The sequence below is a fragment of the Natrix helvetica genome (assembly GCF_964273705.1).
Source record: "Natrix helvetica genome assembly, chromosome: 1".
Classification (NCBI taxonomy): Eukaryota; Metazoa; Chordata; class Lepidosauria; order Squamata; family Natricidae; genus Natrix; species Natrix helvetica.
This window is the reverse complement of record NC_138548.1, coordinates 81249517-81321605: the sequence shown is the minus strand read 5'-3', so window position 1 is coordinate 81321605 and position 72089 is coordinate 81249517. Positions and strand designations below refer to the sequence as shown.

Genomic DNA, 72089 nt, shown 5'->3' with positions numbered 1-72089 from the left:
GAACCTATACCAATTTAGATTTAGACTTCCTAGAGCTCTAGACCCTTCTTAAAAACATCCAGTGATCCAATCTCAATACATAATCATACATATACTCACGGCAGCCAGGATTGCCTTCGCACAAAATTGGAAAAAAATTAATACACCCTCAGATGAAACTACAATCAGGAAAATACTTGCATGTGCAGAAATGGACAAAATGACAATAGAAATTAAAAGAAAGAGAAGAATTGGACTTCTATAATGTGTGGAATAAAATATACAAGTGGCTAGAAATCAGAAGCCAAAACAGGAAATAGAGAATACAAATAGATGGAGATACAAATAATGAATATTACTATAAGTGTTTATATTATGCTTGTTACATCATAGGACAAGGTTATGGTAATAGGCAATGCAGAAGGGAGAATTATAAAAGCTAGGCAGGAAAGCCGATATTGAAAGTGTTAGATATTAGCATATATCGCTGTAAGTCTCCACTCTGGTCCGCCGCTAGGGCGGGAACTTGGGATCGTTCTGAGTGGTCGAGAGGCGTACCCGATCCCTATAAAAGGGGAACCCGCAGACCACACACTAAGCTGGATCACTACTACTACTAATAAAGAGCTGTTAAGTCACTACTTGTCCAGAGTCTGTTCTCTCGTTGCCCGAATCTAACACTGGCGATGAGGGTGGGATCGAGAGACAGATAGGACAAAGAAGCTACCTCCAGAATCCAAGGATTCGATCCAGCCTAGGAATTCGGCGGAAATTCCGGCAGCCATCTCAGCGCGGCAAATTCAAACGCAGAAAAGATGGCAATGCACAATCCTCCAGCTCCGTTCGACCCAATGGCCGATCATTGGGAATCCTACATGATAAGGTTCGAGTGTTTTCTCGAAGCAAACGAGTACACGGGAGTACCAGATTCGCGAAAGAAGAACATATTCCTGAGCTACTGCGGCCGAGAAGTCTTCGAGACGGCCAGAGATCTCTCTGAGCCAACACCCATACAGGCAGTATCATGGGCAGTGCTACAACAGACTTTACAAACACACTACGCGCCAAAACCTTCCCGCCACGTTCGCCGTCAGGAATTCAACACGAAGAACCAGAAGGCGGGAGAACCAATCAACCAATATGTTGCAGCGCTCCAGAAAGCAGCAACGCATTGCGAGTTCAGGGATCTGGATGAGCAAATCCTGGCAAGACTCATATGCGGGTTAAGAGACATCTCCCTACAGAAACGGTTGTTGGCCAAGCCCAATTTAAGCCTACAGATAGCACTCGATGAGGCGAGAGCGTCCGAATCAGCGGACAGATCATCCGAGACCATACAACACGGATACAGCGCGATCCAAACCGGAACCAGACACGCCAGAGTACACTATGAGGACACCGATCAAGAGGTCGAGGACACCGAGTTTGAAGACAGCTATTGTATGTGGAGCAGTCACACGAGACCGGTGGGTAAACCCGAATTCCGTTTGCCACCATGTGCAAGTTGCGGAGGAAACCACCCCCGGTCTACCTGTCGGTTCAGAAACGTTTGCTCGCATTGCGACAAACTGGGGCACATCGCAAGAGTGTGCCGGAGCGAAGTCCCTGCCTCACAACGGCAGCCTCCTATGTACCGCCAACAGAAGCCCAACCGAGGGGCTTGGCGAAAAAACAAAGGGCGCCCAGAGAGAAATCCAAGGGAGTTTGCCGAGAGAGAGTACACACAAAGAGCTGAAAGGGCGTATTACCAGAGAGCCGAGAGAGAGTATCCCCAGGATACCGATGCCAAGAGAGAGTTGACCCAGAGAGAACCATTGCGAACCTATCTCACAACGATGTCAGGTCCGCACCAAGCGGCCTAAAAAGCTGAAAATCACTGTCCTCCTGGAGGACTCCCCTTGTGAGCTTGAAGTTGACACGGGATCGTCCCTGACGATCATTTCATGGTCCGCCATGAAAAAGGCAATCCCTAGCCTTAAAAAGCACCAACTGCATACACCAGACATCCTGCTACGAGACTACCAGGGGAACAGGGTCCCCATCGTGGGTCAAGGCACGTTTCGGGTACAATTCAAGGACATCGTAGCCCAGCTGCCCGTGACCGTCGCCAGCGCGCCCTTACAGAGCCTCCTGGGACTGGATTGGTTTGAAGCCCTGGGGCTAGAAGTCACAGGAATCAACGCCGTGGAGAACAGCAGCGCTGAGCAGATTTTTAAGGAGTTCGAGGATGTGTTCAGCCCTGGTCTTGGTAAGTATGTGGGTAAACCAATATCATTCAATCTAGACCCAAACGTGGTACCAATCCGACTCAAACCTAGAAGAATGCCTTTCGCACTCTGTCCCAAAATTGATAAGGAGATAGATAAACTCGTAGAACAGGGGATCCTTGAACCGGTGGATCACGCGCGCTGGGAAACGCCCATTGTGACCCCAGTTAAACCAGATGGGTCAGTCCGCATCTGCGCGGACTATAAATGCACAATTAATGTTGCCCTACAACAAAGCACGTATCCTGTGCCAGTAGTCCAACACCTATTGCACTCGTTGGGGCCAGGAAAAATATTTGCTAAATTAGATATGGCACAAGCGTATCAGCAGCTGCCAGTGGATAGCGCCACGGCGGAGGCCCAGACTATAGTGACGCACAGGGGTGCTTTCAAATGCAACCGGTTACAATTCGGCATAAGCATAGCTCCCGGTCTGTTCCAGAGCGTCATGGAACAGCTTTTGCAGGGAATACCAGGGGTCGTCCCGTATTTTGACGACATCTTGGTGTCAGCTGCAAACGAGGAGCAACTATTAAAAAGGGTTAGAACTGTTCTGGACAGAATTAGAGAAAAGGGTCTCCGCCTTAAAAAGGAAAAATGCCAAATTAACGTGCCTAGCGTAGAATTCCTGGGATATAGAATCGATGGTTTCGGCATACATCCAACATCGAAGAAAATTAAGGCAATCCACCACAAAATCAGACCGAGTTGCAGGCATTCCTCGGACTACTTAACTTCTACAGCGTTTTTCTGAGACAGAAAGCTACCGTTGCTGAGCCGCTACATCGACTACTCGCAAAGAACACGAAATGGACATGGGGACGCTCCAAGGCAGCAGCTTTCGCCGCAGTCAAGCGCCTGCTCACAACCGACTCGCTTCTCGTCCAATACAGCCAAACGCTACCACTGGTATTGACCTGCGATGCATCACCCTTCGGCGTCGGCGCAGTTGTCAGCCACAGAATGCCAAACGGGAACGAAGCGCCCATAGCATTCTACTCAAGGACTTTATCATCGGCCGAAAGAAACTACAGCCAGATGGACAGGGAAGCGTTAGACGCTGTGGCAGGAGTCAAACGTTTCCACGAGTATCTCTACGGCCGCGATTTCAAACTCATCACAGACCACAAACCACTGCTGGGCCTTTTGGCGGGAAACCGCCCCACACCAGTCTCAGTCTCCCCGCGCATGACCAGGTGGACTGTTTTCCTGGCTGCGTACTCCTACAAACTTATACATCGACTGGGCTCCACACTAGGGCACGCAGACGCACTCAGCTGTTGCCCACTTCCAGAACTATTAACAGACCCCACGCCCGAGGTACCGGTTTTATTAATTGACTGTTTGGACTCAGGACCTGTTTTTTCTTTGGACGTTGCTAGATTTTCTGCTAAGGACAATGTAATCAGACAAGTACAAACTTGGGTATGGAGGGGGTGGCCCAAGGGAAATGTGGGACCCGAATTCAAACTGTTTTGGTCAAAACGCAATGAATTGTCGGTTTTACAAGGTTGTTTATTATGGGAGGATCGAGTTGTTGTTCCATATGCATTGCAGAGAAATGTATTAGATGCGTTACATGTTGGGCATCCGGGGATCGTAAGGATGAAAGCGTTAGCTAGGAGTTACGTTTGGTGGCCAAACATGGACAAAGAGATAGAGGAATGGGTAGCCACTTGCGATCCGTGCCAAGAGTCTAGACCAGCACCCCCTGAAGCACCCGCCACAGAATGGGACAAACCGAAAGCACCCTGGTCGCGAATACACATTGATTTCGCAGGGCCAGTCCAGGGACAAACATTTCTCATAGTTGTGGATGCATACTCCAAATGGTTGGAAGTAGTACTAATGACTTCAATCACGGCAGAGGCAGTCATTAAGGTACTACGGCGACTTTTTGCCACTCATGGCCTGCCCGACCTCCTGGTCTCCGATAACGGGCCCCAATTCACGGCCATGCAATTCGAAATATATCTAGCTGGTCAGGGAATTCGGCATGCCCTTGTCGCGCCATTCCATCCGGCCTCGAACGGACAGGCGGAGAGAATGGTGCGATCTGCAAAAGAGGCTCTCGCTAGGATGGGCCCAGGTGATTGGCAAACACGTATTGATCATTACCTTCTAATCCAGCATATTACCCCCAGCGCCACGACGGGTAGGAGCCCCGCTGAACTCCTCATGGGCCGCCGTCTACAGTCTCACCTAGACCGGCTTCACCCAAATTACTCTGCCACATCGCCCCCAGACTCTACAAGCAAAATTCGGAGTTTTAGCATAGGGGATTCAGTATATGCCCACAACTATGCAGGGGGAACACTGTGGATGCCGGCAAGGGTAATTGGTATCATGGGTCCACGATCATACTTGCTGGAACTAGAAGACGGTAGAAATTGGAAAAGGCACATAGACCAACTCCGGGGTCGCCTGGCGCACTCAAACCTGCGATCCGCTAACGAGGACTATATCCCGCCGGAAAGTCAGCAACCCGAGAGCCCAAACACAGAGGATTACAGCACCCTGGAGCCCAGAGTGGAACCGGAGATCAACGACGGATCGGGACAGCATCCGAGCGAGGAAAGCCTTCAAACCCCCAACTGCGAAACGGAACAAGCAGAACAAGCCGATCTCACACCCACTCCAACTCAACCCGAACTCTGACGATCCACCCACGTAAGACAGAAACCGACATACTTAAAGGACTTTGTCACTAACAGGAACACTCCGTCTAAGAAGGGAGGGGTGTTAGATATTAGCATATATCGCTGTAAGTCTCCACTCTGGTCCGCCGCTAGGGCGGGAACTTGGGATCATTCTGAGTGGTCGAGAGGCGTACCCGATCCCCATAAAAGGGGAACCCTCAGACCACACACTAAGCTGGATCACTACTACTACTAATAAAGAGCTGTTAAGTCACTACTTGTCCGGAGTCTGTTCTCTCGTTGCCCGAATCTAACAGAAAGCTGTAAAACTACTCTATATTGTTATATATGTTCCATGTTTTGTTTTATTGTGTTTTTTTCCTTGTTGTGTCTTTTTTACTGTTTTTAAAGATTAAAACATTCAATAAAAATTAATTTAAAATAACATCCAGTGATGGAGCGCCCACAATTTCTGGAGGCAAGCTGTTGTCATTGTGTGACAGCTCTTCCACTGGTTAATTGTCCTCATTGTTAGGAAGTTTTTCCTTAATTCCAATTTGCTTCTCTCTTTGATTAGTTTCTAACCATTGTTTCTTGCCTTGCCTTCTGGTGCTATGGAGAAGAGTTTGACTCCATCTTCTTTCTGGCAGCCCCTCAAATACTAGAATACTGCTATCATGTCAACCCTAATTCTTCTTTTCTTTAATCTAGCCAAACCCAAATCATGCAGCTGTTCTTCACATGTTTTAGTGTCCAGTGTTTGTTCATCTCAGTTGCTCTTCTCTGAATTTTTTCCCAAAGTCTCAAAATCCTTTTTGTAGTATGGTGACCAAAATTGGTTGCAGTATTCCAGGTGTGGTCTTACTAAGGATGTATAAAGTAGTATTAGTACTTCATGTCATCTTGATTCTATGCCTCTGTTTATATAACCCAGGATTGTATTAGATTTTTTGGCATGCTAGCTGGGGAATTGAAGTCCACATCTTTTAAAGTTGCTGATGTTGAGAAAGACGGCTCTACCATAAGAAGAGAGGTTAGCTGAAGAGAAGTTCTATACTTTTAGAACATTTCACTTTAGGCAACAAAATATGTTGGTTGGTCTTGTCTTGATCCTTGAGCAGGAATGGGTAACTTTCCTGTGGCCAGGAAGTGCAATTGATGATATCATAATATTAAAAGGATAGGTGGGGCAGTCTTTGGGGGGGGGATTTTTAGAAGTATAATGGGTGCCTTAAGTCTCACCCAATCCCCAGACATACCTATTTCACTTCCACTTTGGGGAAAAAATGGGCTAAACCTGATCCTATTGTTTTTTCTTTCAATTTACCCATTTAGCATTTGGGCAATCTCCCATCCATTATGTTTGACATATCTGGTATGATATTTTTTATATGAACAAAGATCAGTTAGGGGCTACTGAACTGGACTCCATGCCCCATTCTCCTTTAAGCAACACAGCAATTGCTGTTAGAGTTAGGAACAATGGTGTGGCAATCCTTTACAATTAAAATGCCAGAAGTTCATTTCTGGATTTGGGCTGCTTCCCCCTCTCTCCTTCTTTTTTTTTTTTAATAAAAGTTTTATTGGTTTTTTGGTGTTTTGCAAAAGGAAAAGGTATGGGGAAAGTTACAAATTGTGGCAGCCGCAAACTGCGGTAGGTATACGCCCCCTCCAGACTCATGGTGTACATTTGCATAGCATTCAAATATTACATAATAACATATAGTCAGTGTGGTAAATTCATAAGTAATTTCAATCAATTTGTGTCATGTGGATTTTCTTACTTATTTGTGTGATCTGAGCCTAAAGGTTTAAATCCGAAGATCCATTTAGTTGGAGTGTGACCTCTTTGGTTTGGCTCTCCCCCTCCTCCTTCCCTGGGGCTACGAGCACGTTTGTTTCTAACCGCTTGTCCGAGGGGGGGGGAAATCCCCCTCCCCTTCAGCCGCACCTCTCCAAATTAACCAAAAGTTCTGATTAGACACAACTGATGAGTTTTAGAGTTGGTAATGGGTATGAAAGGAGACTACACCTCACCGCATCGCCGCCGCATCCTTCAAGTTTCTTTTTTTCTTCCGGACAGCCTCGCAGCGAAGACGCTTCAGTGCGTCTCCCCTTCGCGCTCCTCGGTGCCTGGAGCGAAGCGAGAGCCCCCCGACGGCCGCCGCCGATGCAGGGATCCTCCTGCTGGCCGCTCCTCCGGCAGAACGCCTCTCCAGGGCATCCTGTGCCCCCCAAGGGGTGGGGAGCCCACCGGGGATGCGCGGGGCGAGCAGTCTCTGCCTGTCGCCGTCAGCCGCCGGAACCGGAAGTCCCCCACTCTCTCCTTCTTGCACTTGGGGCACAGATGTGTTTTATAGTGTATATTGGATGTATTAATATTTATATTTTAAAACCAATGCACTTTTAAGAAGTAAGTCCTTAATGGTGTTTAATTACATGGAGAAGTAAATACAGGTAATAACCGAACTCATTTCAAGGATCATTGTCCTGTTTCATTTATTAAAATATCCCTATTCAAACTAATGTCATAGAGACAGATGTTTTACTTTTCATTCCATCCTCATCCAGCGGGGTAGCCCATTGGCATTTTTAAATGATTAAACACAGAGGGTGCACAGTTCACCATCAGCACAGTAACGAGGATTAAATAAAAGAGGAACAGTTACACTGCACTGCTACAGAAGAGAACCCTTGACTTTCAATCATTTATTTGATAACATTAGACCTTTAAGAGCTGCAATAAAGGAGCTCTCTAAAAGTATTCTTTGACTTCATTTCTTTAGAAAAAAATTACAAGGAGGAGGAATGTATCTCCAGTTACCATAACTAACGTAGTCCAGCTAATCTAGTTCCATAATATTTATACATATATAAATATAAACAAAAGGGGAGGCAGTGGCTCAATGGCTCAGTGGCTAAGAGGCTGAGTTTGTCGATCAGAAAGGTCGGCAGTTTGATGGTTCGAATCCCTAGCGCTGCATAATGGAGTGAGCTCCCATTACTTGTCCCAGCTTCTTCCACCTAGCAGTTCGAAAGCATGTAAAAATGCAAGTAGAAAAATGGGAACCACCTTTGGTGGGAATGTAACAACATTCCATGTGCCTTCGGCATTTAGTCACGCCAGCCACATGACCAGAGATGTCTTCAGACAGCCCTGGCTCTTTGGCTTTGAAACAGCACTGCTCCCTAGAGTTGGGAACAACTAGCACATTTGTGTGAGGGGAACCTTCACCTAAATGTAAGCAAATAATTTGGGGTTTTTTTAAAAAGCATGTGATGCCAATCTGATTTACCAAGGAATATGGAAGCTCGTCTCAAGAATCTCACGAACCTCATTTCAGCTAGGGATACATTTCTTCAGCTTCCATCTTCAGGGTAAAACAGTTCTTGTGATAAAAAGGAATGGGCACCTGTGCACACTTCAGCTGTATTCTTGCAAGACCCTTTCAGCAGGTGGTACCTGATGTTTTTTGCTAAAGTGATCTTGTCTTTATCACTTTCTCTTGAGTGATCTCCTTTGGGCAAATCTCATATAATCAACATGACGTGACACAACTAAGATTGGGCTATTGGAAAACCTATCCCACATTGCTATGTTTCATGTAGTAAAGCAATGTCATGGGGGAGGGGATCCTGTCCTGGTTACTCTGTCCTATATGAATAGCACCCCTCCTGAATCCTGTGCAATCACAATCCCATGTTTTCATGAGAGTTAAAAATCTGACTCTTTCCCACAGACTCTGAGTTCAGGTGCAATATGGGCTGCTCCTCTGCAGTGGATTTTTGTCTTAGTCTTATAATAATTGCTTGTCCCTTTCCCCAATTGGTTGTTGAGTATCATCATCATCATCATCATCATCATCATCTCTTTTATTCATTAAACATGAAACTCAGTCAATTGAACGTTCAAAAATGCATCACAAATACCATTGACTGGTGCTAATGGTTGATACAGATTGCTTCCAGTATCCTAGATATCAACCAAGTACAAAATATACGATGCTCTGAGTAGCACAGTTTTTGCAGTTCCATTGGTGTTATTGCTGCAATTTCTTGATGTGTTTTATAAAATTCTTGGACATGGTACCAAGTGCCCTGATGACAATGGGCATTAATGTTATTGTTGATGTTATTGTTATTTTTATATATGTACTTTGATACTTTATTAAGTATTCTGGCTTTATCAAGCCTAGAATTTTAGCAATAACAATAGCACTTAGACTTATATACCACTTTACAGCACTTTATAGGCCTCTCTAAGTGGTTTTACAGCCATCATATTGCCTTGAATAATCTGGGTCCTCATTTTACTGACCTCGGAAGGCTGGAAGAGTGACTCAATCTTGAGCTGGTCAGAATGAAATTGCCAAACTGCTGGCAGCCAGCAATCAGCAGAAGTAACCTGCAATACTACTACATTCTAACAGCTTTGCCACCATGGCTCTTCCTTCCTTTTACTTTGATGGGAATAAATCTATACTCCTGGTGTTGAAGGAGTGGGTTCTTTCTCAATTTCTGAAAAGTTTTTTTTACATTTTAAGAATGGAGAAATGGGGTTGCATGCTTCTATATAATCTATAATTTTAATAAAAAGAGTAAGATTGAATCAATGTTATATTTGTCACTGCGTTAATTGTTTGCTAGCCGAGCTGAATAATTACTGCGCAGGTCATAGGCCTTATCAGCAAGTGATGTACTGCGCCTGCTCATCACACATTCCAGAGACTTCTTTACCTTCGTTCTTCTGTTCATCTGCCAAGAAGGTGGGCGACAAACTGCTCTTGCCAAAATGTAACAATTATATAGATTTGTTTTATTTCTATTTTCATTTTATTTTCATATTAAAGTTTGTTTTAATTAGAACTTGTTATTGGACCTTACTTTCGCTTTCTTGAAGATATGCTGTTTGGAAAAGCCATCGGTCTAAGACCTCATTAGCTCAGGGTGAAATTTTCCCTGACAATATTTTATTTCAATTCCCACTAGTGTCTCCCCCTCCCCCTCTTATGTTTACTTTATGACTAGCTCATGGATTTGTATGTTTGCTTGAATCCAATTACAACATATTTAGCATGAAACTATTCATGACAAGTATTTCATGCTATGCCAATGAATATTTGCACAGTGGTCTGATGGAAAATAGTACAAAGAGTGTAAAGCAAGCAGTGCTTGAACAGTGGAGAATGAATTCAAATGCTCTGTGGAACATGAAGTTTTTTTTTTCCAGGAAATGTTCTTCCTCTTCATCTGAGAGCATATGCACCTGGGTGGCTACTGCATATCCAACTTGACAGCGGACATGATTTATAAGACTCCACTGGGGTTTTTTTTTCCTATAGGCCTGGAGGATGGGCCACCCAGCTCATTTTTCTGCTGACCTTTTAAAACCCTCTTAAAATGGGTTTCCGTCTTCCAAGCCGAGGGGATACCTTGTGAAGCCTCTGCAGCAGGAAAGCATGTATGCCAGCAGTTCCTGCTTTCTGTTCTTTCAAAGCAGAAACATTAACAGAACAATTAATTTAACATAGTCCACCTTTTCCCCATTTGTTTTCCTGTTAAAAGCTTGTATATGTTTTTCAGTCGGAATATGCATTGCTCACAAACCTGGGAAGTATTGGATTTCTCCTTGAAGTTCATCAGAACCCAGAAGATTGTTTATTTCACACCAATGTACTCGGACATTAGCCTTTTGACTATCTCCCAAAATGTTTGCGAGAAGCAAAAAAAAAGGGGTGGGGGGTGGGGAATAAGCATCATAAATAATGCCAGAAATTTTTTTGTCTGAAACGTTTTGCTGCTTATCCAAGTAGCTTCTTAAACCTGAGTAAGCCAGGCAGTCGCTCAGACTGAAGAAACTATTTGGATAAGCAATGAAACATTTTAAAGCCAAATGAAAAGAGGTCCAGCTGCCATGACTCAACCTCTTGACAACTCAACCTGCATGGATGAGAATCTTCATGGACTTAATGTCAGAAATGTTTGTAAGTTTGGGCCTTTTCTTGTGGCTCAGTTTAAGAACTATGCCTTCACAATTCACTAGAAAACTATACTGCTATTACGCTACCACCACAAGGGAGTGCAAGAATGTAATGGTAGGTGGAAGTAACCTTGGGAGACAAGAAGATGACTGTTGCGTAGAAGACAGTCACATAAGTAGCAGCAGAGTCACAGAAACAATGTGGATGTGGTATATGCCCCAACGGGAACCTTCCCTAGTTTATTGGACTGTAAAGGTGAGAGATGAGGAGAGATGTACTTTCAGACTTGCAAGAGTCTGTTAATATAACCTTACAATAAAGTTAGAGATAGTATTTATGGCTGTGCTTTTTGTCAGGACTAACTTACAAGACTGGTGCATGTAAGGCAGGAGGCTTTCTTCCCTTTTATCAAATAGGTCTCCCAGACCCAACAATTAGCTGTTAGACAGACTCAATTTCAAGTGCAGTTTTAGCACTTTTTCCTCTTGCAGATCCCACTAGCACCAGGTTCTATGGACTCCAGGAAGCAGCAGATACAGGTGAAGAGACCAATTGGGAAAATCCAGATTTTTCAGTATTCCAAAGCAGAGGAGGATAGCTAGATTCAGAAGGCAAGCTAATTCCCAGCAATCTTACAATACAATACAATGCAATACAATAGCAGAGTTGGAAGGGACCTTGGAGGTCTTCTAGTCCAACCCCCTGCCTAGGCAGGAAACCCTATACCGTTTCAGACAAATGGCTATCCAACATCTTCTTAAAGACTTCCAGTGTTGGGACATTCACAACTTCTGGAGGCAAGCTGTTCCACTGATTAATTGTACTAACTATCAGGAAATTTCTCCTCAGTTCTAAGTTGCTTCTCTCCTTGATTAGTTTCCACCCATCTGAAGCAATGAGGAGGGGCTGGGCTGATCTCACCACCTCACATGACTAACCACCAACAGCAAAAAAATGCTGAAGTTTGAGTAAAGCTCCCCATGGAAACACCAAAACAAGTAAGGACAATTGAAATCAAATAGAAGAGGTGGAGGTAATGTCAAGGAACAAGGCATATAAAATGGAGGGAGTATGTTTGCCTTGCATTTAGGTGCAAATGGGGAAAAGTCCACACTAGCACAAAGGAAGGTATTTTTTTTTTCTTTTCCAACTTTCATTTGAAGTTCAATGTTTGAATAATCCTTCTTACCCTATTCAATAGCCATCTCCTAATTCCCATGTTTGCATGAGTGAACCGTTGAGAATTTGACTACCAATTGGGAAGACTGGGAAGCCAACTTACCTCTGTGGAAAGGAATCCCACCACAGTCTGTCCTCGGTGAAATGGCAAAGGGGCCATTTTATTGATTGATTCATCACATTTATTAGCTGCCCATCTCATGGTCCAAGGTGATTTTCAAATTTCGCAGCCCGCAGAGAAAGGAGACAGGCTGAAATTGCCTTCTTCCATCTGCCCACTCCATTTCCAGAACAGAAAAACTGTTGAAAATCCACAAGGCCTGACTGGGTTCAGTGCCCTCATAGGCAGCGCAGAGGAATCTCCTCTTTCTCATTATAGGTAGTCTTCGACTTAAAATCATTTTAGTGACCATCCAAAGTTACAACAGCACTGAAAAAAGTGACTTATGACTGTGTTTCACATTTACGAGCATTGCAGCTTCCCCATGGTCACATGAACAAAATTCAGACTGACTGATGTTTATGATAACTACAGTGTGCCATAGTGTGGTGCACCGGTGGGATTCACTTACCTTCCCTTCGCAAATGTGAGTGTGCGCATGCACAGAAAGTCGCACCTTACATCGGGATGGGTGGACAGAACCTCCCACGGCCACCGTTACCAGTTCGTCCAAGCCAGAGAGAACCAGCTGAATATCACCACTGGTGAGGTAATCACCTTTTGAGACTTTCTGACAAGCAAAGTCAATGGGGAAGCCACCGCCATGTTACTAACTTAATAACTGCAGTGATTCATTTAACAGCTGTGGCAAGAAAGGTCATAAAATGGCACAAAACTCAAATAACAACCATCTGACTTAACAACAGAAATGTTGGGCTCAGGTTGAGTGGTTGTAGGTTGAGAACTACTTGTATCTCCTCCCCACGTAGCTACTGTCCACTATGAAGCAAATAGAGGTGGAGAGTTCTATTTTTTCAAGGCTGCTCCGTAAATGTGGATAGCTGTACACATTTAGTCATGTTTGGTTTTAGTGGTAGAAAATCTGTCAGTTATCACAGAAGCACAGGACCTGGCCAGTCCTATCTGGGTTGCAATTCTAAGCTGGCTAATTCTTGGATGGAAAAATCGAGGTCTACCAGGGCTGTAGGATGGTTCAAGAAAATATTCTGGAAAAAGCCACTTCTAAATTTTTGCCAATAAAACTACATGCTTGTGTCCATGAAATCATCAGAAACTGAAGTTGATTTGAGATGCATATTAACATTTTTAATGTTATTTCCTTTTAAATTGGCAAAAAAAATTCACCTCCATCCCAATTATCTTCAGAAACAATTTCTACATGAATTATGCATGAGTAAGGCGATACCAGTTCTTCTAAAAATAAAATAAAAATATGATCATTTTCAAAACTGGCAGATGAGCAAATACCCACCAGTATATTTGGAAAAGAAATTACATCAGTTGGGTAATTACTTAAATAGTAATAATAAGCTCCTATGGAAATTCTAGGTCAACCATTTAAACTTGGGGTCAGTTATATCAGACAGCAGCTGAACTTTTAGAAGAGTGGTTTGTATGAGCCAAAGCTTTATGTCTGCTTCTCACCTTCTTGTCTTCCCTGCCCCCCCCCCCCCCCGCTTCCGCTATTGGAACAGAAAAAGGCTTCAGGCAAGATTCCATTACTAAAAAGGCAGTAGTAACAATTGGTGTTTTTATATGCCAAGGCCTTTTAACAATAAAATTAGTTGTGTCACTTGAACAAAGAAATCATGGTTACTTATTTATATGAATTTTAATTGAATCAAATTTGTATGAACAAATTGTATTTGAATAAACATTCAGAAGAAAAGGCATTTTAGGCTGTAGTCCTATACCTTGAAGCAAATTTCACTGAATTTGGTGGGACAGTACTTCTGAGTAGGCAAATATATAGCACTGCACAAACTTTAGATAATGCATGCATATTTCACAGAATTCTCTCAGAAGTTGCATTTCCTGGGTGAAAAAAGTAATAGATCTTATCTAAGGGGGTATCTATCTCCCGTGGATTGCTTATATAAAAATCCCAATATTTTAAAAGATGCAGTCCAATAAAATATTCAGTTTTTAATAGATCAAAAATTATTCAATGCTTTGATGAATAGCTTCCCTCCTGATTTTCTCCAGATCTATTGGACCACAACTACCATCATGGCTTGTTGCCTGGTATGACAGGTGTCGTAGCCAGATACATTTCTAAGGTGCTAGGCTGATCAACACTATCATGATTATTTCTGAACTGCAGATCAGGAAACAGCAATCTTGTATAATTTCCCATACCAAAAATATGGTCACAACATTGGAAACACTGAGACATAAAAACATGCAGTTTTTATACACTATCATTATCGGTGACAAACAGGCTCAGGATAGGACTCTTCAGCATGAAGATCATAACGAAAGAATGAACTTGTTCCTCACTGTATATATATATTTTTAAGAATTATAGTCTAATTCTTGCTAATTTTATGTGTGCATTTCCTTTGTTATACTTTTCCCAAGGACCAAACACCAAAATGAGTAGGTAATAGCCAGATGGGGAAAGGCACATACGCACACCGTTTGTATCTCACTCGCACACGCATATGCTCCCTTGGTCCTATAGAAAGCCTCTCCTTCAGTGGCAATTAGATTCTGACACACACACACCCCACATCTCCCCAGAGGAAACCAAAAGCTTTGTGTAGGCTCCAGTACAAGATTCCGGCAGGTCATAGAAGGCAGGAAAGGCAGATTTTACCCTTCCTAACTAATTCCCCTATTTCAATCCTGCCGTAATCAGGAATGCACTAAATATTTTAGTTGGTTTAGCAGCTGTTCCTTTTCCATAGGGAGTGCTGACTGCATTTGGATCACTAGCACAGAATCCTTAGAATTTGTTCAATGCTAACCATCCATCTGTGGAACAGATTCTTGCTTCCCTTTGATGCCTTCTGTGTGTTTCTCAAATAAGGGCTGCATGGAGAAAAAGAGCCTGTCCAGACGGATTCTTTTTTTAAAAAAAATCAACACATTAATGGCACAACACCTGCATATAATCCTCTAGCAATGGTCCAGCTAAGTCCTTTGTTGAGATTTAAGGCAGGTAAGGGCACTAGGATATGCTTTACATTTCCAATATTAATTCTGGCAACACTCAAACTAATCACTTAACTTGAAAGCGAAGCATGTTTAGGTTAGGAAAAGGAAGTTGAATACTAAAGACTTCCCATGTTTCCCTGAAAATTAGATCCGGTCTTATTTTCCTTTAGGCCCCAAAATAAGCACTATTATTTTCAGGGGGTGTCTTATTTTTTTCCATTTTTGGGAAGCCCACTTCTCCTGCTTGCTCACGGCAGGGCAGGATGTAGCACAGTACACCACTGCCACCACAAAGCATGTGGGGTGGAGTTGCCCCATGTGCCTCCCACTGACTTAGCTCAGGGCCCCGGCAGCCAGCTGACCCACGCCCCACATGCCTCACCTCATGGCCGCAGCACCATCACACTGCTCAGCCTCTTGCTTGGTTGTGACGTGAGCAAGCAGAAGTAGACTGGCGGCCATGTGGGCTCCTGCTGCACATGGCTGTTGGTGCTGCCATTGTGAGGCAGGCGTCAGGGTGTGGATGGCCTGGCTGTGGGGGCCTGAGATAAGCCAGCACAAGGGGCAGCTCCACCACCACCCCGCCTCGTGGCTGACACTGTGAAGGACCTGACAGAATGGGCGGGCGGGCAGCTGTGCAGGCTCTTAAATAGGGCTTATTTTGGGGGTAGGGCTTATATTAGGTGGACATGCTGGGGCTCATTTTGGGATATGGCTTGTTTTCAAGAAACAAGTAGTGTCGAAAATGGTTTTAAAAAATAAGGTGCTGAAACTGAGGAAAGGGACCTACTGCTAACTCCAGTAGTTCTTTTTTATTTGGGGTGGAAGTATTGGCCATTTCCATCTCCTTTAACTTTGCCATTTGAATCAGGAGTTTCAGCTGTCCCATTAAGCTACCTTCCCTGAATGTATGGTGATTCTAGCAGGTAGACAGGCAAGATTTCTTTAGGTTGAAACTCCTGAGTTCTATTTTTGTTACACCAAGTTTATCAATCATAGGAGTCTAGTACAAGCTAAGATGGTATCACATGTGTCATGACGTTGTCTTCAAAAATCCAATTTATGTAATGCACATCAAACAGGTGCCCCCTCCCACCTACCTGTGGATTCTCAGGCAAGCTGCTGCAGTTGACTACAAATGAAAAGGGCAAGTGTTTAAAAGCTATACAGGTCATAGGATTGCCATCACTCCTGCACTCTGTCACTTAAATCAGATTGTCAACTTCTTTTATTATCATTCTTCCCACTGACCATCCTTGACTCTAAAAATGCAGTTGCTACCTCCTTCTCCTTCTCCCTCGCCATACACAGCTGTCCTGAACAGAGTTCAACAGTCTCAAGATTCATTGAGGGTGGCTTGGTGACTTTTACCCTCCAGGAATAATTGATTTTATTGAATTATTTATTTATTTGAAGAAAACACAAAGATAAAAGTATTGTTGTTCCCCTTTAGCAAATCTCGACTTCTTTCTTTCTTTCTTTCTTTCTTTCTTTCTTTCTTTCTTTCTTTCTTTCTTTCCTTCTTTCTTTTTGGCACAAAGAAATGTTGCAAGTGTTACTAAACAAACTGTGGATCAGCAACCAGCCTGATAACATGACTCAGATATACCAAAACAAGATTAAAAACAAGGAGACTATTCCACCATCAGCTAACAGTAAAACCTGCTCATAAGAGTTGGGAGGGAGGTAACAACACTATTCATAAATTAGACATATATATATATATATATATATATATATATATATATATATATATATATATATATATATATATATATATATATATATATATATATATATATATATATATATATATATATATATATATATATATATATATATATATACATACATACATGTACATACATACATATATATGTATATGTATATAATGTATATATATATAATTATCTCTTACATTGTAAAAGTAAAAAGTGCAAAAGTATAAGCCTTCAGATTCCCATCAATGTGGCAATCCGAGGGTTACTCTTTTTTTCCCTTTTATACATTGTTAAGTGTGTGTGATTTGTAAACATTGCTACCTGTCCACAGTTTGTTTATTTTAGATTTTTCTCTTAAGAGACCCAATAGTCATCCATCTATGCAATGGTTTGAGAAGGGGAACTTTTCTTTTGAAAATCCCATCAACAATTAGTGCAATTTTTTAGAGAGTAGGCAGGAAGAGGGAAAGTAAGGCAACAGTTACAAATGGCTCATCTCAAACTTACAATAGGAGCCCTAACATCTGCATTACCAAAAGGGCAAGAAATCCCTTTCTTCCACCAGACTTATGGAGAGGTTCTTTAGTTCCTTCTCAGAGGACACCAGTTTGTAACCCAGTTGTATTAATACCTGCTGGCATGCATTCTGTGTGAACGCTACAATTTCATAGGAGAGGCGGAACCGCCACTTCTCTGCTGTTGCTGCTGAATTTCGGACAGTCCCATATTTGTGCTTGGCTGCAGACCTGTCTCCTCTTGTATTATTCTGTATCCATCGTTCCACATTGCTATCCATTGGAATACCGAGGAATTCATATATTTCCTCAGTCTTTTTTAGAGGATTCCTAGCTAGGTCTTCATATCGCACCAACATGTATTTGCCTTTCAGCCATGAGGGTCTATTTAAGCCAGTGGATACAGAGTTCAAAAAGTCCTCACAAACAGTGGTGAGCTGTGTCACATCCAAGTTGTAGGGTTTCCTACCTGTGCCATCCCAGATTCGCCAAAGTCTGTAAGTGTCTCTAAATGTTTCGCTCCTGGAAGCAAGGATGCCTCTGGGGTCTCTCACTAATTGTATAATTTTCAGGTTGAGTCTTGGATCATCCACCAAAGCCCGAAGGTCATTGACCTCTGGCACTCGCACTGTTTTGATAGCAACATGCCCATGATCTTTGCATGATTCGGTAGCTAGAGTCAAGTTCAAAGTGCCACATTTTTTTACACAGTCTCCTTCTTCCAGAGTGGTATCAATCGGTGCCAGTGTCTCACACACTGGTGCAGAGCACAGAGCTTTGCTGGCCCCTCTCCTGAAGAGTTTGTCTGTAGTGTGATTCACCGGCTGGGGTTTGATGTAATTTTCCAAAAAGTAAAGATCGCAATCATAAAGACTCCTCAGCAAATCTCTGCCAGCTCCCAACATGATCCGTCGGTCCATGGAGCCCTTCATCTGTGCTAACTTTGGAATCAAGGTGTACTGGACATGGTAAAGGGGCTCAAATAAATAGAAAACATCAAAGTGCTGATTGAAGAGCTGACCAACAAAAGAAGAACCACTTCTGGTGGTGGCTAAGATCAGGACATGAGTCTTCTTAGAAAGGTTGTAAGAAAAAGTTGGGCTTTCATCACACAGTCTATCAGCAGATTCAGCCTCCTGATTCAGGCTACAATTCATGGGATTGGGTACAGGGCAACTTTGGAAGGACTTGGTTGTGAAAGTGCGGATGGCTGTGTACTGGATAGCAATGGAGGCCAAAGCAAGTAAGAGGACAGCCTTCCAAGAACATTGCATGGCTGGTCACCTTCATGGAGATTCGTCACAGTTCACTTTAGTATCTGCAACACAATAGAGTCAATCTGATTGAATGTGAATAGTTATACTCCCACAGAACTCACAAACACACACCCCCACTGTACAATAGCTTCCCTTAGGAATCTCGGGAAGTCATTACAAAAGGTATATGTCTCTATGTATGTGTAAACTTTGTGTTCTGTAATCTCAAGATTTTAGAAGTACAATGGTTTATGTACCCATCTACATTTTCAGCCCCTGCTGAGAAGAAAAAAGACGCCTGAGGGCTTTCCTCTCTTTCCTAGTAAAAAAAAGAAAAAGGTGAAAATTGTACATTTTCATTGCCAATGAAAGGCAGTCTGATCAGCTGTGGCAGCCTACATTAATAGCTGAGGAGTGTAGGTAATGTATGACCCCAGGTTTGTTAATGCTGGAAATAATGTATATAATTCAGGCACAAATTGAAAATATGAACTTCAATTACAAAAGGTAAAATTCAAAAGAACCACATTTTCTCCTTTTAAAAAAAAAGCAATACCTGGGATGGTTAATGGAAGGGGGAAATGGTTTTCACAAGCAATGTACAGCCTGCCTTGCCAGAAGGATGCAGAGGTCGGCGTGCCAAATTCAAATCTTTACCTATAAAGCATACTGAGAAGTGTAATTTGCTATCCCACAGCCTAATCGCCTGCAGAAGAATGACAGCAAATTAGCCTTTCCTTTCCCTTTATACACAATCCTGATTTCATCTGTTTCATGGATTAAGCACACACCCACACAAGGGAGAACACAACCATGGGTATGTGAAGTGTGATTACTGAAAAATTAACTCAGTCATCTCATCTGCTTCCTGACCTTTTACAGGTTGTTTCACCCGGGTCTTCATTTCACTAGGGGTATGTTCTCACTGGTATTCTGCTTATTTACTTGCATAGAATATCCATTTCCTATTAAACAAACTGACTACATACACCAATCAAATAGGGGCGGGGGGGGGAAGGAGACTCTTCCGCACACATATTGATTAACCGATTGCCAAAGGCAACTGTTTTCTACATATGATTCAGAAAATTATTGAAGAGGAAAAAGTAATTGAGTAAAATCAATATAATAGTGTATTTTTATTTTCTAAATTATCAACATAAAAAATACCAAAAGATAAAATGTCAGTCTTGTGGTGCCTAATTATGAAGACATCTCTTGCAAAGTGTTCAACCCTCCCCCTCCCCCGCAACAATTTCTTCTTGTGCAATGCGAATGCATGGACAAACATTTTTATGAGTGAGTAAAATGCCGATCTTCACAGCAACATTCTGCAAAATTAAGATGCTGCTACTGGGAAGAGTTCAAGAGTATTGTTCAGAAGATTTAGGTCTATGGATACTTTTATTAATAAAGGACGAAATTGTATATTTTTTTCTCAATTCCCCTTTCCCCCTCAAGAATATACCTAAAAATGAATTTCCAAAGATTGGTTGACCATTCAAAACAGTTTGGAAGAATATATAGAAGGAATCAAAGAGTAACACCTGTTTTCTTCCTTCATTTGCTTAGAGGCATTACCTGACTCTTAGAGTCATCTTATCCAGTGCTGTATCACTCCTTTATTCTCAATATTGAAAGTTTAATTCACAGGATGAACCCTTGCTGTGATCCAACATCTCCAGATGGAATAGATCTGTATGTGGGCCTATTTCCATTTCACAGAAAAGAACTTGAAACTGTTGTTTGTAGTTTAGGATTTGAAGCAAAGATGAATAGATCATAATCCTTTTTTGAGGTTCCACTAATGGAAGGCTGACAGCCTCTGGAAATATGCCTAACAGATTTCTTGAAATATTGCAGATTTCTTGCAATAAAAACCATTTTGGATAATGCAACTGCTCTCTCTGGACATATCCACACAATTATTGTTTAAGATGCTTTTGTCCCTACACTTCTGGAAATTTACATTTAATCCAGTTTATGACAAAGATGACCAGACGGAGGCATTTGTCAATGTTAGTTTGCGAAATATTTCATCCAGACTGAAGGCTACAAAATCTGTTCCAAAGGGGGGGGGGAGCTTCCAATTGCTCTCCCTGTTGAAAAAATTGAATGCAAATATATACTGAGATATATATACATATACGTTTGTGTGTGTGTGTGTATTTGTACCTGGTATGCCCAAGCCCAGGTTCAAATCCCAGTAAGGGTATGGCTAGCTGATGAGAGCTAAATAGCTTGAAATAGATCTATACTAGTCTCCCTTTATTTATTTATCAGCACAAATACAACATATATATATGCACATATACATATACACATACACATATATATTTTATGCTGGTCTTGTATTCGGGTCTTTTCCCGTGTAAGATTGAGATTGTCTTGGCAATGTTTCAGCGAGGTCTCACTCGCCAAAGACCCGAATACAACAAGACCAGCATACCTACACCCGTGAAAATCTACGAAAACAAATATATACATTTATACATATACAAAGAGTGTGTGTATATGTGTTGTAAATGTATCTATATAGACTAAAATTAAATGTATATATTCAAAGTAAAGATATCAAATGTATGTTTGGATAGCAACAATTTTTAAAATAAAATAAAAATCTTCTGAATAGGTTTTCACTGTTGTCACCACAAAATCTTCCCTTTCTTATCACTGCTCATAACTAAGCACTCTGTAGTAATTTAAAAACTAAAATAATTATTTTAATTACTCTCATTAAGATAGCTAGTTTTCTCTAACTTACTAGCTGGCTAAAGAAAATATCAACTTGGTTACATTATTTCTTGTCAAAACAATGGTTGAATCACAAATCTCTTTCATACCAGAAAAGGCTGTCAGCAATTGATCATAAAGGTGAGCAATTGCCAAGTGAAATGGGAAGGAATGGTACAACATTTTACAACAGCTAGAAGTGGTTTACATGCCATAAAGCACTCGTTCTTGGTCCTTGTTATTTCAAAAGGTCATTAAACAACCAGTCATAAGCTAAGGACAGTGGTGGGTTTCAAAAAACTTTAGAACCTCTTCTGTAGGTGTGGCCTGCTTTGTGGGAGTGGCTTGCTGGTCATGTGACTGGGTGGGAGTGACTTGTTAGCCATGTGACTGGATGGGCGTGGCCAACTTGTAAAGTGTGGTGAAACTCCCTTAACAACGCTCTTGCTTAGAAACCAAAATGTTGGCTCAAAAACTCTGGCATTTGAAGTACGCAAGTCTTAAAGCTGTCCAGTTACAAAACCCTTGCACCCCTAACCCTTTAGAAAAAACCCCCAGGGGTGTTCAAACTTGACAGCTTTAAGATTTGTGGACTTCAACTCCCAGAATTCCTCCTCTAGCTCTTCATCTTGATGGTGTGAGGATGGCCGGAGGGGAGGGAGCTGGAACCGGTTCTAAACGGCACTGTAGATTTGTGGAACCTCTTCTATAGAAGAGGTTAGAACTGGCAGGAACCCAACCCTGGCTAAGGACTACCCGTACTTTGAAACTTCAGCCAGAAAATGCACTGGGGTTTGAATTAACAATGTGAAGGCGATGATTAGAGGATGAAATTATCTATTTCTATTGTCAAAAAAAATAGTCGCTGTACCATTCTAATGATGAGTCAACTAAGTAATACAGATAAGCTCTCTGTCTATTGAACTAACCAAGTATGATACCAAAAAAAATTAATCATTGAAATGCATGATTTGCAAATGTAAAAAAAGGAGGGGGGCTTGTAAAATGTGACTCAGAGAAAGGAGAAACTCATTATTTGATTCATGCAAGCACAGACCTTGCATTCTAACAAATGGGAGACACAGTTAAGAAGGTAGCAAAAATCTATTGCTTCTCATGATGGGGTATAGGAGGATGCTATAAAATAGGGCACAGACTGCTAGAATATGCTTTCAATATGAAACTTAGTTATTATTTGAAAAACTTTTATCAGTGAAAACATTCTTCCCACCAGGTGCCAGACCAAATACCTCCTGACTCAATCCCCATCTTGGCCCTTGGGGGAAGAGTCAGAGTTTCATGACCTTCCAAAAGGTAAAAAGCGTATCTCAGATGGCAACAATTAAGGGAAGAGACCCTTATTATTTACTAGAATCTCAGGTCAGCATAAGTCAGCCTTTCCATATTCTACTGTATCCTGACAACCTTACAAAATGGATTGGGCTGAGAGATAATGGCCTGTTTCACATGACACTAAATAAAATTGTGAGTTATTATGTGCACTATCTTTGAAAATTGCCCTCCAACAGTTCATTTAGCTGTTTAAAATTTGTAGCTTACCCAATCAAACTTGAAATCGATTTCCAGAAACCCAGTGCAACTTTTTTCAGATTTTGGTGAGGCAACTCACAAAGCTTGCTTAATGAATCACACACAACAGATAGAAAGTGGACTGTGCAGATTGACAGAGCTTTGGGGCTGAGCCTGTTAGGTGAACATGCAAACAACTGGCTTAGCATCAACCAATGAGCTTCATGGTTGAACCAGACCTAAAACCCAGATCTCTCCAATCTTAGTCCAATACATTAACCCTTATATCCACATAAGCAGTTGTTTAAAGTCAAGGAATGATGCCTAAGGCCAATATTTAAAAGGGGCAGTTTATTCCCCTTTTAAAGATTGACCTTAGACATGCCCCTCCCCAATATTTTGTACTTCGAGGGAAATGAAAGTAACAATACCTTCAATCTGCTCTTCATTCTGGCAGACTAAACAATCTGTTGGTGTAGTTTCCTTGGTAACCATGTGGAAAATATTTACCACTGCCGTATCCTAAATTTCCTGCCCCACTTCTTACTCTACCCACAGACATTTGCAGGCTCCGGTTACTTTTACCAGACTTATTGGTTTGACTATCCCCTGTCCCTATTAATGCTAATGTCTACGGGCCTACATTTCTGCCTACAAATGCCTACAGAATTTCTGGACGGTTTCCCATACAAGTAAAAATTCTGATGGATCCTTCTTAGCTTTTCAAGAAAACCAAGGCTGCATACCCAGCAGGGCAAAAAAAGGAATAGCAGGCCACTCAAGTATACTATTGTCCAGATTGAATCAGAAGTTTTGTCCCAAATATTTAGATTTTTGTCATCCTAACAGGGGTGGGTTCCTGCCAGTTCTAACCTCTTCTATAGAAGAGGTTCCACAAATCTACCGTGCCGTTTAGAACCGGTTCCAGCTCCCTCCCCCCGCCAGTCTGCACGACGCTTATCCCGCCCACCGCTCACTGATTGGCTGGCTCACCAATCGCCCCGCCCACCTCTAAGAGTCCTAGCTAAGCCTTAAAGTCTTAAAGCTGTCAAGTTTGAACATCCCTGGGGTTTTTTTTTCTAAAGGGTTAGGGGTCAGAAGGATCTTGTAACTTGGCAGCTTTAAGACTTGCACACTTCAATGCCTGAGTTCCTGAGCCAACATGACTGGAGGAGGAATTCTGGGAATTGAAGTCCACAAGTCTTAAAACTGCCAAGTTTGAACACCCCTGGGGGTTTTTTCTAAAGGGTTAAATGTGAAAGGGTTTTGTGACTTGACAGCTTTAAGACTTGCATGCTTCAAATGCCAGAGTTTCTGAGCCAACATTTTGGTTGCTAAGCAAGAGCGTTGTTGTGAGTTTCACATTTTACAAGTTGGCCACGCCCACCCAGTCACATGACTGCCAAGCCACTCCCACTCAGTCACATGGCTGGCAAGCCATTCCCATCCAGTCACATGACCAGCAAATCACTCCCACAAAGCAGGCCACACCTACAGAAGAGGTTCTAAAAAAAATTGAAACCCACCACTGCATCCTAACCAAAGAGAATTACAATCATCCTCACATCAAGCTTGTGTGATAAATCAACACTTCAAGCAGCACGAGACCATCCAGAATGTGCTGCCTGGGCATGTAAGAACAAGGAGTTAATCATGCAATACTTAACTGTTTCAATGGGTAACATGTTGTGCAGCTGTTGCAGGATAATAGCATGTCCTGCTGTCCTCTGCATCCCTATTGTGAGCTTCCTGGCTGAAGAGGAAGATTTCTACGGGAAACAGAAATATTATATTAATGTTCTCTGCAGCAAATACATGTTCTTTAAACAGGACAGAATATCGGGGAAAAATTGAGTGGTCAAGATTTCCTGTCCTCATAAATGAGCAATGGATATTTCCACAGATTCTGCCTCACAGCACAAATGAATAATATCAGTGTTTTCTTGAATAGCTTACCTGCAGCGGAACTTTGCATCGAGTTCCCTATGGACTCTTGAATAGCAAAATCCTGCCAGCAGATGTATTTGGTGCTCAATGTTTGAACCGATGTACCAAGCCTCCCTGAGGTCATTGCTTGCGTCTGATCTTTACTCCCTTTTGCATACTTAAGATCATGTCAACTATATTTAACTAACTGATCCCTTATCCACAGGGAGAGGAACTTATACTTAACTAATGCTGTTGATATTCAATTGCAATTTAGATGACAAGGTTAATGATTAAAGATGTTGGGATTTGTAATATAGCAACATTTAGATAATCACAGCATTCCATGGCTTTAAGAGCTCAATTTATTATTATTCCCTGATGAGCATAACTACATTTGACCACCTTGATTTTCATCTCTTTATGAAACTACATTGGCCTAATTTCCGGGTGAACCTATTGCAAGTCAAATTAATGCAGCTTCCTCTGCAAATGTTTATATTTAGATATCTCTGTGAGTTGGATGCTATGTATCTACAAGCCTGACAGGTAAAATATGAGGCTTCATGTTCAACGATCACATGTTCTTGCAGTGAAAATTCATATCCAGAGTATATCTTGCTTGTGTCTGAGAACCAACTCTGATATAGCATTCCTTCTGATCTTCTTTCAGTTGGTTGGAGGTGGGTGGCATCCACATTGAATAAAATAAATAAATAGACTGTTAATTTTCAGTTTTTTAGTCCCACATGGATCTTATCAAATGTACATCTTGGACTATATTCTATCCAGCCAAAGATAATTTTTTGCTATCATTTAATATCTCTTGAATTATCTAGGTAACTCTTTATATCCACATTCACCTTTATTATATACTTGTGCTTCAGTCGTTCCTCTTTATTGCACAATATTACCAATTCCCTTAATGGAAAACAGAATTTTCAAGTATCCTCTTTGGTCAACCGTTCTATTAATCAGAAAGATGAATAATTTTTCCATGTTTTTAAGCGTAATCATTTCTATTATTATGCTTACATTTATGCCAAACACTGCTAAGCCCTGATCATCTGCAATAGAAAAGAAGTGGCTGAAAGACTACTATTCTCCTCTCAGTTCATGTTCTTAGTACAAAGGCTGTTGGAATAGACTATCATTGGGTGTACAAACACAGTCAGGGTTTGTCTATTTTAATCTGATGGCCGTGACTGTCTTCCCATTGTGTCTTATTGCTATGTATTTTGATTTTTAACTGCTGGAAATGGGGGAGTGCAAAGATCATCCTGCATGCAATGTAAGATCTCTGCATATATTTTGATAGGTTGTTAATCAGCATTTGTTTAGTAAAGTGAACTTTACTGTTTACTTCTATTGGTGAGGGTCTTTTTAAGTTAAGTACCAGTACTTGAATGAGGAGTAATTCCTAACTATGAGAGCTATGTGTCAACTCTGAAGCGAATGTGGCTGAAGCTGTATTTCCCTGTTTCATACTTGCCACAAACTTTGAAAGGGGGAAGGGAAGGGGGAAGATGGACCAGCTACCAGTCAAAACAAAAAGCTTTCTTGTGGGAACCAAGGTCATCCCAACAGGTGTCAAGTGAAGGAGGAGTGACCAAGCAGCTTCCCAGCTACTTTCATTGGATAATGTGACTGGTGACATCTGGGAAGGGAAATATCTGCTCTTTTAATTAGGGGGAAACTGCAAAAAAATTTAGAGTTGGTTTTCACTAGTTGTGCTAATATGATGTATCCAATAAACATGTTCTTTGGCAAATCTACCTGCCTCGGAGTTCTGCTTTTGATGAATATGCTACTCGGAATCCTGACACTATGAAGCAATGGAACAACCTGTCCCTTGGTGTTATGGATCACTGAAGGTTTTTAAGCAAAGATTGGATCGCCATTTGTTGGAAATGGCATCTTGAACTTGACAGGGGGTTGGACTAGATAATCTCCAAGGTATCTTCTTCATGATTCTTTAAATCAACACAGCACTCATAAATATTTCTTACACTGGAGGTTGTGGCCAAAAACATACTTGTAAGTAAGTAAAGTAAGAAAATCTGTTTAAATTAATTTCTATGACAAGTTCCTTCTACCTTAGACTAAAGTGATATCAACAGGAGTACAGAACATTTTGATAATAATCTCATTCAATACCTTTGGACTGCACATGCAAATGAAAGACAGAAGCTGAAAACAGATGTTGCTGCATTTTGGCTATGGGATTTGGCTGCACAGACTATGCTGGCACTTTTACTCTGTCCCAGAATGAGCTATATAAGCTGCACTCAGGGAGACATATCTTCTTGGCACAAGGAAAATAGTATATAAGCCCAGAATCTCTTCCAGCTGATATAAACACTTATAATATTTTGGACATGTCCTGTAAAGTTCCAGGGTAGACTATATTGAAGAAGTACTATATAACTGAACATATACTCTTACAGCACATATGAGGCAACCTGACATTCTTCATCATCATCATTTTATCCCATTATTTTTCCAAAAATATTAGAGTAACCTCTTCGATATACCACATATTTAGCAATACGTGCAAGATAGGTAAGATAACAGTGAAATGACTGACTTCACAGTCAGTCTGATCAAGTCCTGTATTCAGTTCATGACATCACACTGATGGATCTTTCCATCAGAAATGAAAACTGCCCATAATATGAAACATTATCTGACATTTCATCAGTACTCTCTGTCTTGTATTCCCTCAGGACCCAAATATACATGAGTGAACATAAAGCCAAAGCTGCTACTTGCTATTTATTTACACTTGGAAAAGGAAAACAATAGATTAGAGTTAAAATCCAGAAAGGAATTTGTTTACTTTTTTCTTCTTGCATATAATGAATCTTGGTTTCCCTTTGCTCTTTAGATTAGTAAAACAGCTTCCATATTTCCCACTTTACACATAAACACAATCATACAATTTCTTTGCATCACGAGGAATTAAAACTTCCTCCTTTCTCCTGACAAATTTCTTCCTCACACCGTAAACAAAGTGAGAAATTCCAGCAGTAGCCCACAATGTGTAACTATGTTTTCATTCATTGGTCTAGCAACTCTCTTCCTTAGCCCTGGGACCGCAAGATATTTTCAAAAAAAACTTCTGAAAATAAACAGACACAATAAAATACATGTTTGCAAAGTCAGATATCGTACATATATCCAGGCCTGGTATTTGGGATTAGATGGAGTACTCCCACTCACTTAATGACTGATAGCCACAGATTATCAATCACATAAGCACACGAAATGGTCTTAATAGACATTTTTTAATAAGTGGTATGGGATGAGACACATTACTTTTGAAACAGGGGATATTCTGTTTTTGCAATTACAATGAAAAAAGGCTGTTTATGTAGCAGCAGGTAAAACTTAGAGAGATGGGATGTTCAGTTTTAGAGACTGAGCATAAAATGCTGACAACAAATGCTGTGTAAATCCCAGATTAATTTACCCAAATATTTATTTAATCTGTCCCTGTTGCAAAGAAGAATCTGAGGTTATTCCGATTGACCAGTAGTTTGCTATTTTCCCTCCCATTTATTGTGAAGAAGTTTTCCTCCATCCTCCCTTAAAAGGCACATGCACAACCTTTCATCTTTAATAGTTGCTCTGAGCATTGCTTAAACACCCAAAACAGTTTGCTTCATTGGTGTATTGACGCACACACAAATCTCATGTCTCCTTATTGCCCATTAAAGCTCAATGGGAGAACAAGAGCAGCAGCTGGCAGGCAACAAAATGAAGAGATTTCAGCAGCCAACAACATAACTACACATACAACGCAGTTTCAGGAATACAGTAGCTACAAATATGTTAGTGTTCAACTATTCCATCTCAAAGCTTCTTGAGGCTTTAGCATATTAAAATGCCTAACTTAGGAAAGGCCAAAGTTCTGGGTGATTTCTCCCAAGAGGAGACTGTGTTGTACATTGATTACTTGCCTAGAGAGGAATCAAGAAGTGTGGGGGCAGGGAGAAGACTAGGTCATCTCCATGTTATAGAAAGAAAAGCAGGACTGCTTTGAATGGGCCCAGAGGCTGATTCAAAACAGCAATGTTTTCATTTATCAGGAATGATCATAAATATTTTAACTCCAAAAAATGCATGAAAATTAAACTTTTTTTTCCTTGTGGAATCTGTGTGTGAGACACTGCAAGTAAAAAACAACAACAGATGTTGCCACAAAGTAGTCTTTAATTTACGACTGATCACTTAGCAACTGTACAAAATTATACATTTCCTTCCCAGGGCTACCTACAATCTGGATTTGGAATTCCAACATCCAGGCCACACATGTACATTCCCAGTCATGTGATCACAGTTGGACACTTGGCACATTTATAGTCATTTGCAACATCCAACAGTCATGTGACCATGCTTTACAATGGCGACTTTATTTTGCCAGAAACCTGTGTATGCTTCCAGTTTCAACCAAATGTGCCCATTGTGGACAATGGATTTGCTTGACAACCACTGCAAAAAAGATTGTAAAATTGGGTGTGATCATATGGTGTCCCATTTAACAAGTAGCATGACTTACAACAGTAATTCTGGATTCAGTTATGGTTATAAGTCAATGACTACCTGTAGCATGGCAGATTTAGCTCATCTTATCCTTATCAGGTTGACCAATAGTTTGCAAACCTGGCTAATTGTAATAAGCCTTATTATAGAACTAAACCCCCAAATTTAATCTGCAGTCCCATGATTAAGAACGGAATCATTTATATTGTGTAATCAATGTTCACGGGTCACTTTTGCAAAAACAGAGATAACCAAGAATGCTTGCCTGGTGTCACTTACATTCTAAACTTCTTTAGAGATGATATGGGAGATGAAAAAAAAGAAGTCTAATTTCTCTGTGAGATGAAATTCTATTTCAAAATTCTCTGTTTAAAACAGATATTTTTTCAGTCTCCAGTTCTAAATAAAATGCCTGTTAAATGAATGGAATTTCATACGGACATACACTTATCTTTTAAAATCAAGCCTATTACTGTCCACAAAAAAAGTTCAAGACTCTGAAATGTGAAAATGTGGGGGAGGGGTGAGAATGTTCTGAAAAAAAATGCAAAGCAAACTGAATCTATTATTCTTCACTCAGAAGTTAGATGTTCAAACTGTAAAGATGCTTGTTTATTTATGTATGAAAAACCTCATTTTATTAGAATTGATATCTGATGCATCTAAAACACAGGTGTCAAACTCATTGCATGATGGACCAGATTGTGATGTATCACAATGTTTTTTGCCTTTGGGTGTGGCCTGCGCGTGACGTATCTGGCCCATGGGCCGCCAGTTTGACCTAAAGGACATCTAAGTGCAGAAGACTAGGTTACCATAGATAATGTGACAATGTATTTGGCAGCTTCCCAGATTGACACAGGGGCTCTTCCAGGGATTCCAATTTTGTGAAGGAAGAACTGTGGAATTTGGCCAGTGATTTGATGAAGACTGTTCAAAAACTGTTGAAGTGACAGAAGTGTTCTTAGTGAGGGTGTTTCTAACTCTTTTTTGCCTTCTGAGATATACTTATATTTACTTATATTTCAAGCTTTCCAATGAATATGCTGATTGTCACAACAACCAAATCAATAAAGTTTGTAACCCAATTGAATTTACATATACATATACAAAACACATACACACACACCCTTATATAATCTCTACCACTGACTATTCGAGCCATGTACCTCAATATGTGCAGGGGGTTGGACTAGAAGACCTCCAAGGTCCCTTCCAACTCTCTTATTCTGTTATATATTACAGACTACCTTAATATATTACAGATTACATTACAGACTACAATATATTACAGATTACAGTACACCTGTTATGGGTATGTCTCTTAGGGAAGAAATTATGAAAATTAATATCTCTGGCCTTTTCTCCCTTCCTGCAAGAATGCCAAATAACAATATTTGCTTGCTTACAAGTGCTCAAAACCGTTTAGAACTGTAGGGCTGATAACTGCTGCACAGAATCCCTATTCACTCTAAAGCATCTGAAAAGCACCAGACAGGTAGTGTATTTCCAGATTCATATGCAGAAAGGTCTTTTTCATCATTATTGTTTAAGAGATGCCAAGGATTGGACCTACAACCTTTTGCATGTAAACACATGATCTGTCAATTAGCCACAGGTCCGCCCCGATTCCTGCATTCATAACTATTTAAATTTATACTTAGCCTTTGCTATTTGGTTCATTGTGGTCTACTGTGACGTATTTAAATTCAGCAGTCCCAGAACAATAACCAACTTGAACAGCAAGAATACGTAAAGCCAGAGGTTTAAAATGTAGAAAGCTCTGACATATTACTTCAAGCAATAGTAAAATTCAGTCTATAAAATCCAAATGTCTTCCTAAGTAGGAAAGCCTAAATGCTACAGCAGAACATCAAAGTGAATCTCTTTGGGGGGTGGGGAGTACCAAATCTAACTACAGCAGCAGAGACAGCTGTCCTCTTCTGTCAACTAACATTGTCTTGGAACACATCTGAAGGTCTTCACAGTTCATATCAGTAAGAGAGACAAGGTGGTAAATCAGATATCCACACTTTGAAGATTTAAAGATCAGTCTGCATCACTGCAAAGAACCTGCAAATCAAGGCAACAGGTATACCCTTCTAAAGAAGGATCTAAGCGACAGCTTTAAAAATCTCTATATATCACTGAAGCAAGTTTTTGTCTTAGTTTTTGACAGGATGTGGACCTTGATGCTCTCAGGAGCAGGTTCTCATAGCCTTATTACAAAAAAAAAAAACAACCACAATCAGCTAGTATCTAACTGGGAAATAAGTCATCCCCATTTTGGAGAATGAACAAGCAAAGTTCATTTGCAACAGGCAGCCACTGAATAAGATGTATAAGCCATCTGCTATGTCTATCATAATCTCTCCTTAACTAGCTAGAATCTCTTTCAGTTTTACAATACTAATATATATAGATGCTAAACAAAAGAATAGCTGGGAAATTCTAGATATAATAGCCTTACTCTTGGCCATGTGGAAACTGAAGTGAGAACAATAAAGGCTCGCCAAAAATGAAATATTTGTGGACGATCTAGTTTTTCATGTGCACTCCAGCTTTTCAACAGAGCACTCTCTTTTGCCCTCTTGTGGTACTCATTTCTTCTGCCTTCTAATCTAAAAGATTTGGAATTTTCCTTTGGAGTAGCAAGAATGTAATGGCAATGAAAAATGAATCCTCGTCCTCTAGAAGTCGAGACAGATGTCAAATATGTTTTCTAAATCCTTCTTTTACCAACAAGCTTCACTGTCAGTTTACAACTCAGTTTTATTTCACACTTCTTATTTCTGCTTCTCAGCCCTGCATTTTCTAATGTCTGGGATGTCTATAATTCTTGAAATCTTCTATTTCAATACATATTTGTACAACTTTCATTTGAATAAAGTCAGAAACTTAAGGCAAAACTTGAAGATTTTATCTGATTCTATTTTTTAATGAAAACTGTGGAAGGCTCTTGTGTCTAATGCTTACTATTTGCCTATCTGATTCCAAAGGATTCCATGAAAAATATAACAGCAAATCTAATGCCTACAGAAAATTCCCCTCCGCTATCAGTGAAAATAGTGCTGTATCCTCATTGGAAATTAGGGCATTCGCATGCTTCAAATTACAATTTATTAAAACTACTGTTCTATTCCTTTCTTTTCTTTTCGGCTCACTAGCATGGATGAACCAAATTCAACAGAAAATCAGGAAAAAGTAAGTAATTTTCTAGAAAGTAATTTTCTGTCTCTTAACAGTTTAGTGATCAAGACCCATGCTAATTACTGAAATAGACAACATTTGCAACATTTCAGTCACAGCAAAACACAAGAGAAAGAGAGAAAAGGATATGGCTAATTTGGTTGTTTTGTTCCCTTTTTCTGGGGAAAGGGTGATAATATCTCACAGGGCGGGGTAGGATTATGATCAAGCATATTGAAAGAAGCCTGAATCTATTGCCTCACCGAACTCCTCTAAAGTATCCAGCTTATAATGGTATCTAGAGGTTTTGTTGTGTGAAGCAAATAGCCTTAGGGCAGGCTGTTTTAATTAGGGGAAATGATATGAGGGGAATGAGTGGAGGAATGAGTTGGGGGAAACTCTGTGCCCCCTCTACTTCCAAGACTCTATTTTTATCTTAGTTATACAAAACCATTCATGGCTAATATACACAATTATATTTTAAAATTCCTATACAAAACATTTTAACATGTCAGTTTTCTTCTATCACAACCTTCTCCCACTTGGTGCTTTGTGAAGGTGCTAGACTACAGCTTCCATCACTTCTATTTTTGTCATGGCAAAGATGGGCTCTACTGTACAGTCCCCCACACTTTGACAGCCTAAAAATAGGGAAGACTTACACATCACTTCTCCCCACCCATTTATTCGTATATTCACTTCCGTATCACTTTTATTTGCTTCATCAACTATGCTTCTCAGAGGAAAATGCAAGCACTTTTACTTCTGAAATTGTTCAGATAAACAGCAAAAGTGCTTGGCTTATCTTCCACCCATGCTACACCAAGGATTTTGAAGACTGCTTGGAGCAAGAAACTGTTTGGAAATGCCAAGGAAATTCCAACTAGTCTTGCTTAGGCTAACTTGGTACTGTACAAATGGCTCCACAAAGTAAGTGATAGTCAGGATATTAAGAACCAATATAATTTTTTTAAAAAAAAATCAGCTGCAGCCAAATTTTTTGCCCTCTTTCCACACCATTATGAGACTCAGTATTTATAGGTCATAGGTTAGGAATATTTTATTCCTAATAAAATATTCTTCCAGACAATATAGCAAAAAAAATTACCACATTCCAGAGCATGGCAGTGTATTCCTTTGCCCTTATTCTCTGGGTTAAGCCCTCCTGTCTTTTTGTGCCAACATTTCTGCAAGGCAGCTGCACTAACAATGTCCCTGCCCTTAGCAATCAGAGCCCAACATTAAATTTCTATATGAAGAGCAAGAGAAGATTGCCATCGGTTAAGATAGCCTAACCAAACATTAACTTCATCTTTCTATATAGATACTGTATATATCAACTTTCCCAATCTAACCATCCCAAAGTGTTGTGAGTGCAGTTCCAATATTTCTAACCAATATGTCCTCTGAAAATTGCAATTACAGCTCATACAAAGGATACCAGGTTGAACCTAATTTACCTGACACTTAGCCTAAATTAGGGTTCTTAATCATTTTTGCCATCACACCTCCCTTCAATGTAATCTTAAACACATCTCCCCTTAATATCCAAACACCGAAATGAGCACCAATGAACCGTAAAAACAATACAATGAAACTATATTTTAATAAAAGAATAAAATGTTGAAGTAAAAGGTTCTTCATATCTCCCCCGGATTTTGTCTGCACCTTCCCAAGGGAGCTATATCTCACAGTTTGGGTAACCCTGGTGTAAATAATCACCACAGACTTCCCAAATTATCTGTAAACCATAATATATTTCATGTTTTAAAGTTGGTGCATTAAAGTAAAATTTCATCTTGTAAGTAATCATGTGTGCCAAACTGAAAGGGTCAGTGTAATAGTTAAGACAATGAGCTAGAAACTGGGAAATTGTGAATTCTAGTGCTTCTTTAGGCACAAAGCCAACAGGGTGATCTTGCACCACTCAGTCTCTCCCCCTCTGGAAAACTTTGCCCCCCCCAAAAAAAAACCCTGCAGGGACTTGTCTAGGCAACACCAGTAGTCAATAATGACTCAAAGGCACACAAAACACTGGTTGTGGAAGAATAAAACTCTTCCTAGGACCTATAATACAATGCTATTAGCGGTATTTCTTTCATCTCTGTTCAGGGTTAATAGAAGGAAAACTATCAAAATTAGGTGAAGTTATTCCCAGAACTTCATATAAGCCACCCAGTCACTGGACAGTGAGATGGGCAGTGTATAAATTTAATAAATAAATGAAATACACTTCTTGAATCTTTTGTTAGCTTGGAGGGAAAAAAGTAAGCAGTTTAAAGTAAGCAGTTAAAAGCCAAACCCTTGTCTCCCTTGCTTCCATTGTGCACTTTGCGTGCACCACAGAGACCATTTCAAGGTGTGGAAAAGCAACAAAACAAAAAATATGGGGAACACCAGCAGGGTTTCCCATTTGATAAAGATGAAACAAGACTGTTAAAATATTCTCTGCTACCTTGAAAGCTGGACTCTGTCAACTCTAACTGAATGGAAAAGGGAAGGAAAATATCCCAGCAAGCTTCCTGAGAGAGTGGCATGAGGGGCTAAATTTGGGGGGGGGGCAGTGAAGTGTTCTGCCCTCAAACCTTCATAACTATTCACTTAACATCAGGGAAACAACACAAGCTTTTTCACACAAAGGCCTGATTTCAACCCACACGAAAGCAACATACTTCTGATGGCTTTACCTATTTATTTTAATCTGCAGGTTTAATCCACCCCACCCCTATTTCAGATTAACTTCATCATTTTCCATTTTTATTTTTTTGATTTAACCTTGCTTTCTGGAAAGATCTGAATTGATTTCTTTTTTTCCTGCCCATGCTGGCTGCATCCCTACTGGGAAAGATATTTCAAGTTTCTATGTATGGAACACAGTGGGAAAGAGTCAGAAAATAGATGTGGGCATAATTATTAACACATGGATTTTCATTTGAAGTTTAGTATTGACTTCCAATTTTATTTCTTGATGCCCGCAGAGGGTCCCTCATTAGGGCTTAGGTCAGCAAAGATTTGACATCTGCTGACTCTCAATAACACTCTTGTCTCAGAGAAGAAGGGAAAACAGGAGACCCAAGAGCTGAGCAGTTATGCTGAGCCAGCAGCAATATCCCCATCATATTGTCTGTACCCAACAAAATGCTCCCTCCCCACCACCACACAATCCTTGGGAATATTGTTACCTAAAGTCCTAGATCAGAGATGGAGAGTGGAAGGATTGCTCAGCTGTGTAAATAGATTTTTACACCAAGCAGGGCTATTGAGGAACAACTTGCTCAAGGAAACCAAACCTAAACACAGTTAATTTTGCTCAGAGAGTTTTAGTATTCTGGAATCAGCCTAAGAATGGCAGAGCTCCTATGACAATGTTGCCTCTGATGCTACTTATTGCTATCTGGGTTCAGCTCTTTAAATCGGGCTGCTAGCTATGAAAAAACTTCCTGGCTTTTGATTTTGTCTCTCTCTCTCTCTCTCTCTTCTCTTCAATTTTCCCTTATGTTTATTAATTTGAATACTGTTATTCAGTGACCTGAGTTTTGGTACTCAGAGTTTAGATTTCATTTATGACCGTGAGATTAGCTTGATGGATTTAATATAGTAATAACCCAGATAATAAGCTGACACTCATAATGCCAGGTCAGTAGCTTCACTATTCTTCTTGTCCATTACAGTCTTGCATATGCGCAATGGCATATCTCAACGTTTTATTTTGGTTTTTGGTTTTCTGGCAACAATGCTGAAGAATAGAAAGTTATAACAGCAACAGGTAAGAATGTTGTAAGAACAGGTTGTATGATTAGGAAATGTGCCTGTAAATTTCATGGCTTACTGTCATACAAACATGGGTATATTACCTTTAAAACCAACAGGCATGCTTTTATACAACACTGCTTTCTACAGTGATAGAGGATGAAGGATGAGCCCCTCACCCAGCATTATGAAATCTTGCATCTCTCTTGCCAATATGATTCTGGCAGAGGTCCAATCCCTAGCAGCATCTGTACTATATTTTCACTATCCCTAAAATGCATTATAACGAACAAGTCTGTTTCCATGGAAACAATACTGTGACTCAGAATTTGGGGGACGGCTCTAAACATGATTGTCAACAGCAAATGCTCTAAGAGATTTAGGATACTCAAGAAATGAGGCTGAAATATCTCTCTTTCTTTCTCTCTCTCTCTCTCTCTCTCTCCCTCTTTCCCTCTCTCTTCCTCCCTCCCTCCCTCCCTCTCTCTCTCTCTCTCTCTCCCCCCTTCTGTCCCCCCTCTCTCCCCCCCTCTCTCTCTCCTCAAGCTGACATGGATATCCCGTATGATATAATGCAGAGAGTAAGATAAAGGCACATGGCTCAACTTTTTCCCCACGGTCCCAATTCAAATTCCTTCAGATGACATCGGAGCTACTGCAGCATTTGGGAATTACATGGCAGAGTGCCAAACAACTCCCTACCAGGTTGAAAGATGAGCTTCATTCAGCCAAGCTGCCAGTCATTTTTTGATACACTCAACATATCTAAACGTAAGCATTCTTAAAAGTTAACTGTACATTTCACGCAGATACAATGTAACAATACCAACAATATCTATCTGTATACTGTATTTTCAGTTACAAGAGTATAGAAGGGTATGTTTTCAGACTTATGAAATAGTGTATGTCACATCCTTTAGTTGTGAATTTAAATCAGAGTATTTGTGATGGAGGAAAAGATTTTAGCATACTTCTACATTGTATAAAGTCTTATTCCAATACCAAGTCACCAACAGAGAACAATTTATTAAATCTCAGCAGTTTCTCAATGAGACCCATTACTCCTTCACAAGGGTATACTCTATTATTTTAAATTTACTAGCTAGCTAAGCCTGATAAGTAAATATGTCTCTTTTTAAAAATCTAATTCAGCTTTGCCACATATTGGAGAAGCCAGTCAATTACTATACTCTTTTAGCCAATGATTTCCAAAACAACCCCAATAATATTCATATATGAGGCTCTGGCTTTCAGAATTATCAACCTCCAGCATTTCCCCTACTATTAATACTATTCCCAACTGTTTCCTACAATATTGCCTATTTGTAGCACCGAGTGACTGATGGGTCTTAACATGAAATAACAATCAGTTTCAGAACATTTAGATTATAATGCAACACCTGGTTTCAAACAATCCACATTCATGCACATTTATATGATGTAAGATCTCATTATGTTTGTTCTAGCATTTATTCTGATAGCAAAATCACATGAGCTGAACTTCAGCCATTCCCAAGAGATACTGAGATGGCACTTGCCAGAATTCCCAGCCTCAATTTATCTAAAAGTCATGAAATTGGGGTGACCAATCCAGCTATGTTACAATATCTGGACAGAAACAACTTCCTCATGATATAAAAGAGAATATATAGATAATGAGCCATCATACCTGAATAGATTTAAACATGTCTAGTTTTATTATTTGTGTTGGGTTGAGCTTAAAATGAAATCATATAAAACTTTATCAAAGGTAACTTTAGGAGCATCTTTTCAAAGCAGTGTAGATGCTGGAGGGGGAAGGATGGGGATTACTCTGCAAAGATACATGAATCTAAATAGGATGATTTTATTGTTTGAGAACCCCTTTCTAAGCATACGTGAACTGGGCAAATTAAATCAGAGAAATCAACTTCAGTGTTTCAGTAAAGGCTTTGTTTTGACAATTCTGAATCAATTCCATAAGCAGTTGTCTAATGCTAGAATTTGAACTAAGAGCCCAGTCATCTCTTACTCCCAGCTCCTGCCCATATGTAACTAGAATGTATAATTCCTGCTCTATTGTGATCTGCTAAAGGTTTGCATAGCCTCAGATGACAAATTATTAAACAGAAAATATGTACTAGATGCCGGTGCTGCCATATATGAGATTATTATACCAACAGCAGAATCCCAAAAAGGTCCAGGATTAAATCATGCCTTCCTACATTATTCATTAATAAAATCTACCCAATTTTCTCTTATCAGGATGGCAACAGAAACCAGTGGAAACCTAAGTCATATCTATATAGACTGTTGATTGAAACTGCACTTCTCTGCATTTGGTGAGATACTATTAACTGATGATAAATAAGATTACCTTGATACTCAAAAAATCTTTCTCTCATTGCTAAGAAGCTGTTGCCTTCAAACCATGCCTCCATGGCTTCCAGATATGTTTGAGCCTTAGCCCAGAAGGACAGAGGCACTGAAAAAATGTTCTGTCTAACAAAAAACCAGTCCCCCCCTTTAATTTCTCTTACTTTCCCACCCACAAAGCTTTCCCCCTCCTAGTGGATGCTTTTATGACACCTACAAACACAAGACTGTTGGTTGGCAAAACACAAATCCTGCTAGCAGTGAACAAACTGCTTTTGCTACTTGCCTGATTGAATAACTTTATTTTCTTTTAATTTGAAATGCTGCTGCCTTACAGACGTAGAGTATAACAAGCCATAATGGCAAAACATGGTCTCCGACATGGCTTTATTATTTGCATATACATTCTCACGTTAGTCCAAAAAGTTCTGCAGATTTTTTTATGCTTGTAAATATTAGCATGCATTGGCTAGAATGGTCAAGTAGTTTTAAGAGAGTTCTATTTGATCTTATGTCATTCATCCTACACTAACTTGATTTTCATATGCATGCACATAACCTGCGGGAGGCATGATAGTGTTTTGTGCATGGATGTAAGTGGTCTTAAAATTAGGAGTGTTGAACAGTAAAGCTACTGGGTATAGCAAGACAGAAAGTTATGTTTCTTTATGAATTACTTCATAGAAAAGCCTGTCCTTCTCAATAAGTGCTTCTTTTGCAGCCACAGATGTGAAACTGTTGGTCCCTAAAACACAAATTCAGCTAGAAGTGAACAAACTATAGCTTTGCTGGCTGTCTTAACTATTTGACTGAATCACTTTGTTTCTTAAAATGAAATGCTGCTGCCCTGCAGCCATGGAATACAGCAAGCCATAATGGCAAGAGTTAGCTCTGACATGGCTTTATTTTTCTCATATCCATAAGAACAGGAGGGCAGAATAATACTGAATGGCTGGAAGCACTGTTGCCATACAAGAGGATAAAGACTAGAGGCTATTGAGAAATCCTTTGGTTAAAGATAACTCAAACATCTCTGGGTTTACCAGACTGCATCCAACATGAAAGGTTTTTACTGTTACATCAGTGATATCAAAATCACTTTTCTGAGCAGCTGAATAGCATTTAAGAAACAAATCCAAGAATTAGCAACTTTTTCAGTACAATAGAGTGTGTCCTAAAAAGAGAGAGTCTGTGACTAAATTTTCAGAGTATACATATTTAAAGCTCACATAAAACATGTCATAAAAATAGGAAAGCCGATTTCAATCCTCCTAATAATGTTTTGATATATCATACAGATCACTTAAATCGTCTTTAGTAAAATGTTCAACTCTCAGCAGAATCATTTAAGCCCTCACTCAAAGAACAAGCAACATAAAGGCCGACTACATTACATATTATTTTTCAAGTCAAAATCCAGCTTATAAAAAGTCTATTTTAAGGTAATTCATTAACTTTCTTATTCCCAACTTGTCTCCTTAAAATAACATTTCTATCTGCCCAGTAGAGATAAAGATGATTTAAATTTCTATAACTATTCACACCACACATTCAGATATGAACATAGAGGGTCTGGTTCAAGACAAAATTTTGAAATATATGTGCATTGTTCCATGCTGAGAATATTCCCAACAGCTGAGTATTCCTACTTCGTACTTTCTTATAGGGAAGTACTATAAGTATGCTTGTATCCTCAGAATCTATTATGAAAACTCTCTTTTGATCTTTTATACTTTCAAAGTTGGTAGGATCAGAGAAGGGGTAATTTTTATGCAAAGATGACAATATACTTCACATTAACATTCTGTCCAATCAGCTATAGTTTGTATATCATTATTACTATTATTGGAATTGTTTCAAAATATTTCAGCCTATGAGTCAAGCTATTTCATGTGACTTAATCCTTGCATCAATAGGCACATGATTATAAACAATTCCACTTTTTCAATCTGACCCTTGGTAGTCACAACCAAGGAATTGTTGTGGATATTCTCAGCATGGAACAATGCACATGTATTTCAAAGTTTTGTCTTAAACTTGAAATCAAACAATTTGTGCTCGTTCCTGATCAATATTTTAAGAGTTCCAATTGTCTATGATCAGTATCTAGTAACACAGCATGTATGGATTCCAATTCTTCTGGCATTGGCTGGAGATAATTGTGTTCAGGATACATAGGATATGGGAAAGAGCCAGCTAAGTACCCTTTGAAGACTAAAAGCAATTGTGCATTTTTATTTGTTGAACTCATGATGGAAATTAATCAATAGTACTAAGGAGAAATTTCCTGACCGTTAGAACAATTAATCAGTGGAACAACTTGCCTCCAGAGATTGTGAATGCTCCAATACTGAAAGTTTTTAAGAAGGCACTGGATAACCATTTGTCTGAAGTGGTGTAGAGTATCCTGCCTAAGCAGGAGGTTGGACTAGAAAACCTCCAAGACCTCCCTTCCAATTCTGTTATTCTATTCTAAATGGTTGGTATTGTTCCAAGCTCAGGACAATTTAATGATTATATTTCATGGGGATTTCTAGCAGGAGAAAGTTAGGGATGGTGACTCAAAGAAAGGAACTTAGTTTGAAATCTGAAGCAAATGGACTAGCTCAATTTTAAAACACATGCATCTTCACTGTCTTAAAATGTAGGTTCTAAAAACAAAAATATAGAAGTGAAAAGATAACCAAAATGTACATCTTTGAAAAGTGTCATTTCAAATTTTATCAGATGGCCATGCAAGAAATATATTCTTCAATATTTTACCAAATTAGATCTCAGTTTTGCATTTTACTATCTATCTAGTACAGATGATTCTCTTCATGTAGTTGCTGACTTTCTTTGAAAATTATGTCCCAAATTAAGATAATTTGTTTTAAAAAATCATTTTTGGTAAGTGTGCATCCTACATATGTAAATGTATAGAAGTCACAGACAAATATGCAAGGGCAGCAGCTTCTCCCCTTTTATTCACCCCAATCTTTCCTTGCCTGGGCTTTTTCCCCCCTTCCTGAGCTGAGTTCTAGAGACAAAAGTCAGATTGGCTGTGTGGAAAAGTTATGGTATATAAACAGAAAATTACAGGTGAAGAATATATTAACCCTCACTTTCCCGAATGCCTTCTGCAAGAATAACCCATTTTATTATGAAGGAGAACTGTTGTACTCTTTCTAACATCTAGTGTGTCTGGTTTAATGAGGAGAAGGACTAGGGGTGACATGATAGCAGTGTTCCAATATCTCAGGGGTTGCCACAAAAAAGACGGGGTAAACCTATTCTCCAAAGCACCTGAAGGCAGGACAAGAAGCAATGGAGGGAAACTAATCAAGGAGAGAACCAATCTAGAACTAAGGAGAAATTTTCTGACAGTTAGAATAATTATTCAGTGGAACGGTTTGCCTTCAGAAGTTGCGGATGCTCTAACACTGGGGGTTTGGAGGAGAGATTGGACAGTCATTTGTTTGAAATGGTGTAGGGCAGGGGTGTCCAAACTTGGGAACTTTAAGACTTGTGGACTTCAACTCCCAGAATTCCCCAGCCAGCATGGCTGGCTGGGGAATTCTCGGAGTTGAAGTCCACAAGTCTTAAAGTTCCCAAGTTTGGACACCCCTGGTGTAGGGCTTTCTGCTTGAGCAAGGTTTGGACTAAAAGAACTCCAGGGTCCTTCCAACTCTGTTATTCTGTCACTTTGTTAGTAGGATTAGTAGACATCTAACATAGGAAATTTTGTTCAAGATGTGCAATACTTGGAATGTATCCAAGACTAAATCTTGTGTAATAGGCAGACTGCATTTGAAACAAGCATTTATAGCCTCAAGCTCCCTCAGCATTGGCCAAGCTATTTGAGGCTGCTTGAAACTGCATTTCAGCAACATCCTAAGGGCCACAGGGACCGTCTTTGATTTATAGTAATGAAATCACTACTGTACTAAAAGCTAGCAATTGCTCCATGGGATAGAATTTTACTCACAGTTCTACAGGCCTTAAGAATATAAATAATCTATTAACTTAACCATCAACCTGTCTCTTTCTCATTCTCAGTCTGTCTTATACAGCTTCTGGTTTTTCCTCAATTTACCCTTGACAACACAACAGAGCATTCCGTTAAGTGCTTATTCAAAAGGTTCCACAATTATTTCCAATTGTTGTCAACAGACTCCTTTGAATTAAGGATCTTCTTTCTAGAGTATTGAGAAAAAGATTGTTCCACAGCCTGAGTATTAAAGATGAATACACTTTCTAATCTTTTTACCTGTCAGATGTGGTTTCCTACCTAACAAATATGATTTCGTTTACATATAAACTACAGCAGCGCACTGAACATGGGGCTTTTTAGATAGGTGAAAACCAAATTTCAGAATGTGATGGCAGATTTACCAACTGGATGGGGAGAAACGAACTTATCACATCAGTACTTATCACTGACTCCATCATATTTGGGGGCTCAATTCAGGGAGGTCTTTTAATTTGGTCCTGGTTTGGAAAGAGGAACTGGCTGTGCCTTGTCCTACCTTCCTACCTGGATTTTGAGATTGTCAGAGGACTTTTTCTGAATGTCCCTGCTGAATATGGTACAGCAGTTCTCAAGAAGAAAAGCTCCTCTTCAGATTGTAGAATGTTCTTCCCAAAATATGTACTTGGCATCTATCTGGGTTAGTATGATTTCAAGTAAAAGCCTGTATTTTTCCAATGTTTCTGCTCTTTCACCTTTAAAGTGATTTTACTATCTGCTACGTCTAAAGCAATACTTCTGGGTTTTACTTTTCATTTCTTACTTAAGAGCTTTGTTAATCTAGCAACCTTTAAAATCCAAAATAAAATATCAATAAGAAGTCATATTTACTTCACCTCCTTCTCGGGACATCTTGGCATTTGTGTTGATGGAACAAAATCTTGAAAAATAAACAGAACTGTGGAATTTGTTTTACTTCGACTATGAATAAGATATATTTACATTATTCCGAAGTTTATTAAAAAAACAGTCCATTAAAAAATTGTAGAGTTTTTAAAATCAATCTTTGCCCTAACAATCTTTTTAGGAGTCATTGTAACAATCAACATTATTTCTATATTGCATTTTGGTTCTTATTTTACAGAATTATTTTACAAGGCCATCATACACAGCTGATCTGCACATTGTAATAATTAGTTTTGCTACTACAGGATAACTGCTATCATGAATGGAAATAGATTAGAAAGTGTACTTTTCCAGGAAAATACCCCACCTGCAAAAGATTTTTTTTTCTTTTTGAAAGCTAGAACTAGCCAGCAAAGTCTGAAAACATGCTGTGTTAGAGGGGGAGGGAATGAATAAGAACATTTTCATTCCCGTGAAGCCTGGTCAGTTTCAGGTCTTCTCGAAATCCTCTCTTTGCAAGACGAAACCCAGCTTTTAGATGGGGAGAGATTACAGATGGCACAATCTTAATCAGTGACATGGCCTCACTCTCTGGGGAAGGGTTAGGCTTTCCTCTAAATAGCAGAATATTGTTTAGGTTAATCCAATGCCATATAAGAGATACCAGTTCTTTAAAAAAAATTATTATTATCCATTTCAACTGAAACAACAGCTTTACTTGTTGTTTCCATCATCTCTGGAAATCAAAAATAGTATTATAGAACCTCAGTGAAAGAAAGCATCATCCTCAAGACCCTCTATTCCAGCCAACCCCATTTCTAGCTCCAAACAAAACTAGAACTTTTATCACCTTGGCAAGCTGGAGAAGAAATCCATATATTTCAATATCCCCCACCCAATACTGCGCTACTCTGTTCTTCTATATTACAAGGCCAACCCAAAACTTCTTCTGAGAAACAGAGCCAGTCCACAATACTGGGTGAACAAAAGCAGAGTTATGACAGACAATAATTTTTATGACTTCCCGCTAGCACTGATGTACTTATAGCCACTTCTTACAACTCTGAAACCTGTAAATGAATCCTTCCAGCACAACACATAAGCCATCACGTTTCCCTGAGTGATAATTACAGTTACCTATAGTTCAGTGCATGTCCCACCATCATGCTGAAAGCATGGTTCAAGGAAGGATGGGAAGAGCTCCTCTTCTTTTCTATTCTTTAGTAGAATGCGGGCGCCAAGGAGCAGTTTCAGATTTTTTTTCCCAGGGACGAATAGCCTTGTACAGTGTTCAGTTGCAAAGATTTTGCAATATTAGCTCGTTAGATCGGACGGATCCCTTAAGGTTAACACACGACACCTTTACACCTTCGGTAATGGGGAGCCCGATGAGAGGGGGGGTGCTCTCAACTAGCAAAGCTGAAGCCACAGAAACGACCGTTAAGACTGGGGGGGGGGCTGTTTTCAGCTATCCCGAACGGCGTTTTCACAGCGGAAAAGTACATTCCCGCGGTGCTACTTATTGTCCAGTCACCGACCCAAGGTGTGGGAATGCACGTGTGGAAATCACCCCTCGCTTCTCTAGCAATTCAGTTTCAAATCCACCCCAGCAACACACAATCCAGGTAGCCAAGAAGAGGGGATCCGGTGCTTTCCTTCTCCACCCACCCAGCCCCAGGCGTCCTAGGCAAAGGGGGGACTTAGGCTGCGCCCCGTCACACCTTGCTTTCCCATCCACACAAACTACCTTCAAAAACGCGGGGCTGCCTCAGACGCAGCGGCGGCGGCGGCGGCGGCGGGCGCCCGCCTCATCTCCAGAGATTCCCAGTCGGAGACCGTGGCTGCATCTCCTTTCCGTCCGTCCCTCAAGCTCCCTCTGTCCCAGTGAGCAGCATCGGCGAGCGAACCATTCTCTTTTTCTCTGTCCCCCCGCTGGGCTGAGCTCTCGCGCCCGCCAGCCCCCCCCCCTCTTTTTTTCCCTCCGCGCGCGCACGCGCGGCCAGAGCGAGAAGGGCGAGCGGTGCTTCTCGCTCGACCTGCCCCGGCCGCGCGCTTTCGGCTTCTCTCTGCAGCGCAGGTCCCGGCTGCCCTCGCTTCCCCCCCCCCTCGCTCAGATGGTGCGGCGTCGGCGGGCGGGGGGGGGGGAGATGGAGGGATGTGGAGGGTGGGGTGAAGATGAGGGGCGGAAGAGAAGGAAGCGCGCTTCGCAGTTGCCACTTTGGGTCCCGAAAAGCTGGAGAGAAGAGAGCAAAAAGAGGGTAGAAGAGCTCACTTTCTCCTCTCTGGCGGAGCCGAGTCTGTCTGCAGAAGCGGCTACCTAGAGAAGTCCTTCGTGTGGTTTTTTTTTTTTCCAACATCCCCCCTCCTCCTCCTCCCTTCCCTCCGGCGGTCTGATGTCCTGTTTTTTGGCCCCTTCTGGTTTGCTTTGACCAAAGCCCCCCCTCCCTCCCTCAAACGGCCGGGCAGCAAAGAAGCGGTTGAGGCGGCAGAAGGCGAAGGGAGCTCCCTCTTAGGGGAGTCAGATCTGCAGCAGGAGCGGTTGCCGGCCCCTCCCGCGCCCCTTCCCTAGGGTCAGCGCACAGCCCATTTCTGCTCTGCCTTAATTGCATAAAAAGGGAGGGGGGACTCCCTTTGGACCTCTCCTCTGCAGCTTCCCCTCCCCACCTCTCTTGCACAAGGAATTTGGCACGAGAAAGGCGCGCAGCGGATCACTTCGAGTCGACCCCAGGTCCTCGGGCGTGAACTGATGCTGCGATCGCTGCTCGCTATCCAACCAGGGGGTAACTTTGATATTTCCAGGTGGACAAACTGACAGGATTCTCCCACTTAAAGGCGCCGACGGGCTATTAAATGCCGCTGGAAGATTCGCGGTTAGTCGCTGTCACAAGCCCGCTCAGTTATTTGTCCTGTACGCGAAGAGTTGCGATTGGCCGCCAGGGGTCGCTCTCCTAAGCGTTGAACAATTTCCTAGATTTTTTTTAAAGTCAACATTGGGGTCCGGTTTGTGTGCCGGATACTGTTCCCGCGCGGATGCTTCAAAAGTCTGTAATTTTCCAGCTCCAAGATGGAAATTCCTGCATATACACTTCTACGGGCCTCCAGGAGCTATGACAAGAGTCCTGAGTCGCACTCAAAATACTTCCCGCCCCCCTCCACACATACAATACTAGCCATGCTTCTTGATGGATCTAAGAAAAGGGTATGAGATTTTTATTATTTTAATTGATACTTATTGAATAGTCGGTTTCTCATCTCTGGGGCCCTGTAGTTTTAGAATTTGCTTAGTTCGAAATTGGAGAACCCATTTCCTTCTTCCTACAATTTAACAAGTATGTGAAGATTCCTTTTTCTGTGACCTTAACTGAACCCTTCTGTGTTCTGCAGGCAACGTTGGAAACAGATTTTTTTTCTCAACATCTTCCTAAAACCTGCAAGACTGCTAGTCTTAGTAACCCCACCACCACCAGTTTTATTCCATTTTAGGCAAAGAAAACTGTCTAGAGATGAAAATATTCTTCTGTATCCCACACCGTAAAAGACAAGCAAAACTGTTCAAACATTTTCATGGCTACTTCTTAACTAATGAATCGTGGAATGATAGGGACCTTGAAGAGCAACTCCTTGTCCAGTGTCAGAATCCCTGACCATTTATTTATTTACTCCCAAATAAACGTATATACCCTATTTCCCTGAAAATAAGACCTCCCCGAATAATAAGGCTAAACAGACTTTTGAGCGCATGTGCTAAAATAACTTTAACTTTAACTTTTATTTGATTTCTAAACCGCACCCTCTCCCAGAAGGGACTCGGGGCGGTGTACAGTCATATTAAAAACACAATAAATATACATAAATATAAATATAAAAATAGATGTAGGTGTGGCTGGAGGAGGTAACATATAATTTACTGTACAATAATAGTTAAAGTTCAAATTTAAAATTTAAAATAAGCCCTCCCCCAAAAATAAGCCCTCCCCGAAAATATTGCAGCACAGCAACAGCCATGAGGTGACCACCCTCGCCGCCTCCTGCACCTCAAAAATAATAAGACCTCCCCAAAAATAAGGCCAAGTGCTTATTTTGGGGGGTCAAAAGAAAATAAGACCCTGTCTTATTTTCAGGGAAACATGGTAGGTTTTTAGCTGCATTCATATAAAAAGGACAATGTTATTTGTGAAGGCTAGATGATGCCCTCATGCTTGGCAACATCACGTTCCTCTTCTATGTGGTCCACTGAAGTTCTAAGTTTATATATTCCATCCTTCATTCCTTCTTAGTTTGTAATGCCAGACATTCTAAGTCCATGATGGTGAACCTTTTCGGCACTGAATGCCGAAAAGGAAGCGTGCACACGCACTTGCTCGTTGGGGCAACAACCTAGAAAAGCAGCTGGCCAGAGGGCATGTACCCGCTGGGAAATGAACTTCCAGTTTCCTGCGCTCCAGCTACTCTTACGGTTATGTCACACATGTACACGTAATGATCAGCTAGCCAGCGTGCATGCTCACACTGGAAAATGGAAGACCAGCTCTTCAAGTTTCCGGCACTGCCATATGCAAAAAGGCCAGCTGATCGTTGCACTTGCATGCATGCTAGAAACCCAGAAGAGCACAATGGCACACATGCCAGGTGACATGGCTCTACGTGCCACTTCAGACACACATGCCATAGGATCTAGGTTGTCTTGACTATAATATTGACTAAAATTGACTAGGAGAAAGGTTCCATGGTTTATAAATAAGTTCTCCCCTCTTTGCAATTGCATCTGTGTACACTTCTTATACAGTTGTATGCAGACAGTCAAAAGCACTTGTTCCAGAAAAAAATGTCTAGACCACTGAGTAATAAATATATTTGAAATATGTTGCTTGAAGGGGGAGAAAGAGGCAGGCATGAGTGTGCACAACAACAAAGGAAGAGGAGGAAAGAGGTTGCCATTTATTTTTATTATATTTATTTATTTTTTTAAAAAAATATTCAGTCTTTATTACTTTATAAGTATCTCAAGATGGTGAATATAATACTCCTTCCTCCTCACGTCAAGTGAACCAGATCCCTAAGAGATTTGGAGAACTCAGTTATAACTGCAGGTCAGCATCTTTTCATCATCCTATTTCTAGCTGAGATACTTGGAAATTTCTAGCTCCAAAGGTTCTAGAATGCAAATTGCTTTTCTAAGAAAGCATTATTTATTCCAACTGAAAAAAAAGTGATATATTATGTATACGTGGATTTCCTCTTGCAATGCAAATTTTGTCTTCATTCCCCTATTTTCTTTTCTATCACATCACTGCTTTTCTTGTTAAGTAACTCAAGTGCCTACATATCCCCACTTACTCTACTCTCTCATGAAATACACAATCATTGTTTGCATGCTTCTTCTACCCAGACCTGGTCGCAACTTAATCACTCCAATAATAGACATAGTCTAGTGTGTGTGTCCGTGCTCATTTTCTATTTCATTATTTAATTCATATGCTGCCCATCTGAGTATCCAAAGAGACACTGAGTGTTTTATAATCTTTATATATACTTCCTTATAGTTCTAACTTACTATAACTGCTTCATGAATATAGTATCTGCCACCATACCCTTACCCTCAGATTTGCTTTTTGCAACAACTTGCTTAGTGGAGAGAGCCAAAAAACTTGACAACTTATGAGATTTGTGACCTTCTCATTGACTTAATAAAAATTGCCTTAACTGTAATTCTTATTTGGTTTTTTAACTCATATGTTCACTAAATTGACTGTCTGATTTGCATTATGTTTTTTTGAGGTAGAATTTCCCATTCGGGGTTGCGCTGAAAATTTAAAGCAACTGATAAGAAAATATTATTTTAGGCCTCCTTCCTTCATCACAAACATAAACAATTTTAATAACTTATCACCTCTAAAAATACTATACAACAAATGATCTCTTCTTCCATATCTCATTTCTTATCTATAAGCAGACTTTAAAGCCAGAGTACAGATCAGCAAAAGTCCATTAAAGATTACAAGAGATAAAAACAAATCTATTTTAACCATAATCAAATAAACAAGCCTATATTACTTTAATATTTTCAAATAACTTGATTTATCTTTTTTCCCTTCATTCTTTCTCACAAAATTCTTCTAAACTTTAGCAAGCCTGTATTGTAAATCCAGTATAGGAATTTATCCAAGTAATTCTTCTGTTACTTGTATAAACCTTTTAATTACTAAGATATTAACTAGTTTCATATGTATATCCAGTATATATATCTTCTTCCATATAAGTTGTATAGCCTGTCATTTTATATCCAGATTTAAATCAATTTCAGTCTTGTCCGATAGAAGTTATTCCTTTTTTAGAACGTCATTTAGACACAATCTATAATAGAAAATATTCTTTAAAATAATTTGTAAATCCATTGTTCACAAATATATTTCAATACAACCAATATTGAAGTATTTTGCACAATTCTATCTTAGCAAGTCAAATTATGTGTTCTTATCTTTTGTGTTCTTTAGTTCCGTCTGGTTCCCTCTGGTATCCAACCTTCAAAGTTCCATCATAAATATTTTTTAGAAATTAGAACAACAGCGGTTTCCCACAGGAAGAATTCTTGTAATTAATTTCAAAGTCTTACTTCAAATCTACCTGCACTCCTATCCTTTTATGGCTTTTAAAAAAATCAACACTGTAATCACTCCTTAGCTATTTATTCCTCCCAAAATCTTTTCTAAGTTCTTAAACCTATACTTAAAACTTCTTTTGCTAAGAATTTAAGGAAACTCATCCAGTAAGTGCCACAAAACTTGCCATTCTGAAGGTTCTTAATCTTTAAAAGGAAGTAAATTTGCAAATGTGATTATGAACCGAATCTCAGCCAAACTTTATGTCTGTGCATTACAACTGTGAGCTTAGTTGGAATGCCTCAACTCCCAGCCACTCAGTTCTAAGCTGGCTGCAAAAACCCTTGGTTCCTGTGGTCTACTAATGAGGAGCGGCTGTCCAGAGTACATATGAGCGATCTCACAATCTGTCTTTTCTCTGTCCAGGATACTCTGTCCAGCCACCAGTCTCCACTATAATGTTATCCCCAGTCCTTCAGGGACAGCTAGTTTGCCATGTCTTCCCCGGAAGTATCTTCTTACTGCTTCCATAGGACTTAGTTTCTAACCTGGATCATCTGAACCAAGTCTAGTATGTCCTTCTTAAAGGCTAAAATCTACAATACCTGAGGTAAGATCTGTACCATGACTAATGCAGAATAAAGTGAATTTATTTCCCATGATTTGAAAACAATATGTTTCTAATTAACTGTTATTCCAAGAGTTTTTGTTTCAAGCTAGGTGTCCATTCTATTCTTTTTTTTCAACCTAGGTGTACCTCCTATTCTTGTGCATTTACTTCCTCTCTCTCTATAATTTGTTTATAAAGTGTGTAGGCCATCCATCTTACCTCAAGTAACTCTAAATGCATAGTGTTCCTTTTCTCTTTGTTAAATTTCATCCAATTATGTTAACCCAGTTTGCTGCTTATGAATATTGTTTTTAATTTTGTTTTTGTTCTTTAATTAATTTAAGTAATTATCGCACCAATTTGGTGTAATCTATAAATTCAATAAACTTTTCTTTCAATTCTTAATCCAAAACATTAATGAAATTATTGTGGTTAGTTGCAGTCCGCCAGATATTATATTGGCATTTTTATCCCTGTATCAGGTTGTTTCCAATGATCTCGGATGGGCAGAGGTTGTTGTTTGTTGGTGTTAAAAGTATAATTGCAACTGGCTGGTGGTGACTTTGTCAGTGCCGATGGTGTTCTAGTGGTACCTATTGCTATTGGTATTATCTTTGCTTTCTTTTGCTATAGTCACTCTGTTTCTATTTGCAGGCCTTTCGTGATTGTCTCCAGTTCTTTCTCTTCTGTTCTGCTGTCTCCAGAAACTGCAATGTCCACTATCCAGATTTTTTTTGTCTTTCTTATTAAAAATTGTCAAGTCTGGGAAGTTGTGTGGTAGGTATTCGTTTGTCTGAATGTTGAAGTCCAGAGCATTTCATTGATTTACTATAACATATTTGGGGGGTTTCCCCCCTTTTTCTTCACTGTATAAATACCACTTAATGTAAACTCTTTTCTTTTATATTTCACACTTTTAATAAATGTTTATTAAATAACTATAAGTATTTCATACTTTAATAAATACGTGTATATTTGGGGGTGAATCTCAAATGACCCAAGCTATTTAAATATTAAAAATGCATGTTTCAGTAACTTCAGGTAAGGCTGGAGACAAAAATCCTTGTTCAACTGTAGCTTTTCCCAGATTAAAATTTACCAATTATGTCAGATTACAACACCGATAATCGTTAATTAATTTCTAGATTTAGGAAGGCTGCAATAGAGTTTAGGAAGTTCGGTTTACATCTTATTGTAGTTTGGTAACAGTAGTCATTAACAATGACAGCCTGTTTGTATTTCTGCAAGCACACATGGCTACATTTACATCTTTTGTTAAATGGGTGTTTAAAATAAAATTCAAAAGGCTCTAACACATTCTAGAAATATAGTTAAATTGCATTTAGAAAGTATGCAGTTCCTGGATAATATCCTAATATCACTCGTTAATTGGAATTCATATTTTTGAGCAGCTCACATATAATCTGGTTTAGTATCCCAGAATAATATGTACCAGTGTGCAGAATTTCAGAATTCGTCCAATCCATGGTTAAGGATATTATCAAAATACCTTGCACCAGTATCCTTCCACCACATAAATGATTTTTGTTTTCATGAAATGGAACTTGAAAACTGCTTCTGCTATAACTTTACACAAATGCTGAAACAAGTCCACTTTGGTTGATTTTGAGATAGGGACAGTTGGAAATCTTTTTCGAAACTGATTTGTTCCTTGTACAAGCAGGGGCAGAATAACATTGTTATGCATTATTTAAAAGATCAGATTTGTGAGTGCAGCCTGGCTTATTTATTATTTATTTTAAACACTGTTTATTATATTTTCTTCAATAGACTTCAGGGCTCTGTAGTGAATGAACAGAGAAGACTCATCTCCACGTTTACTGCCTCCCACAAACTCAAACATATACAAATACACTTGTCCTTCGTAGTTTGGGCAGGTATGCTACAAGCATATCCTTCCTTCCTTTTGGAGATAAAAACATTTGGTCTGATGAAATTAGTGGATGAAGACTGGGATAACTGTCCTCTTAATCTGAGCTAAACCTTGGAATTTCCAGAAAAAGCAAAACAGGTAAACTCAATCAGAAGGAATTTCTGGTCCAAGCAATTGTTACAGGAAAAAGTCTAGTTAGCACTGAGCTAAGGAAATATATTTCAACGTGTTAGGGTTTTTTAAATTTCAAATGTTTACTTTCTCAGTATAAGTTTGATGGCCGAGTGCCTTAGATAGTATTTTTTTTCAATGGGAATGTTTTTTCAGATGCTATTTATGTATTCAAAAGCTCATTTTCGCCATCTCTGCCAACTCAACTAATTTCACCAATTCATTATAGGAATTTGTGAGTTTTGCTGATGTTATCATGTATAAGAACAAAATTCCTGTTGTTGCTTTTTCAATCTGTGTATCCATCAAACTTAGACCAAAAATCTCTGGTTATTCATTTAGTTTGAGAATTTTATGAATTAAAATCCACATTTGATCCCAAAATTTCTTAGTTTTCTTGTATGTCCACCAAAGATAATAAAAAGTACTCTCAGACTGATCACATGTCCAATGTATGTTTCACATTTCTTTATATTCAACATCTTTGACAATTTATCAGATATTCAATATCAATGATACATCTTGTGAAAGTTCTTTCAAGTTACGATTCAATTTAAACTTCAGTCCTTTTATTCCACATAGTTTTCTATTGGACAAGCATCACATTGTATTCATTACTACATTGTAAGCTTCCCAGAGTCTCCTTAGACTGCAAGATAAACAGCATATAAATTTAATAAATAAATTCAGAATGTTTTGCCCCTTTAATCAACCATTTAATATTTATCATATTAATCTTCCATATTCATTTTCAATAATAGTTTATACATCTTAACAATAACATGCCCATCATTAGTACCTACAGGTAGTCCTTGACTTACAACTATAATCAAGTCTGCCCATTATGGCTGTAAGTCATGCTGGTTGTACAGCGGGTCATCGTGTGACCTATCCAATTTTACAACCTTTTATATGGTAATCATTAAGCAAATCAACATTGTTATTAAGTGAATCTGTGGCCATTAATTGAACCCATTGTCCACTATTGGGCATTTCTGCCAAAACCCAGAAGTAAACGTTTCAGCAAAAATAACATAAATCACTCTGCAACGCAATGGACAGCCCATTAATTTCAAATAAATAAATCTTGGCCATGCGACCACAGGAACTGCAAATAGCCATAAATGCAAACTGGTTGCTGAGTGCCCAAAATGCAGGTAGGTGACCAAAAGGGAACAGCCACTGTGTCAGGGGAAAAAACACCCTGGAGAAATCTGAGATCAATGGACCGGGCTGATTCCCTTCAGCATATCATTTGAGATATTAAGAAAAGAAATAAAAGTCTTTGAGAAGTATATTCTAATTAATAAACAAACTTTAATAATAAAATAATAAAAGTAAATAAAACAGAACTAACTAATTGGTTACATTTTGATAATAAAAGCTCCGGTTGCCAGCTCCCTGGCAATCGGACAAAGAACAAAGGAATGAGTTTTGGAATGTGTGAAGCATGCGCAATCAATCACTTTCAGATAACTTTGTTTTATGACCTGCGCAATAAAGCTTTCTTAGTTTAACTCTTGAATGTCAGTTTCTCAAGTCAGTTCATGTCTAGCAAACTTTTTAACATCGTGACACACTGGAACTCTAGAACTAGGTTGTAAGAACCTTTTGGGTCGTAGTGGAACTTTGATCAGTTTCCAAGTGACGTCATAAGTTGAAAACTACCTATTAATTCACTTCAGTTTATTTTTAATTCACAAAACCAAAATTCTTTGCAACAGTGGTGAATATCTGTAATATGTATAATCTGAGGGTGAAGGTTCATTCTCCAAGCTTTTGGGTTGGTTTCCTAACATTTCATTAGCAGGCTAGGTAACATCTTCAGTGGAGTTTAGGCAGAGGTGGGTTCCTGTACCGGTTCGCTTCACTCCCTGTGCATTGCTCATACATGCGCAGTTGACTGTAATTTGTTCTGCATTTATTTATTTATTTCTTAGATTTTTAGACCGCCCCTCTCCCAAAAAGGGACTCGGGGCATATGTGCAGAAACATGCCGGCAATGGCAGAAGAGACCAGGGAACCAGTTCAGGGGCGTGGCCAGCCTGGGTCGCTGCTGGTTCTGCGACCCAGGTCGAATCACCACTACCGGTTCAGCCAAACCAGGAGCAACCCACCTCTGAGTTTAGGGGATGTCAGTGTCCCCTAAAGAAAACTGACACTGACATCCCCTAAACTCCGCTGAAGATGTTACCTAGTCTGGTAATGAAACATTTGTAAACCAACCCACAAGCTTGGAGAAGAAACCTTCACCCTCAGCAAAATTATTATCTGATTATTATCAGTCAAGTGAGCATACACAAACCATGATCAAATGTGATCATCCCTTTCCAGTAAGTTGTTTTTGATTCTGTAAAACAAAGTCTTCTCAAGGTATATCTTTCAGAATAGCTAAACTGAACTTTTAGAAGTGCCACAGTACAAGGCACTGACAATTCTGGAAGTTGGCTTCAAATAGATTGAATTTTTTTTTAACAACCATGGCACATAAAAACATGCTGTAATTTTCCAACCTATTTAATCCCAATGAAATCAAGGCATGCATGTTTGGGGGGAAAGGAAAAGTGAGTATGAAGTTGTACAAAGCTATTGCTAATTTGTAAGGATTAGGTCACTAACATTTTGAAAATAAGTAGCTCCAGATTGGTAGCTTTATTGCTTCAAACATAATCAAGTATAATTTACAGGTGAATTAAATCATTCAAAGCAATAACATAAACAAACATACAAGGTTCTATGATGCAGAAACAGTATCATGGGCACGACAAATTCAAATATTTTAAAGATTGATGATGATGATGATGATGATGAAGAAGAAGAAGAAGAAGAAGAAGAAGAAGAAGAAGAAGAAGAAGAAGAAGAAGAAGAAGAAGAAGAAGAAGAACAACAACAACAACAACAACAACAACAACAACAACAACAACCTGAACATATATCAGCTGGCCCTTCTTCATATTCTGGTATTTTAAAGAACTGTTTCTTAACTACTTGCTGTATCAAGTGAAGCTAGACAATGATTCTTCCTAAGAGGTAATTTTAAATTTCATCTTTAAAGTTCTGGGAAGGCTTAAGCGCAAGGAAAACATGTTTCTTCTCTGACCTACGTAGTAATTAGTAATCAAGTTAATGGATCTCAGTAGGATCCAAGATTTCTGCCTGATTTTATTCTCTCTCCAGGCTGCTTTTTTCCCTTCAACTTTGCAGACTTGTGATGATGGACATGAAGCTTCCACAATAATTTTCTCAAATCAAAGGGGGCTGGGATATTTAAGGACTATGATACATAGTACCTGAAAACAAAAAAGAAAAGAAAGATCAGCAGAAGAAAAATATTGCTCATAGTTTCAACAAGTACTATATAGAATTCACATACTACAGAGTGAAAACTTGTCTTGGAACACTCTTTTCCTCCAAACTTGAAAGTTTAAATTAAACTAGAAATCTGATGTACACTGTTCCACTTTTTAATACATTAATCTTATCCTGACATGGAAATCATTTTTCAAGCCTGATCTCAAGAAATAGACAAAGCTGTTTTCTCATTCAAATTTTGTAGAAATTGATTTTTTTTTTTAAAAAAAAAGGATTGTTAATGTACCTGTGATGAAAATTGACATCATAAGAGGCAAGGATTCATTTGGGGTGATTTTCCTGATTTTTTTATCCCATACCAAGTTGATATACATGATAAAATCCCACAGCAAGTAATATCTTTCCTTGAATTTTATCTGTGTCTTGTAATATATTAAATAAAAACAACAGTGCTGTTGGTTATACACTTCTGACTAAGGAAGCAGACAAGTATATACATCTCTCTTGTTAACATATCAGATAAGCATTGACTCTGACAGCAGCAGTGATGTTTCTTGTTCTGTAATATTTAGGCCTAAAATTAATCTCTATGTCAAACACAACTCCTGATGACTTCATGGATATGACAGTAGTATTTTAGTTAAAATTATGGAAGTTGTATGCCCCTCCTTTCTTCCAGATTTTTTAACCTTCCTGGTCTAATTTGTAGTACTTCCACACAAATACCAGCCAGTCCCAAACTGATTTTCTTTTCAAGATCAAAGGTTAGTTGCTGCAGCCATTTAATTGGGTAAAGCTAGAATTAGGTTTCAGAAGTTCATTTCTAAGATGGTAATGTCAGAGTTTGTTGCATAAATTCAAATCCAGAAGCACACACAGATAATGGATGCAGCAGGATTCATTAACTTCTTTATATACATAAGAATAGATGAATAAATGTACAATACCAACAGATGGTTCTGCCAAGTAAACACAAGGCAGGAGAGTTACAGTCAAACACAAGCAGTTAGATTCATTTCAGCAGAGAAGCCCAAACAGACTGCTTGTTTACTTCTCAGAGCAGCAGACTTCTTAAGTTTCTGTTTCAATTCTTTGCACAGACTCAGCCTCCATTGGCTGACTTAGTTTCTATGCCTATTCATTGGCTGATCTTGTTCCCATGTCTCTCCCAGTCATGAATATTTTAACAGGCAATTGTCCAAGTGCCTTCTAAAATGCCTTCGTAAGAAAATCTTCACTGGAAACAATTACTGTACATAAACAGCCATTTTTCAGGATCTACTTTGACTCATTATGGTGACTTATGGCAGATTTATTGGATGTCATATTGCACAACCAAGTAAATAATACCAGTATATCCCAATGCATGAATGCAGAACAGTTTTTCTTTCCTTTGATTCCATTCTGTCTTATCATGAAATACTTCAATATCTTATTCATCTTAATTTGATTGTTGACCAAAGTGAATCGATCAACAATCAATCTGTCCATATACATGTCATTGTTATTTTGGTTATTGTTGGGCCTTTTTATTGATCAACAAAAGGCAGTAGTGTCGGGAATATTTTTTCTTCTGTTTGCTTTATTGAAACTTCAAGAAAAAGTAAATCCAGTGAATCAACAAGAATTACAAAATAAATAAGTAACCCAAGGTAATCAAACAACATTAGATCTCAGGCATGCTTAAACTAACCCAGGCTAACAATAACCCAATATACTCTATTCTTGAGTGCGAGGAGGGGCTGGACAGAAAATAAAACATCTACTGGTACTGTATATCTGATTGATTTGTAATTAATATTCAAGACATTTTGGCTCCCAGTAGTTCAAACATTGCAGCTAAATCTACACACTTAAGAAGATATATTTCCCATAACTGAATTGCTAAATTCTCTTTCAGTGATTCCCATCATAAAATATGAGTATCAGTTTTGTTGCCTTTGATCATATCTGTTTATAGTGTTAGTGCCAGTTTGATAGCAATATTCTTGATCAGTATGCAAGTATATCTCTAATATTTCAAATTAGAGTTTCATATGCAACTTATTAAAGGGGAAGGGCATGCTTGGTTCTGCCTCTAAATCACCATTTTCTATCAAGTTTCATTTCTTCAACCATTAACTTACATTTTGCATTAAAATATAACTGATGTTTGCATACTCCTGAACAAAAGAATTGACTAGATAAATTATTCACCCAAAAGGTAAAGTCTGGATATTATAAATATGTGTGTAATTATGAGCGTAATAGGAGAAGTCTTTCTGACAAGTGGATTACAAAATCACACTCTGTTTTGTGATCACAAATTTGCACAAATTTGCATTTGAGGAATCATCACTGAAAATTTTCTTTTGCAGAGAAAATACTTCTATGACATCAGACTACAGAGTGTTTTTCAAAGCTTTCCTCATCATATAATTTCTGCCTTCCATGGATTTCATTCAATCCAATCACTACATTCCCACTACATTTTGAGATTAACCATGAAAACTCTGGGTTTCAAAACACTCATTGAATTTCAGAGACTGTAACATCAATCACTATGTAACATCAGTGTACATATTGCAGAAAATATGACTTCAGCAACAGAGTGTCAATTCCTGGAATGTTCTACCTGACTCCTTTGTTACATCCTTGAACCCCCACAGCTTCAATCTTAAACTGTCTACCATGGACCTTACCCCATTCCTAAGAGGTCTGTAAAGGGGGTGTGCATAAGCACATCAGTATGCCTAACATCCCTGTCCTACTGTCCCCATCTATTTGTATTCATTTCTTTCATTTATATCCATATATTTATACCTGCTATCTTATGCATGTTTGACAAAATAATAAATACAAATACTTGATCCCTTGCTTGTTGTTCCTCTACTTTCTCAAGACTTCAGCTGCTTTGTGTTGAGATGTAAAGAGTCTCCCTACCACATCCCCAGCCAGGTTTATGGCATGGTTGCATGCTGAAAGATGAATGTATTATTCTCCCACCCTCTTGATTTGGTTGTGCTGATTAAGAGATGGATGGCGGAAAATTGTGGAGAAAAGGAACAATTGAGAACTTGATTGACTGGCAAGGAAGGAAACCAATGGAGGGAATGTAGAATCCCTTGAGGTCAATCTTTCAAGTGACAAAAGGTGCTAGTATCAAGAAAGGAAATTCAGAGAGAAAAGGATGAGCCTAGGACATGATCAACTAATGAAAAAGAATGTGTGCTGGATTTAAAACTGGAAAGAAAATAATACTCCCCCAGGCAGATCGGGGGGGGGGGGATGTGAGCTGCATAAAGTCAGTAAATGAAAGAGGTGCCTGATTTTTAGCAACTATTTCAGACTGATGAGAAGATTCTAACAATCCTAAACAGGAAAGTTAGCAGCAAAAGAATATAAAGATGTTAAGTCTGACCACTCTTGGAATGTCATGGATTACTAGTACCACAAGAGATTCTGTTTTCTTTTACAAGAATTGTTGGCTGCTTCTTCCCATCCGTCTGCTTAGGTTTATAAACAATATAAAAACCAATAGAGTTTTTGCGGGAATCTGGGGTGGGGCTGGGGAATCATGTTGGACTCACAGAAACCTACCAGACCAATGAAAGGAGATGCTGTACATTCCCTCACCCACAAATTCTCCAGTGTGGTTCTGTTTGCACAACAAGTTTAATTAGATCAGTTACAAAACTAACGTTTATACAGTGTGATGGTGGTGGGTCCTCTCTTAGGTTGAATCCAGTGCATTTGGATTCACATGGAGCCCCGAAATGAGAAAATTAGGTCCATCCCATAACCAAATTAAATCTGTTGTGCAAACATAATCATTACATGCTTTCCTCCAAAATTGTTTTCCCATGTTCTCCAAGGCATGAGATGGGGAAGAAAAATCAGCTGGAAATATTACATAGCTCCATTCCCCACGCATCATTGTCCTCTGTGGGGAGGTCCCAGACAAGCCATATTATTAAGCCAGCTAAAATAGAGAGTAGCTCTGCCTCTTGTCAAATATCAATTCAGCTCTTGTTCGGCCTTCTTGCAAATTAGCAATCTCTCCTTCCAAAGTAATCTTTCTTGAGCTGCCTGTTGCTTTTATTTCAAAGTCCTCTTAGGAGACACTAAACAAAAACGGCTCAAGTTTATGGTACTGAAAGGAGAGAGTTATGCTGAATGCCACATGATCCTGCCAAAAAAATCTGGGGGTTCCTAAAGCCAACCAACAAAGCAGAACAGCTGGCACTTGTTGGGAAAAATCAGGGAATAGGTAGTGTGACACTGTTACAAAATGATGCCATTGAAGGCAACTGGATTGTATGCCAAGGAAGTGACTATTGGTTTCGACTCAAGCGACTACTAGAGGAAACAAACAGGAGGACTAAAAAAAATTAGAAGCAGTAACTTCTGTTCACTATGGATATTAGCATTTTATTTCTTTTTCTCTTTCATGATCCCAAGAAAGAAACATAGTTTTACAAACAAACCACAACAGACTTTCATTAACATTTCCTTTTCTGCCCAAATCACTCTGGATTGTTTTCCTCTAGCCTGGTCCCTTGAGTCCCATTTCTTCTCACTTGTTCTTAGCTGAGTCTTAGATACTAAAGAAAAAAGGTCAAATCTTATCAAAATGTGGATCTAGGAAGAGATTGCAGATTTTAGGAGAAGGGGGAGGCACTGAGAGCAAGAATGCATAGTCCTAAAATTCAGATTATTGTGTATTATTAATAATGGGTATTTATATATTAAAGATGACAAAATATGATGAAATTATCAAAGACGCTTTCATGGTTCACATGAAAGGCCAAGATATCCTTGTCTATTGGGTCTGCTGTTTCTAGTTACTAGTTGGTTAATATATCGCAGAAATATAGAGGTTCCAAATCTACTTCTATGTTTTTTCTGGGAACATTGTTACAAAAGATCAATAAGGTGAGTCACAAGGACAATGGAACATAACACAATCACAATGGCAACAGAACATAAACTTCTTCCAATTATTGTAGCGATTTTTGCTACTTTTTACATTGGACAATTTTATTAATCTCTAGATAGATGATAGATAGATAGATGATAGATAGATAGATAGATAGATAGATAGATAGATAGATAGATAGATAGATAGATAGATGATAGATAGATAGATAGATAGATAGATAGATAGATAGATAGATGATAGATAAATAGGAATAAAAAATGGAAATATTCAAAACTCCGATACACCGTCATTGACTTCAAACTGGCTAGCCTTCACAAAAAGAAATTGCAGAAACTGATTTTGTCACAGAGTAACTAAACTAGTTCATTTCAACTCTTAAACACCATTTCTTATAGACTAAAAATGACCAGAATTTCCTATTACATTCTAGGGTGGTGTGATGGCAAAGGACTATCACAATGGCCATGGTTTGTTTTTAAGGTTCCATTAACTTTGGTCTATGGACACTTGGGTTCAAATTAAATTACTCTCCTGCAACGCTCATTGGAGTGATTAAGTCTGCTTCTGCAGGATCAGTTCAAACTCAGAAAAATAAGTTGGGTAGACTCTTACTATCAGCAACAAGCTCATATGTTGGGACCAAGGAATTTTTAAAAAGAGGTTTCTCTTTCATAAACTGAACATCGTTATCTTAGATCTTGTGTGAATTATTTATAATGTTCATATGGAAGCAACATTAGTTCATATTGCTGGAAGTGATTCTCTACCAGCCTAACTTAAGAACTACACGCTTTATTAGAGTAAAAGAGAAGAAAAAACTGTGTATGATTCATGGAGACAATGATAATAAATAAAGCTGTTGCAGCTGATCTTTCATTTTCTATATGTGAAAGTTGTGATGATCATTAATACTATTATCTTTTCTGATATTAAACTCAGTTCTTTGGCTTCACTAAAATCTTTTCTTTGAGTATAATATTCCAGAGTTTCAAATGGGAAAGAAAAGATTAGTCACAGTGTACTATACTTTACAATAATCTGAAATATTAGAAAATGTTCATGAGGACTATACTGATGGAGTGTAATGGATAGTTAAACAAAACTGGTTTTGTATTTATAACCAAATCTTCACTGATTGAGCATCCATGTGAAAAATATACAACTTTCACTCACATTTCCATTTTAGAAACAGAAAGATACTGTATGCTTTACAAAATTTGTTATGCAAGCCAAAAGAGATTTATTATGGATTTAACACTACTTTAAACTAACATTATCAAAATTCCATCTTTTTTTTAATGCTGTGTTATATATCCTTACTTGTATTATCAAACTTTTTTTCTTGAAACTATTTTTCTTCAATATTGTATAGCACTTTTAAAATTTATTTTGGAAGGAAGAAAATACTGGGGGGAAATAATCCAAGACTACATTTTAACCAAAATACATTTCAACTTGATGTATTTATATCAGCATTGTAATTAAATAGAAAAATATGAATCCAAATTTTCATATTTTAAGCAAGAGTACTGTTTGCCAACTCATCTTCTGAAAGGCAGTTAAAAGAAATTCAAAATGTAAATAAAAATAATTTAAAGCATAAACATCTTAACTGAATAATGTTAATAAATCTGCTTCTGGAAACTCTAAATTGTTTATATTGATAAGAATAGAAAAGCATCAATTTGGGACTGATTTAAAAATGATTTCAAAAAATAAGTGACTTCACTTGTAAGCCACCTGATTTGTTCTAACAAATAGCATATTCTAAAACACCTACAGTTCAGAAAGTATTATTTACTCATGCATGTATGAGTACATGTATATGAATAAAGTGGCTGGATATAATAGTGGTTAGAGTCCACCTTTGATGTGGGAAACCAGGGTTCAAATCCCAACTGGTATTTACCTTGTCAGTAGGGTCCTTGGGCAAAGTCCTCTTAATGTTTCACCATCTTTCAGCTGAAGAAGCTTCTTGGATGAGAAGTGAAATGTCTTCAAAGAAAAACCCAGAAAGTCCAGTTGTCTCTTGAAAAAGCGCCTTTGGGACAACCATGACCTGGATAACTGGGAATCTCTAAGGCACATTTAGGAGTATCATGCCAGCTCAGACCTCACCCAGTCTAACAAGGTTCATGTTAGATGTTGGGGAGCCAGAGCAATCTAATAATAAGTGGACTACTGGAACAAATCATACATGCACAAGATGAAGAAAATTTGGAATTGAATGTTACTACAACAGCAGAAATGATGAGAGGGGATATATGAAACATATGGGGTAACTATGGATGGATAGAAGACCTGCATGCAGCACTAACTGAGAAACAGCTATTTACTCAACATTTCAACATAGTGAAGGGGAAACTGCTCTCACAACTTGAAATAGACCAACTACACATTACATCCTGGACTCTATAAGATAGGGAAGAACAACAGGATATGCAGCCAATATCTAAGTTGCAACATTGCTGCCACATTACAAGGCACAACAACTGAGTCATAAGATAATGGATAAATTAGCTACAGTCAACCATCAAGATTGGTTACCAAGACTCAGTGGGATATGCCAAAAGATGCCAGTAGAGCCCTTACAACAATATCTACTAATACCATAACTCAAACCAATGAACTGCTATAAACTACAGCCAGTCTAACCCTGGAGGTCCTTGACTACACAATCAAGAAAAATAGCAGTGTAGTAGACAAGGAGCAGCAGTCCAAGGAATAAGAACCTGCAGCCAGAATACAACTGATAATTGGTGGGAAATGGTTGCCTGAAATTATCATATTGATCAGTGAGTTGCATGGCATTGAATTCCTAATCCTTTCCCAGATTTTCATAGAATTACATTATTTATATCAGTGAGAATTAACCCATTAATTATAACATGTTAATTATGAGTTTATGATAACAATTAACATTATAATTAATTATAACATTATATTGTAATTTGTATGACATTCAACTCATTTAAGTGCAATCCTGCCGGTGTGTCACTATTAAATTATATAGGAAGAGAATGTTTAGAACAGTACAAAAGACAAATGGTCATGAGAGGCAGGCACAGATATGATTCTGTTGAGATAACAAAATTAAAGGCAGGTAGGAGCAATTATTTTTAATATGAATGCATATTGTCAATGGTGTTGATGGGGAAGAGGGGCAAATGACAAAAGGAGCATTATAATGTTATGATTAAGCCCCACCCTCCTTATACAAAGGATCAATGCATGCAGCACAATGGAGCAACACTGCTATTGTCATTTCTGCACACACCCAGGCATTTTCTGATAGCAGGCTGTCCTAAATTAAATCTTTGAACTGACAGATATGAATATGAGCGCTGACTTAGGTATTATCAAACAGTTCCTGAATGTGCTGATTTATGCATTTTAAGAATTTGTCTGAGATCTTCCCTGCAAGGAATAGAAATTGAAGGTAAAAGAGTAATTGCCCAAATCCTGTTTCCACAATTATTGAGTTCTTATTCCTATCAATGTTGAATGCAGTCCTTGCAGTGTGATGCCCTCCAGATCAGAGGTGGTATTCAGCCACTTCTGACAGGTTCTGGAGAACTGGTAGACAAAATTTTGAGTAGTTTGGAGAACCGGCAAATAGGCTGGGCCCGCCCCCGCTGCCACCCAGCTGATCTTATTTTGTTGCTCTGAACAGGAAAAGGGAGCTGGAAAGCGGGTTAGTGGGGTGGGGAGGGAATGGGGATTTTGCAGTATCTTTCCACTGCCACACCCAAAAAGCCACGCCCACAGAACCCATAGTAACCCCTGCTCCAGATGATTGAGATTATATCTCATGGAGTTCCTTCACAGGCCTGCCTTACTTGAAATGCTGTATCAAAACTTGTTGGCTTGGGTTCCTGGGTGTTGTAATCACCATTTAATTGGAGAAAGATTGGGGACTTTAAAGACAGGAGTGGAGGTTTACAGAGTTACTAGTAACCTTTCAGCTGAACAAATCCAGATAAAATTTTAACCACAAGCAAACATTTAGTGGCCACATTTTCTTCATGCCTGGGCTATTTTAAAAGCATATAGTGAAAACAAACAAACAGAGAGAGAGACAGTTAAAATCATTCCTGTCTCAAAACATTTTCTGCTAACTTTCCTAACTTCCCCAAAGTGCCCCCCTTGGGAAAGATGGGCTACGATATACATTTGATTAATAAATAAATAAAAACTTGGGCACAACTTGCATCATTACTGCTTTCAGCTCAGAAAAAAAATGGCCCAGTCATTCATTCTTTTTGTCAAGATGCCAAGTGACAGTGAGACTTTTCCTTTTGCTGCATCACACCAACGCAACTGTAAAAACTCATGTCAATACGTCCTCTTTGAAAGTCATGTTCACGAATAATAAGGCCATTCAGGTCACCCTAGATGGCACATTTTAGACTGGCTTACATGCCAATCATTGTGTACACAAGCCAGGCAGCAAAACGTAAACAGTTTGTGGGGATGGAAACAAAATAAAAAAATAAACATGATTCATTTATATGTCCCAAAAACACATAAAGTTCTGTAAAGTGGATACAGACTGTTCTACCTACATTTTTTTTATTATCCTTTAACTGCTTATAAACAATTGATGGTTTTAGCATGCATAGATTTCAAAAGTCATGCAGGGAACTCCCACTATGTTGCTCAGGTTAATGGTTTGCCCAGAACTGTCTACACAGAAACAAGAAAGAAAAAGAAAAATAATTTAGTAAGAATGCTTAACGTTAACAAACAAACAAACAAACAAAACCAGGAATATTCAAAGAAGAGGAATACAAATGCTACCATTAACGATGCACTGAAAAAAGGGGATAGCTAACCCTAACCCTTTCAAGCTTTATCAGAAATGCATTTGCAGCTTCACAAGAATTATAGCTGAAAAAGTTAATCGAATTACCGTACATGCTCAGTTGCAGCAACCAAACATTCAGGTGGCCAAAAAGCAAATCTGGTATTATCACAACTCATGTGCTTTCTGTAGACCCAAATCTGCTATAAGGTAAAGGTCAAGGTTCCCCTTGCACATATGTGCTAGTTGTTCCTGACTCTAGAGGGTGTGATGCTCATCTCCATTTCAAAGCCAAAGAGCCAGCGCTGTCCAAAGACATCTCCGTGGTTATATGGCCAACATGACTAAATGCTGAAGGCATACAGAGCACTGTTACCTTCCCCTACTTGCATTTTTTACGTGCTTTAAAAATGCTAGGTTGGTAGAAGCTGGGACAAGCAAAGGGAGCTCACTCTGTTACACGATGCTAGAGATTCAAACCTCTAAACTGCCAACCTTTCTGATCGACAAGCTCAGCATCTTAGCCACTGAGTCACCACGTCCCACTGCCTATATATTAGACAAAATGTCAGGTTCTCACATGACAAGTTCCATTCTGTGCCTGCCTATAGTATATGGGCATCAGACTGCTTTCTTTTCCTGTGTCTCTTTCCATTCTGCTTACCTCTCTCAAGTTTTTTTATTAGGAATGAATTTCCATATCCCCATAATCTTTGGAGCTAGCCATGCCCAATCTGATGCTATTTAAATATACTGAGACTACAATTGCCATCATGGCCTGATACAGATACTGATTAACAGAGTTGGAAGGGACCTTGTAGGTCATCTAGTCCAACCAACCACCCATTAGACCCTATACCATTTTTGACATACGGCAGTCCAGTCTCTTTTTGAAAATTTCCAGTGATGAAGCTCTCATAACTTCCAAAGACAAGCTGTTCCATTGGTTGATTATTCTCACTATCAGAACATTTCTCCTTATTTCTCTGGTTAAATATCTCCTTGTTCAATTTCCATCCCTTATTCCTTGTCTGGACTTCAGGTTCTTTGAAAAATAGATTGACCCCCTCCTCTCTAGCAGCCCCTCAAATATTGGAACACTACTATCATGTCTCCCTTGGTCCTTCTCCTTCTTCTTCATTTTGGCCAAGTAATGGAATTTGGGACTTGTAGTCTTGGGATATACAGAATATCCCAAACTGTCAAATGGGTGACCTTCAGGCACAATGAAGACAACTATCAAGTCAAAGTTGAAACATATGACTAATATTCTAATGTGTTCAGGAAGGATCACTCTGCAAATTAAAAGAATAAAAGCAAGGCAGGTCAGCAATTTGACTCCAATCTGCCTTTTGCCATGGGAATGAGAGCAATTTTCTTACTGGGCCAAGGGAAAATGTGATCCTCTTTGACAAAGATTCTGTGTAACGTCATCTTAACCATTGTGAGAGGGAAATGAAAGGACATTTAGGCATTCCTTCTTCACTGTAAAGCTTTCCATTTCCCCCTTATCGTTATAAGAAAAGAAGATGAGTCTTGCTGGATCAGGCCATTGACCCATCTAGTTCAGCAATTGATGTCATGTAATGGCCAACTAGTTACACCTGGAAAACTCTCACATTTGGAGGGAGAGTGATGGCTCTCTTCCACTGATTAACTAGTCCAGCCATGTTGGCTGGGGAATTCTGGGAGTCCACACATCAAGTTGCTGACGTTGAGAAACACTGAATTAGTCTATAAAATATGCTGCCTACAGTTGAATAAGTAGCAAACTGCTATCGATATTAGTTTTCACTGATAGCCTGATCTTCCATGAACCTGTCCAGTCCCTTTTTAAAACTATCCAAACTGGCTGCCATTTCCACAATTGTTGGCAGGATATATGACTGTAAACTGAATTATTGTCATCAGCAGAAAGATTAATCTTGTGGCTGGCTTGTGTTTGAAGATATTTTCCACTGATATGAATTTACTGCTATTTAGAATTTATAGACTGCCTTGCAATCAAGTCTTTGTGGTGTCAGTACAAAAGAGGGCACTGATTTTAATGGAGGTAAGTTGCAGCTGAATATCCAAAGGACATTTGATGGGGCAGATGCCATTACAATCAGACTGGGAGATCTGAAGGCTTATCAAACAATCTGCAATCCTGTAAAATGTATCCCAGCTGCAATTTCTTTCATTGTCTGAGCTATGTAATATTTTTGGCTTGCCTGCTTCCTTCAGAGAAGGTATTATGGCAAACGGATGTTGGGGAAAGTTATAGATGTGTAGATAAAAGTCCTAATAAAAAAAATCCTGCAAAAGTGCCTATATGATCATTTAATTATTGGTAAGCCCTAGAAATTATTATGCTTCCATTTTACCAATCTTGGAATGGTTTACAATTAGCAGTCAGAGTACAAGATGCAAGCAGTATATCAAAACGGAGAAATGACATACCCAGTTAAAAAATGAAGCAGGAAAAGGAAAACAAAAATGAAACCCTTTTATACAGGAAAGACAGGGGTGTAGAGATTGCTTTTCCAAAAGCCCTAACTAGTTAATTGTAGGCATCTCATGCATTTCAGAATGAAGATCTAGTCTAGAAAGGAACCACAAGATAATGTTCTGTGGTTTTCAGCATATACAGGAGGCTCTTCCCTAATGATCTTAGCAATCAGCCAAAGCCATAACCTCTAAGGCCATCAGGTGTTTGATCGCAAGGTGATTAATGCCTGATTTATCAGAAGCAAAAGTTGCGGCTGACTTGGTAGCAAAAGGGCAATCACTTAACTGCTTTAACAAAAGTTCAGCATGTGTACACACCGGTGTCCCACTTGGCAGCTTAGCCACTGCCTTCTGCACTAGTATTAAAGAAAAGTAAAGGGTTCTCCTGCCAGTTGTGTCTGACTCTAAATTGGTGGCCATCTCCAATTTATAGTTGAAGAGCCAGTGTCCTCTAAATATGCTTTAGTGGTCATGTGGCTGTCATTACTCTATACTGAAGGTGCATGGAAGAGCTTCCCATCAAGGTATTTATCTACTTGCATTTGCATGCTTTCAGAACTGCTAAAATGGCACGAACTGGGCAAGTAATAGGAGCTTACTACGTCATGTGGTATTTACTTCAAGAATAACCACAAAGACACCAGTACAGTAATCTAAATATTGGGTACCATTACATGAGTAATCAAGCTGTTCCACTTTAGGGAAGGATAATATTGGTCTACCAATTAAAAGTGACAGACCACATGGATTAACAAAATCTACAGGTAGACTTGGAATACATGGAACTCATCCACTTAAAAGGAGTCTTTGTTCCCTTATTCTGCATGGATTAGACCACACACTACTTTTAGGCATGATATTGACAAAATAGTGCCCTTCCAGAAGAGAGCAATCAAGATAATAAAGGGTTTGAAGGGGGAGAAAAGATAGAGAAAACAGTTGAAGGCATCAGATTAGGTTTAGCCAGAGGAAAATGAGTCTGTGAGGAGAAATGATAGTAATTTTCAAGTATCTAAAAGGTTGTCGTATAAAAAAATGAGAAAGTATTGTTCAGAATTGTTTCACAAGGCAAAACATGAAACTGGGGGTAAATCTTGACTAGATACCAGGAGTAATTTTCTCATGGTAAGAGTTATCCCACAATGAATAACTGGCTGACTGGGGAATTCTGGAAGTTGAAGTCCACACATCTTCATGATGTCAAGGTTGAGAAACGCTTATCTAACATTATTGTCTTCACCAGAATTAAATCTCAGTTTAATACACCTCACCTGTATGAGTGAATATAAGGGGTAGGGGAGAGAAAGAGAAACAAGGAAGACAAATGAGTAACTAGAGAAGTTATCTGTTCTAAGGGACCACATGCTCAGTTATGAGGGTAAAAATAGCATTTCCTGAATAGCTGCTAATTATAAGTGAATGTTCTGGAAATTGCTGATTACCCAGGCACTGCCCCAAACTTTTCTCTCTTGAATCTGGATTGAGGCACAACCCAAACAAGTAATGCTTTAGTCCTTAATTTTTTTAAGAAAAATAAAGAAGTGAAATTTGAGTACAGTCAAATAAGTATCTTAGACTTTTTTTAAAAAGTGTTTTTAATTAAGGTCTGAAAAAAGGAGGCTAAATTGAATGACAGTTCTTAGAAAGTAAGGAAACATTGAAAGAACAGTTGGAAAGCATTTCAATGAAGGGGGAAAGGAGAGTAGCAGAAGAATTCAATATAGCTACACCAAAATGTATTTTTAAGTAAAGATGTAAAAAATTAAGGGGATGCCAGTATGAAGTGGGGACAGATAAGGAAGAATACAAGTTGATATTCCAGGAATGTAGAGAGAAGTAGAAGTCACAATTAATTCTGCAAAAGTCTTTGACCATACTGGGATTACACATACGGGGTCTGGATGGGGGACAACAGACTCAAACTCAACCCCTCCAAGACTGAGTGGCTGTGGCTTCCGGCACCTCGGTTCAGCCAGCTGACTCCATCGCTGGCCATAGGGGACGAGCTACTGCCCCCTGTGGAACGGACGCGCAATTTGGGCGTCCTCCTAGACGCCCGGCTGTCAATGGATGACCATGTGGCAGCCGTGGCAAGGGGGGCGTTCCACCAGGTTCGCCTGGTGTGCCAATTGCGCCCCCTACTGGACTGGGATGCCCTACGCACAGTCACTCATGCGCTGGTGACGTCTCGCCTAGATTACTGTAATGCTCTCTACATGGGGCTTCCCTTGGGACGCGCCCGGAGACTGCAGCTAGTCCAGAACGCGGCCGCGCGGGTTATCATGGGGAGGTCTAGATACTCCCACGTAACACCGCTCCTGCGCGAGCTGCACTGGCTACCTGTGGTTTTTCGGGTGCGTTTCAAGGTCCTGATTACTATCTTTAAAGCGCTCCATGGCTCAGGACCTAGTTACTTGCGGGATCGCATCCTCCCACATATATCCCTGCGGCCAATCCGCTCTCACAGGGAGGGCCTTCTCCAAGTGCCGTCCACTAGGCAATGCCAGCGGGCGGCGCCAAGGAGTAGAGCCTTCTCTGTGATGGGCCCAACCCTCTGGAATGACCTTCCCCCCTACATTAGAACCACCTCGGACTTCCGCTCCTTCCGACAAAAATTGAAGACTCACCTGTTCCGACTAGCTGGCCTGGCATGATTATAAATGTTACATCTATGAACTCCTGGTAGTATATTTTCATCTGGTTATTTTAAGGGTAATGTTTTAGCTTTAATTGTTTTTAGGGCTTTTAGCCTCATATTTATTCTTCTGTACAGTACTCTTAATTTTAACCTCCTCCACATACATACATATATTTATAGTTCTATTTATATTTGTATTTTATCTGTGATTTATTGTGGACTGTACACCGCCCCGGGTCCCTTTTTGGGAGAGGGGGCGGTTTAGAAATGTGAATAAATAATAATAATAAATAATAATACACTGTACCTGAGATGGGACCTTTAAAACAGACAAAAGTTTAGCCCTTCAATTCCATATTATTCTCAATAATACCTTTTTATTCTCCTACTGTAAAATTAGGGCTGAACGTCCCCTCCCCCATCTTAACAGAAGACACCACTGGAGGTAATAGAACAGAAAGTAATAGAATAAATACTATGGAGGTAGTGATGTTTTTTGTATAAGCGAGTTAAACTATATTAAAAAAAGAGGAATGACAGCTAGAAGGAAAAATTTCCAGAAGAAATTAAACACTGGGGAGCTCTATAAAGTAAGAGAGAGTCCTAAAATCGATAAAATCTTGGGTGGAAAAAAAGGAGCCAGAAAAGTTAGAATTAAATAGTGTATATATATAAAGATCTACAACATGCAATTCAAAGATATTATAAATGTAACAAAAAGCCTCTAAATATAGGTTATTAATACAAAATTAAAAATTAAAGGCAAATGAAGAAGAAAAATTTTAACTTACTAGAACTCCAAAATCCGGCACCAGTTTGAGTCACTCTTTCAATGATAAGAATCTTGACAGACGTGAGTATTGGCCATATACAGCAAGATGCAGTTCAGTGGTGAGAAAAGTAAGGTCCTGTATTTAGACAGGAGAAACCAAATACAAAGGTATAGAACAGGAAATACCTTAATATTCATTAAGGCATAAAGGCGAATAAAGGTGTCTCTGGATAATGTTGCAGGATCCAATCTGGGTCAGTCACAGGGACCAGAGGTTTTGTCTTCCAAGCTTTCAGACTCATGCTGGAACCCATCTTCAGGGCACTTTTCTCTAGCT

General features: G+C 39.3%; 1 protein-coding gene across 1 annotated transcript; it reads right to left on the bottom strand.

The window, feature by feature from the left end:
* Positions 1–17063: 17063 nt before the first annotated feature.
* CHST1 (carbohydrate sulfotransferase 1) lies at positions 17064–45420 on the bottom strand. The gene is made up of 3 exons (XM_081939238.1): positions 45289–45420; positions 24589–24690; positions 17064–18720 (listed from the first exon to the last, which is right to left on the bottom strand). The coding sequence occupies exon 3, from the start codon at positions 18674–18676 to the stop codon at positions 17417–17419; it is 1260 nt and encodes a 419-aa protein (XP_081795364.1). The 5' UTR covers positions 18677–18720; positions 24589–24690; positions 45289–45420; the 3' UTR covers positions 17064–17416.
* Between the last annotated feature and the right edge of the window lie 26669 nt (positions 45421–72089).

Bases quoted from the DNA above. Each gene is read 5' to 3' on its own strand.
- CHST1 (XM_081939238.1), bottom strand. From the start codon at position 18,676: ATGCAATGTTCTTGGAAGGCTGTCCTCTTACTTGCTTTGGCCTCCATT.